The sequence below is a fragment of the Mobula birostris genome, chromosome 13 (assembly GCF_030028105.1).
Source record: "Mobula birostris isolate sMobBir1 chromosome 13, sMobBir1.hap1, whole genome shotgun sequence".
NCBI lineage: Eukaryota > Metazoa > Chordata > Chondrichthyes > Myliobatiformes > Myliobatidae > Mobula > Mobula birostris.
Genome location: NC_092382.1, coordinates 45,325,959 through 45,398,047, shown reverse-complemented (window position 1 = coordinate 45,398,047; position 72,089 = coordinate 45,325,959). Strand labels below are relative to the sequence as shown.

Here is a 72,089-nt window from a genome sequence, read left to right as displayed (position 1 = left end):
GAATTTGCAAGTGGAAATAGGTGGAGTGATATTTGGAAATATGATTTTTAAGCGTCATTCCGCAAGCAAATCACATATGGAACATGTGCAAAAGCTCTGGTGAGAAAATCCTTCAATACCCGTCATAGGCCTGTTACAGGGTTTGTGTGAGTGTGGAGATGAACTTGATCAAACCCAGACGAGATCAAAGTTCTTATTGATAGTGATTGGCTAGCTATTAAAACGAATAACTCTCTATATAAAATTCACTGTGCACATTTTGTCACTGGGTAAAAAAATACACAACAAAAGTTTTACATGCGCGCTGGTAATTACAAATTAGAGTGGACATTGGTGGGAAGGTGGTGAGACCTCCAGTGTCCCTGATGCCCTCACCTACAAGATATGTATCCAGCTGCAGCTTGTAACCCTGCACTTTAAGGGATCATCCAGGAGTTGGAGGGGGTGGTAGATATGACATGAAGAGAGGTGAGTTATACACAAGGTGCAGGACACAAGAAACTGGGTGGGAGTCAGGAAGGGGAATGAGGTTCAATAGCCATCGCAGAGTACCCTTGTTGCTATCCCACACTACAACAAGGTGGGGGGGGGGAGATTACCTGGCAGAGGAAAGTCAAGGCGGTGATAGGGGATTCATTAGTTAGGGGAACAGAACAAGAGGGGACTAATATCCCAGTGGTAAGGCTTGCTAGTGCTGGTGTGGGGAGAGGGGGTGATGTGGTTAATATAAATTGTAGGGGGAATGGGAGCCCGAATGAGAGAACAGATAGTGGAGAGGGTGAATTGAATTGAATTGACTTTATTACATACATCCTTCCTATACATGAGGAGTGGAAATCTTTACGTTACGTCTCCATCTAAATGTGCAATGTGTAATTTATAGTAATTTATAATACATAGTTTGTCCATAGGACAGTCAATATAACATAGAAATGCAATTGTATCAGCATGAATCAATCAGTCTGATGGCTTAGTGGAAGATGATGTCCCGGAGCCTGTTGGTCCTTTTGCTGTGGTCCCTTTTCCTGGCTGATAGCAGCAGGAACAGTTTGTGGTTGTGGTGAATGGGGTCCCCAATATCCTTTAGGCCCTTTTTACACACCTGTCTCTGTAAATGTCCTGAATAGTGGGAAGTTCACATCTACAGATCCCATACCAGGCAGTGATGCAGCCAGTCAGGATGCTCTCAATTGCGTCCCAGTAGAAAGTTCTCAGGATTTGGGGCCCCATCCCAAACTTCTTCAACCATCTGAGGTGAAAGAGGAGCTGTTGTGCTCTTTTCACAACACAGCGGGTATGTACAGACCATGTGAGATCCTTGGTGATGTTTATGCCAAGGAACTTAAAGCTGTTCACCCTCTCAACCCCACATCCATTGATGTCAATGGGGTTAGCCTGTCTCCATTCCTCCTGTCGTCCACAATCAGCTCCTTTGTTTTTGTGACAATGAGGGAGAGGTTGTTTTCTTGACACCAGTCAGATGTTGTTCAGACCTCAGATAGAGTCAGCAATCAAATGGTTGAGCATGGTGTGATGAATGTGCTGAGCTGTGTATATCACAATGCAAGAAGCATCGTAGGAAAGCCAGATGAGCTCAGGACAGGGAATTATTGGTACTTGCTTGCACCCAACAGCCTGAGGGATTTAGAGGAACAAATTTGTAGAGAGATTGCAGACCATGTCAAGAAACAAAGGTTGATTCAGTAAGTGATTTAGCTTTCCATATATTGACTGCCATACTGTAAAAGGACTAGATGGGGTAGAGTTTGTCAAATGTGCCCTTAATCAGTACGTACAATTCCTGATGTAGAAGTGTGCAATAAGCTGTTAGGAAATGATCCAGGGCTGGTGACAGAAATTAGTGATCATAATGCCATGAGATTCAAAGTGAATATTGGAAAAGAGAGGTCTGGACCAAGGGTTGAGGTTCTAAATTGGAGAAAGGTCAATTTTGATGGTATCAGAAAGGATCTGGCAAGTCTGGATTGGAACAGGCTGTTTTCTGGCAAATGAGTACTTTGTAAGTGGGAGGCCTTCAGAAGATGTACAGTTTGTAGGTGCCTGCCAAAATAAAAGTTGAAAGGTAACCGGTGCAGGGAAACTTGGTTTTCAGGCAATATTGAGGCCCCAATTATTTTGTTCCTCTAAATGCCTCAGGCTGTTGGGTGCTGCCAAGACTCATTAATGACTACAATATCATAATTTCACGCCCTGAGCTCAGCTGACTTTGTTTTGGGTCATCTTCTGTTGGTTTCTAAAAGCGTTCCAATAGTTTTTTGCTCATTATTTGCCCTCTCTTTGACTTTGATGTTTGCTTTGGCTTCTCATTTCAGCCATGGTTGTCTCCTCCTGCCTTTCCACTGCTTCCACTTTTTTGGGATGTATTGATCACTCAGCTTCTGAATTGCTCCCAGAAACTCCAGCCATTGCTGTTCCGTTGTCACTCATACCTTTTCTCTTCCAAACAGGTTTATCCAGCGTCTCTGTCATGGAAACCTGAAGTAGTTCAGTACAGAAACAGGCTATTTGACCCATCTAGTCAATGCCGAAAAAACATTTAAGCTGTCTAATGCAACCACTTGCACCGGGACCATCGCCCTCCATACCCCTACCATCCAGGTACCTATTAAACTTCTTTTAATGGTGAAATCGAGCTCATGTTCACCACTTGTGCTGACATCTCATTGCATACTCTCACGACCAGTTCAGTAAAGAGCTTTTCCACATGTTCCCATTAAATTTTCACCATCCCCACTTCCCCATGACCTGTGGTTGTAGTTCCACCCAACCCCAGTGGAGAAAGCTGTTTGCATTTACCGTATCTATACCTTCATACTGTTGTGTACGTCTAACAAATCTTCAAAGCAATGTATAATTTCATTGTTTATGTTCAGAGCCTTTTTTAGGTGTATAGCATAATGAGGGGCATTGATGGTGTGGATAGCCGGAGTTTTTTTTTTTCCCAGGGCTGAAATGGCTAACATGAGAGGTCATGGTTTTAAGGGGCTTGGAAATAGATACTGAGGCGATGTCATGGGTATGTTTTATTACACAGAGAGTGGTGGGTGCGTGGAATGCACTGCCAGCAGTGGTTGTCGAGGCAGATACAATAGGGTCTTTTAACAGTCTCTTAGATAGGTACATGGAGCTTAGAAAAATATCTGGCTATACGCTAGGGAAATTCTAGGCAGTTTCTCGAGTAAGTTACATGGTTGGCACAACATTGTGGGCTGAATGGCCTGGAATATGCTGTAGATTTCTATGTTTTATGTTGAGCAGCAAAGTAACTTTGGCTCTTCCACAATCCTCTGATAACTCCCCCATCACTAAGGATGATTTAATTATCTCTGCTGGGGCCCTGACAATTTCTGCACTTGCCTCCCGTAAGGTCCAAGGGAGCACCTTGTTATGCCCTGGAGATTTATCCACCCTAATCTGCCACAGGATGGCAAACATCTCCTCTTCTTTAATCAGTACATGGTCCACGATTTTAATGCCGCTTTTCCACACTCCCATAGACCCATCTCCTGAGTAAATAGAGACAAAAATAATAATTGAGATCTACCCCATCTACTTTGTTTCCACACGTGGATTGCCATTCTCGTCTTCCAGGGGACCAACTGTGTGCCTTGCAATCCTTTTTCTCTCAATCTATCTCTAGAATCCCTGAGGATTATCCTTCATCTTTTCTGTGAGGGCAATCTCATGCCTTATTTTAGCAATCCTGATTTATGTCTTACTTGTTCTCTTGCATTTCTTATACTCCATAAGAATCTACCTGCCTATCTCTGTTATGCAACTCCATTTTGTTCTTCACCAGGGTCTCAATATCTCTTGAAAACCAAGAGATACAGTTTCTAGCTTTACGTTTTATTCTGACAAGCACATACCCGCATTGTACTCTCAAAATTTCATTTGAAGGCCTCCCATTTACCAAGCACAGTTTTGCCATAAAGCAGCCTGTCCCAGTACACAGTTGCCAGATCCTAGTGTCATAATTCCAGTGTTGTTCCATGCCGTGAACACATCCACCTTTCCTACGATGCTCCCTGTATTGAAATATACAAGATTGAGCATATTCACTGCACCATGCTCAACGTTTTCATTCCTGACTTTGTCTGAGGACTGAACAACATATGTCTTCACAACCCCTCCACTATCTGTTCTGTTATTCATGGTTCCATTCCCCCTGCAACTTTAGTTTAACTCCCCCTTCCCCCACCTCCCACCATGTAGCTCTATCACCCCTTTGTGCTTCTTCTCCCAGATCAATAAAAAGGAGGTGCATACCAGGTACAGGCAGATAGGAACAACCTCTCCACTATCTGTTCTGTTATTCATGCTTCCATTCCCCCTGCAACTTTAGTTTATCTCCCCCTTTCCCCAACTCCCACCATGCAGCTCTATCACCCCTTGGGCTTTCATCTCCCAGATCAATAAAAAGGAGGTGCATACCAGGTACAGGCAGATAAGAACAGATAGAAATACAGGAAATTCAAATGAACACTTATGAAAGAAATAAAAGAAGGCATGAGATTGCCCCAGCAGACAAGGTGAAGGAGAATCCTCAGGGATTCTGCAGATATGTTAAAAGCAAAAAGATTGCAGGGAAAAAAAAATAATCCTCTTCAAGATCAGGATATTAATCCATATGAGGAGACAAAATATATGGGGAGATTTTAAATATTATTTTTGCATCTGTATTTACTCAGGAGATGGACACAGAGTCTATGGAATTGAGGCAAAGCAGCATCAACTTCATGGACCCTGTACAGATTACAGAGGTGGAGGTGTTTGTTGTCTTAAAGCACATTAGCATGGATAAATCCCCAGGGCCTGACAAGTTGTTCCCTGGGACTCTGCTGAAGACAAGTGCAGAAATTGTCAGGGCCCAAGCACAGATATATAAATCATCCTCAGTGACAGGTGAGGTACTGGAGGATTGGAGGACAGCCAATGTTCTTCTGCTGTTCAAGAAAGGCTCTGAAAGTAAACTAAGAAATTGTACGTTGGTGAGCTTGACATCAGTAGGGGAAAAGTTTGGAAGATTATATGCAGGAACTGGATATGTAAGTATTTGGATAGATGTTGACTGATGCAGGATAGGCAACATGGCTTTGTGCATGGTAGTTCATGTCTAACAAATGTCTAACCAACAAGAGTCTCTCGAGGAAATTATCAGGAAAGTGGATGAAGGCAAGGCAGTGGATGTTGTCTACATGGACTTTAGCAAGGCACTTGACAGAGTCTCATATGGGAGGTTGGTCAAGAAGGTTCAGTCATTCAGCATTCAAAATGAGATAGTAAATTGAATGAGACACTGTCTTTGGGAGAAGCCAGACTGTGGTAGCAGATTGTTGCCTCTCTGACTGGAAGCCTGTGACTAGTGGTGTGCAATAGGGATCAGTGTTGGATCTGTTGTTGTTTGTCATCTATATCAGTAATCTGGATGATAGTGTGGTTAACTGGATCAGCAAAGTTGTGGATGGCACCAAGATTGGTGGTGTAGTGGACAGCGAGGAAGACTACATGGCTTGCAATGCGATCTGGACCCACTGGAAAAATGGGTTGAGGAATGGAAAATGGAAGTTAATGCAGACAAGTGTGAGGTGTGGCACATTGGTAGAACCTACCAGGGTAGGTCTTACACAGTGACCGGTAGGGCACTGAGATGTGTTGCAGAAGAAATGAATCTGGGAATACGTAGAACATAGAATAGTACAGCACAGTACAGGCCCTTCAGCCCACAATGTTGTGCCGACCCTTAAACCTTGCATCCCATATAACCCCCCACCTTAAATTCCTCCATATAGCTGTCTAGTAGTCTCTTAAATTTCACTAGTGTATCTGCCTCCACCAATGACTCAGGCAGTGCATTCCACGCACCAAAAACTCTCTGAGTAAAAAACCTTCCTCTAATATCCCCTTGAACTTCCCACCCCTTACCTTAAAGCCATGTCCTCTTGTATTGAGCAGTGGTGCCCTGGGGAAGAGGAGCTGGCTGTCCACTCTATCTATTCCTCTTCATATCTTGTATACCTCTACAGTTCGATAGGGACGGAAAGTAAGATTTTGGCACATTGGTCTCCATAAACCGAAGTACTGAGTGCTGGAGATGGATGTTATGTTGACTTTGTAGAAGACATTGGTGAGGCCTAATTTGGAGTATTGTGTGCAGTTTTGGTCACCAACATAGAGGAAGATATAGAAGAAAGTTTAACCGAAGGATCAGAGGTGGCACTTCTGATTTTCTCTAAATTTAAGCAAGATATAGCTTGAGAAAACTATTGAAATGTAGTGAGAGGATTGACCTCTTTCCAATTCAGTAAGATATATCTTCTAGTCATTAATGTAAGGAATGCAATCATCCAGCAGGCTGAAGGGGATAAGTAACATAAAAATTGCAGTAATGAGGTGAGGTTGTAAATCAATGTACAAAACATGTGGAAATAATATCAAAGATATCTTTCCAATATTTATCCAAAAAAGGGCAAGACCAGAGCATATGAGTCAAGGAAGCAACTTCAGAATGACATGTATCACAAATAAGGCTTATATGAGAATAAAAACGAGCTAATTTATCTTTAGACACATGAGCCCTATGTACCACCTTAAATTGTATCAATGTATGTTTAGCACATAAAGAGGACTGGTTGACTAATTGAAAATTTCCCCCATTTTTCTGTATGTAAATCAAGTTGAAGTTCCCTGTCCCATTCAGCCTTAATTTTATCAGATATACCTGAATTTATTTTCAGAATCAAATCATAAATGCTTGCTATTAAAGCCTTCTGATAAGGATTTAAATCTATTTTTTTTCCCGTGATATCAAATAGATATGAAGTTGGAAATGTAGGTAGCTTGGTATTTTAAAAGTTTCTAATTTGTAAATATCTGAAAAAATGAGATCTAGGCAAATTATATTTATTAGATAACTGTTCAAAAGACATAAAACAGTTATTCAAAAATAAATCACAAAAGCTTAATCTACCCTTCATTTTCCATACCAAAAAAGCTTGATCTATAACAGATGGTTGAAAGAAAAGTTTAGATATAATAGGGCTTGATAAAATAATTTTTTTCAAACCAAAAAATTTACGAAATTGAAACCATATTCGTAGCGTGTGCTTAATTATTGGATTAACCATTTGTTTATTTAATTTAGAAAGAACAAATGGAAGAGAAGTCCCTAAAATGGAAGTCAGAGAAAACCCTTGTAAGGATTTACATTCCAGGTTTACCCATTGTGGGGTCAAAGTTATATCCAAATCTTGTGTCCAAAATATTAAATATCCAATATTAATTGCCCAATAGTAAAATCTAAAATTCGGCAATGCTAAACCACCATCCTTTTTAGACTTCTGTAAATATTTTTTACTTAATCTAGGATTTTTATTTTGCCATATATATGAAGAAATTTTAGAATCTAAAGTATCAAAAAAGGATTTAGAAGTGAAAATTGGTAATGCTTGAAACAAGGATAAAAATTTTGGTAGGACAATATTCTCAATAGCATTAATTCGACCAAGCATTGATAGAAACAATGGGGATCATTTAATAAACAATTATTTAACCTGATGAATTAAAGGTAAAAAAATGCTTGAATAAATCGTTATGTTTCTTAGTAATTTTAACATCCAGATGAGTAAAGTAATCAGTAACCAATCTGAATGGTGAACATCTATAAATTGGAACCTGCATATTTAAAGGGAAGAGTTCACTCTTATTAAGGTTTAATTTGCAGCCAGAAAAATTACTAAACTGATCAAGCAAAGATATTACTGCCGGAATAGAATTTTCGGGGTTAGAGATATATAGTAATAAATCATCAGCATATGTATAATATTATAATAACTTGTGTATAAATAAAATATGTATAAATAACTTATGCATTTCATTCCACCGAGTGATACCAAATACATTAGATGATTCACGAATAGCAATGGCCAAAGGTTCCAAAGCAATATCAAATAACAGTGGACTAAGAGGACAGCCTTGCCTGGTGCCGCGAAACAACTGAGAAAGGGGAGATCTTTGATTATTGGTAAATATCGATGCCAAAGGGGTAAGACATTAATTTAATCCAAGATATAAATATCGGACTAAAATTTAATTTCTCAAGCGTAGTAAATCAATATGTCCATTCAACTCTGTCAAACGCTTTCTCAGCATCAGGTGAAATGACACATTCTGGAATTCTAGATGAAGGGGTATAAGCAATATTCATTAGTCTCCTAATATTAAAAAATGAATAATGATTTTTAATGAATCCAGTCTGATCAACAGAAATAATTTGAGGCAATACCTTCTCCAATATAGTTACTACTATTTTAGAAAAAACTCTTGGAATCCACATTCAACAGGGATATAGGCGTATATGATGCACACTCAGTAGGGTCTTTATCTTTTTTAAGAATTAAAGAAACAGTAGCGCCGTAAAAGGATTGTTGTAATTTACCATTAGATAACGCATCCTTAAAAATTCTATAGAGCCAAGGTGAGAGAATATTAGAAAACGATTTAAAATTTTCTACAGTATAACCACCCAAACCAAGTGCTTTACCTGAATTCATTGAAGAAATAGCATTTCTAATTTTATCTTCAGTAATGGGAGCTTCTAATACTAAACGTTCATTGAATGATAATTTCGGGAAATTCAGTTTTCTTAAAAATTACAGGAAATTTTGATTGGTATAGTGAAGTGTAAAATTCTTGAAAGGATTTATTTATCTCATCATGGTCAATGGTCAAGGTACCATCTCTTTTACGAATCTTAAGAATCTGACGTTTGACCAAAGCAGTTTTCAATTGATTGGACAGAAATTTACCAGATTTATCACCATGTACATGGAACTGACTCCTAGTTTTAATTAATTGATTTTCGATCGAGGATGTTAGTAATAAACTATTATTACTAACTTGACTTCGGTTAAATTTGAAGAAACTTGGAGATCATTTATTCAACATTTTCATATGATGTAGTTTGACCTTTTTCAAATCTTTTTTAAATTAAAAATATAAGGATAGTGGAGTGGAGTTGATGACATTAATGATTGTACCTAATGTAATATGTTAGCCCGACTTTTTAGTTTAGTCTAGTTTAGCTTAGCTTAATTTAATGTGTGTCATGGTCCGGTCCGTGGACTCAGGACTCCGGGTCTTACAGCTGTCCCTTGTTTGACTAAATCAAAGGCACCTGATTCCCATCTTTTGGCTTGCAATATAAGTAGCCTTGGCATTGAGTTTTGGCTGCCGGTTTTTCTTGTCAGTTCCCCTTGGAGCAACCTGCTGATGAAACCATTTGTGATCTCTAGGCCTGGTTGGAGGACCAATGCTTCATGGAGCCTTGTTGCCACTTGTAGGAGTAGTCTTAGGATAAGTCCCGGATCTATGTCTATGTTCTGTCATGTTAGTATCGTGTTAAAGATGAGTCCCGGCTTGTCGAAGGACGAGTCCCGGCTCTATGTTGATGTTTAGTTCCCAGTCTGTCTGAGCTCCAAGAACCCAAGCCCTGCCGATCCCGCAGCCAAGCTCCAAGAAGCCAAGCCCCGCCGATCCCGCAGCCAAGCTCCAAGAAGCCAAGCCCCGACGATCCCGCAGCCTCAAGCCAGGCCCCGCCGATCCCACAGCCAAGCTCCAAGAAGCCAAGCCCCGCCGATCCCACAGCCAATCTCCAAGAAGCCAAGCCCCGACGATCCCGCAGCCTCAAGCCAGGCCCCGCCGATCCCGCAGCCAAGCTCCAAGAAGCCAAGCCCCGCCGATCCCGCAGCCAAGCTCCAAGAACCCAAGCCCCGACGATCCCGCAGCCTCAAGCCAGGCCCCGACGATCCCGCAGCCAAGCTCCAAGAAGCCAAGCCCGGCCGATCCCGCAGCCAAGCTCCAAGAAGCCAAGCCCCGACGATCCCGCAGACTCAAGCCAGGCCCCGACGATCCCGCAGCCTCAAGACCCAAGACCCCAGACCCCAGCCTCAAGCCACATCAAGTCCTTGCCTGGTTCTGGGTCCTTGCCCAGTCTCGGGCTCGGAGTCCAAGCCTTGTCTCCTAGTCCATGGTTCCAAGTCCTGGTCCCGCTTTCCCTAGCCCAAGTTTGCGTTCTTATCCCTGCTACTTGCCTGAATTCTGTCACGTCCCTACTCTAGTCAAGTCCTGTTCCTTGTACTTCAGTGTCTGTGTCTTACATCTGGGTCCGTTCCCAGCACCCCCTTGTGACAGAGCAATCCAGCCCCTCACAGGGCAACAGCAAGACAGCCTGATTTACCCCACTGAGGTGAAGACAAGACATGAACCCCCCCCCCCGCCCCCAGGGCAACAGCAAGAAGGCCTGACTTACCCCACAGAGGCAAGGGCAAGAAGAGACAAACACCAAAGAACAACAGACAGCTCTATCTCTGCTCCAGGGTAGCTCCAAGGCTCAGTTCAGCCAGCAACCCCAGCTGGCTACAGAAACTCTGAGCTAGGATCCCTACCTAGCTCAGAGTGGCTGGCAGCCACACAGCTGGCACGGGAAACAGTCGAATCCATATCGCAAAGACTACTCCAACAAGTGGCAACAGGGCTTCATGAAGCAGTGGTCCTCCAACCAGGCCTAGAGATCACAAATGGTTTTATCAGCAGGTTGCTCTAGGGGGGACCAACAAGACAAACCAGCAGACCATACTCAATCCCAAGGCTACATATATTACAAGCCCAAAGATGGGAATCAGGTGCCTTTGATTTAGTCAAACAAGGGACAGCTGTAAGACCCGGAGTCCTGAGTCCACGGACCGGACCGTGAACCGGAAAGCGGACTTCACGGACCGGACCACGACAATCCTCCCCTTTTACGGGAGCCTCCGGGCGACTGAAGAGGTTCTCCCGGACTAAGGACAACTAGAGTGGTTGGGTGAGAGGTTTTGGCACTAGGGAATCCTGGATGGCGAGAGTTCATCTCCAATGTCTGTGTCGCTGGGTCCATGGTTGGCTGGTTCGTTCTGTCACAAGGGGGTGCTGGGAACAGACCCAAATGCAAGACACAGACACTGAAGGACAAGGAACAGGACTTGACCAGACTAGGGACGTGACAGGATTCAGGCAAGGAGCAGGAACAAGAACGCAGACTTGGGCAAGGGAAAGCGGGACCAGGACTAGGAACCATGGACTAGGAGACAAGGCTTGGACTCCGAGCCCGAGACTGGACAAGAACCCAGAACCTGGGTCTTGCCTCGGGCTCGGACCGCAGAACCAGGCGAGGACATTACATGGCTTGAGGCTGGGGTCTTCGGTCTTGAGGCTTGGCTGCGGGATGCTTGAGGCTTGGGTTCTTGGAGCTTGGCTGCGGGATCCTCGAGGCTTGGGTTCTTGGAGCTTGCCTGCGGGATCGTCGAGGATCCCGCAGCCAAGCTTCAAGACCCAAGACCCCAGCATGAAGCCAAGCCTCAAGACCCAAGACCCCAGCCTCAAGACAAGCCTCAAGACCCAAGACCCCAGCCTCATGCCATGTCATGTCCTTGCCTGGTTCCGGGGTCCGAACCCGAGGCAAGACCAAGGTTCTGGGTCCTTGTCCAGTCTCGGGCTCGGAGTCCAAGCCTTGTCTCCTAGTCCATGGCTCCTAGTCCTCGTCCCGCTTTCCCTAGCCCAAGTCTGCGTTCTTGCCCCTGCTCCTTTCCTGAATCCTGTCACGTCCCTACTCTGGTCAAGTGCTGTTCCTTGTACATCAGTGTCTGTGTCTTGCATTTCGGTCTGTTCCCAGCACTCCCTTGTGACAGTGTGTTTATTTTTCTTTTCCAGTTTGTTGGTTCTTTTTTAGTTTTTTTTTCATCTATCTTTTACCATGTTCAATTATATTTAGAGTTGGGGAGATCTAACATACTTGCACTATCAGTAATTTTATATTTGCAAATGTTAGCTATCAATAATGTATTCCCATTCTTTGTTTTTCAATACTATTGTTATGTTTAAAATTTTGAAAATTAATAAAAAGACTGGAAATGAAAGTTGAAAGAGTTCAGAGAAAATTCACAAGGATGTTGCCAGGTCTGGAGGACTTGGGTTATAAGGAGATATTGAACAGGTCTGGGCTTTATTCCTTGGAATGTAGAAGATTGAGAGGAGATTTGATGGAGGTGTACAAAAATTATGAGGGTTATACTTAGATGGGGTAAATGCAGACTGGCTTTTTCCACTGAGATTTGGTAGGAATACACCCAGAGGTCCTGGATTAAGGGTGAAAGGTGAAACATTAAGGGGAACATGAGGGGAAACTTCTTCACACAGGTGGTCATCCAGGTGTGGAATGAGCAGAGAGCCCAACTAGTGCGTGTGAGCTCCAGTCCAATATTGAAGAGGTTTGTATAGGTACCTGGATGGTAGGGGTACGGGAGTTGACAGGTTCAATAGTTCAACACAAACTAGATGTTTCTGTTTTGTACTTTACTATAACTGTGACAAGAAACTGAAATAATACTAATATTCATTTAATTACTTTTAACAGCTGTGCGGACCAACCATTCATCTGAGCAGGAAATGTTCACATGGCTTTAAAACGGTGGCACTTTAAGTTGACAGTAGATAAAAAAAAAACAGCTGCACTATTTGTGTGAGAGTGTTTCGGTTACTGTGGGGCCAGGCACCCATGCAGCTCAGTGGGAACAGGGAATAATACCAATGGAGAGAGTCAGACTGAGCCAGGTCACAGATTGGAGACAGCAGAAATGCCCCATCCTCATAGAGACAGGAAGAGCATCAGAGAATTTGATGGTCATTCCAGATACCAGCACTGTGCCCATTTAGAAAATGATTTCTCTCTCCAACTTGTGTTGAACCTCACTGTAACAGTGTGATAGCAGATCACACCTTGGCAAATCAAGTGATCTCATCTGAAATGTTGTCCTTCACGCATTGATGGATTTTATAACTTATTTTTTCAGGTGAAAAATGACAAGAAATTTATCTGCGGGAATCTCGAGCACAGCACGCTAGTTTTGCTGCCTCTGTCCATGTGTATAAGAAGTGGTGCAAGGGATTCACTCGATCATCCTTCCTGCTCAGACCGTGAGGAGGGATTCACTCGATCATCTGACTGACTGGCATGCCTGTCAGTTTGCACAGGGGAGAGGCCATTCACCTTTTCAGACTGTGGGGATTCAAGGTCATCTCATGAAGGTACATCAGCAAGTTCACACTGGGACAAGGCCATTCACCTGTTCTGTGTGTGAGAAGGGATTCAGTCGGTCTTCCCACCTGTGGACACGCCAGTCAGTTCACACTGGGCAGAGGCTGGTCATCTGTTGAATTTGTGGGGAAGGATTCACTCGGTCATCTGACCTGATGGATCACCAGCGAGTTCACACTGGGGAGAGACCGTTCACCTGCTCAGACTGTGGGAAGGGATTCACTTCGTCATCTGAACTGAAGGTACATCAGCGAGTTCACACTGGGGAGAGGCCGTTCACCTGCTCAGACTGTGGGAAGGGATTCACTCAGTCATCCGATCTGAAGGTACATCAGCGAGTTCACACTGGGGAGAGGCCGTTCACCTGCTCAGACTGTGGGAAGGGATTCACTCAGTCATATCAACTACTGAGACACCAGTCAGTTCATACCGGGGAGCGGCCACTAACATGCTCAGTCTGTGGGAAGACATTCCGTTTGTCATCTCAACTACGGAGACACCAGTCAGTTCACACAGGGGAGAGGCCGTTCACCTGCTCAGATTGTGGGAAGGGATTCACTCAGTCATCCGATCTGAAGGTACATCAGCGAGTTCACACTGGGGAGAGGCCGTTCACCTGCTCAGACTGTGGGAAGGGATTCACTTCGTCATCTGAACTGAAGGTACATCAGCGAGTTCACACTGGGGAGAGACCGTTCATCTGCTCAGACTGTGAGAAAAGATTCACTTTGCCATCTCAACTTAAGGTACATCAGTGAGTTCACACTGGGGAGAGGCCGTTCACCTGCTCAGACTGTGGGAAGGGATTCACTTCGTCATCTCAACTTAAGGTACATCAGCGAGTTCACACTGGGGAGAGGCCGTTCACCTGCTCAGATTGTGGGAAGGGATACACTTTGTCATCTCAACGACTGAGACACCAGTCAGTTCACACAGGGGAGAGGCCGTTCACCTGCTCAGACTGTGGGAAGGGATTCACTTCGTCATCTAAACTGAAGGTACATCAGTGAGTTCACACTGGGGAGAGGCCATTCACCTGCTCAGATATATTTAGAGTTGGGGAGATCTAACATACTTGCACTATCAGTAATTTTATATTTGCAAATGTTAGCTATCAATAATGTAATCCCATTCTCTGTTTTTCAATACTATTGTTATGTTTAAAATTTTGAAAATTAATAAAAAGACTGGAAATGAAAGTTGAAAGAGTTCAGAGAAAATTCACAAGGATGTTGCCAGGTCTGGAGGACTTGGGTTATAAGGAGATATTGAACAGGTCTGGGCTTTATTCCTTGGAATGTCGAAGATTGAGGGGAGATTTGATGGAGGTGTACAAAAATTATGAGGGTTATACTTAGATGGGGTAAATGCAGACTGGCTTTATCCACTGAGATTTGGAAGGAATACACCCAGAGGTCCTGGATTAAGGGTGAAAGATGAAACATTAAGGGGAACATGAGGGGAAACTTCTTCACACAGATGGTCATCCAGGTGTGGAATGAGCAGAGAGCCCAACTAGTGCGTGTGAGCTCCAGTCCAATATTGAAGAGGTTTGTATAGGTACCTGGATGGTAGGGGTACGGGAGTTGACAGGTTCAATAGTTCAACACAAACTAGATGTTTCTGTTTTGTACTTTACTATAACTGTGACAAGAAACTGAAATAATACTAATATTCATTTAATTACTTTTAACAGCTGTGCGGACCAACCATTCATCTGAGCAGGAAATGTTCACATGGCTTTAAAACGGTGGCACTTTAAGTTGACAGTAGATAAAAAAAAAACAGCTGCACTATTTGTGTGAGAGTGTTTCGGTTACTGTGGGGCCAGGCACCCATGCAGCTCAGTGGGAACAGGGAATAATACCAATGGAGAGAGTCAGACTGAGCCAGGTCACAGATTGGAGACGGTAGAAATGCCCCATTCTCATAGAGACAGGAAGAGCATCAGAGAGTTTGATGGTCATTCCAGATACCAGCACTGTGCCCATTTAGAAAATGATTTCTCTCTCCAACTTGTGTTGAACCTCACTGTAACAGTGTGATAGCAGATCACACCTTGGCAAATCAAGTGATCTCATCTGAAATGTTGTCCTTCACGCATTGATGGATTTTATAACTTATTTTTTCAGGTGAAAAATGACAAGAAATTTATCTGCGGGAATCTCGAGCACAGCACGCTAGTTTTGCTGCCTCTGTCCACGTGTATAAGAAGTGGAGCAAGGGATTCACTCGATCATCCTTCCTGCTCAGACCGTGAGGAGGGATTCACTCGATCATCTGACTGACTGGCATGCCTGTCAGGTTACACAGGGGAGAGGCCGTTCACCTTTTCAGACTGTGGGGATTCAAGGTCATCTCATGAAGGTATATCAGCAAGTACACAAAGGCCATTCACCTGTTCTGTGTGTGAGAAGGGATTCAGTCGGTCTTCCCGCCTGTGGACACGCCAGTCAGTTCACACTGGGCAGAGGCTGGTCATCTGCTGAATTTGTGGGGAAGGATTCACTCGGTCATCTGACCTGATGGCTCACCAGCGAGTTCACACCGGGGAGCGGCCATTCACCTGCTCAGATTGTGGGAAGGGATACACTTTGTCATCTCAACTACTGAGACACCAGTCAGTTCACACAGGGGAGAGGCCATTCACCTGCTCAGACTGTGGGAAGGGATTCACTGCGTCATCTCAACTGAAGGTACATCAGCGAGTTCACACTGGGGAGAGGCCTTTCATCTGCTCAGACTGTGGGAAGGGATTAACTCAGTCATATCAGCTGCTGAGACACCAGTCAGTTCATACCGGGGAGCGGCCATTAACATGCTCGGTCTGTGGGAAGAGATTCCGTTTGTCATCTCAACTACGGAGACACCAGTCAGTTCACACAGGGGAGAGGCCGTTCACCTGCTCAGATTGTGGGAAGGGATTCACTCAGTCATCCGATCTGAAGGTACATCAGCGAGTTCACACAGGGGAGAGACCGTTCACCTGCTCGGACTGTGGGAAGGGATTCACATCGTCATCTCAACTGAAGGTACATCAGCGAGTTCACACTGGGGAGAGGCCGTTCGCCTGCTCAGACTGTGAGAAAAGATTCACTTTGCCATCTCAACTTAAGGTACACCAGCGAGTTCACACTGGGGAGAGGCCATTCACCTGCTCAGATTGTGGGAAGGGATACACTTTGTCATCTCAACTACTGAGACACCAGTCAGTTCACACAGGGGAGAGGCCATTCACCTGCTCAGACTGTGGGAAGGGATTCACTGCGTCATCTCAACTGAAGGTACATCAGCGAATTCACACTGGGGAGAGGCCTTTCATCTGCTCAGACTTTGGGAAAGGATTCACTCAGTCATATCAACTACTGAGACACCAGTCAGTTCATACCGGGGAGCGGCCATTAACATGCTCAGTCTGTGGGAAGAGATTCCGTTTGTCATCTCAACTACGGAGACACCAGTCAGTTCACACAGGGGAGAGGCCGTTCACCTGCTCAGATTGTGGGAAGGAATTCACTCAGTCATCCGATCTGAAGGTACATCAGCGAGTTCACACTGGGGAGAGGCCTTTCATCTGCTCAGACTGTGGGAAGGGATTCACTTCGTCATCTCAACTGAAGGTACATCAGCGAGTTCACACTGGGGAGAGGCCGTTCACCTGCTCAGATTGTGGGAAGGGATTCACTCAGTCATCCGATCTGAAAGTACATCAGCGAGTTAACAGCGGGGTGAGGCCGTTCACCTGTTCAGACTGTGGAAGGGATTCACTTCATCATCTCAACTTAAGGTACATCAGCGAGTTCACACAGGAGAGAGGCCATTCACCTGCTCAGACTTTGGGAGGAGATTCTCTCAGCCAAGTCAATCAAATGTGCATCATTGAGTTCACATTGGGGAGAGGCTGTTCATCTGTTGTCAATGTGGTGAAGGATTCATTCAGTTATCTATCCCTGTGACATACTACCAGGTTCACACTGGGGAGTGACTTTTTATATGCTCTGAATGTGGGAAGCGATTCAATCAGTCATCTAACCCTATATAACTCTCGCTTTGGCTAGCAGCTTAATATAGGGGGTGATAGCCACCCAGCCCGGCCAAACTTAAGAAATCTCTTTTGGGTGAATGCTGCGTGATGTGTCCCCTGTTACAAATCAGTACCCCAAAATAAGAAACAGTAGACAATATGCGATTAAACAATTGAGCTTTATAATTCTTACTTTGACTATGTGGTTAGTGAAGTAAACAAAAAGGGAAAAAGAAAGAAAAAGGGCCCACTTTCTTTATTTGCATCTTCTCAGTTCTCCCCAGCAAAAGACTATGAAAATCTCTCTTCCAGACTCACAAGGAAGAACATTTCTGTCATTGGATAGCACTGCACTCTAAAACCTTGTTGTCTCTAGTCGTTACCTAAACATTGCTGCTACAGAGAAACCATTACCGCAGCAGTGAAACAATGCACAGAGGCCATTACATGAGCAGTGAACTTTACAGTATGTTACACTTATGACACACTACCAGGTTCACACTGGGGAGAAAGTTTCAATGAGCTGCTTGCTGGATATTTGTCCATCACCATTGCTGATGCAATTTTGAGAGTGACTGTTGGTGCTGAACTCTGCAATTATTGCTGCTGCTCCCCACACCCAGTTCTGCACCCTGGTCACTGGGCATGGGAGGAGTTTCATCAGCTACATATTCACCTTTAATGGGACTGGAGTTTAATATTCTGGATCTGAGACAAATAAATCTGTTTATTTCAATCTCTGTCTCCAGTACATAGTGAATTTATAATACACCTAGTGTACAGTAGAAAGTCAACTCAGGCTGGCTGGACCCTGCCAGTGATTCTGTTCCACGATAGTCCTTTTCAATCCTCCCCTGTTGTTCATCTCTGGCTCTTCCTGTGGTGATGGGTTCCAAACAGTCACCACTCTATGGGTGAAGAGGTTTCCGTAAATTTCCTGCAGACTGAAGAAGTCGAGCTGATTGCGGTTGTGTCTGACATGTTCTTCACCCCTCAAATCTCTGAGCTGAGGAAGAATGACATTGGTAGTTAAATTCCCTAATCACTACTCATTTCCACATTATGGGTCATTTTCCCTGCTTCTAAAGGGTTGTTAGAAAACACCACTGTCCTCTAAAGACTGAAAGCAGAATGGGAAACCATCAGTTGGATGTTCAACGAAGCAGGGTCAGAAACCAGAGGCGGGTCTGCACAGGCAGAGTTTTGGGCTCTGGACGATGGTCGGGGTAAGAACGTATGACGATGAGAAGGGAATCAGCAGCGGGGTGTGGCAACGAATGACAGAGTAGCAACCTCTGGAAGCTGATTGACAGAAAATAATCCCGTTGTCTGACTGATGACACAAACAATGCCTGTTGTGAGGTGCTTCATTGGTCGAGGGACATGTGTGTGTTGGAAATAGTTTTATCAACTGAGGGAGTTGTTCCTGCTTGTTTATCCTGTAATATTCCGATGGTTTTAAGGATTGTCCTATCTGCAATAATCTATTGATTATGTATAATTTGTAACATTTTGGCTCTAAAACTGGATCAGGCTTGAATTTATGGTGCCTTTACGAAGTTATGGTTGTCCTTAATGAGCTTAAAGCAAGAGTTTTGTGAATGATATTTGCCACTTGATTGTACCTTTGTAAATGATCAGATTGAGTTAAACTGCTGCAGGATCCCGGAAAGTTTCGGATAGTGTCTGGTTTCTCTTGGCATTTTCTGCATTCATCACCTTGTTTGTTAGTCTTTTATGTATTTTTGTTAATTTTTATGTTAACCACGCTCTCCTGTATTTCTGCAAGGAACCTCTGTTTCTGTGAAGACCTCTCCCACTTTGAGTCGGGTGTTCGATGCTTCTTTGATGGACATCTAGACTGCTCAGATCATTGGGGTGTCTTCCATGGAGGGTCATAATCATTCCACTGGTTAACATTTTCTTCAATAGTGATTATTCATTTTTCTGAGTTGGCCTCTCATTTAAGTTTTCTGGTGTGTACTTCATATCACAATTGCATATGCTTGCATGGAGTGATGAATCCTGCTTATTTTTTGAAGAAAGTATATATTTAGGAGTTTTATCTGACTGTTGTGTAAGTTTTTAATGTCTATAATTCCTCGTCCTCTTTCTGTCCTAGGTAGTGTTGATCTAACTCTGTTTCAATGTATATACTGTTTTCTAAATTTGTCATTTCAGTTCCAATTTTACTTTGTAAAGTTCCATTTCGGAATGGGACCAAGATATTTTTCTGAAAGAATACGTTTCGTTAAGGAAAATATATTCTTAGGAGATATTTTACATCATTCCATCCCCCCTCCCCCACTCCGCCCTTTGTCATGGTCTGGTCTGCGAAGTCTGTATTCCGGTTCACGGTCGGGTCCATCGACCCTTCCTCCAGGTTTTCCTACCTACCCTGTTTCTGTTCTTGTTGAGCTAATTGAGTCAACTGATGCTTGTTGGGGCTGGCTGCATAAATAAATTCACAGACTAGGGTGTGGCTGCTGGATTGTTCTTGTCCTTAATCCTTGTATCCCTTCCTCTGCCTTCTGATTCCTCGGCTGAAGCCCTGCCTTGTCTAGCAGGTAACTCTCTCCTCACCTGAAGTTCTCGTCTCGCCTTGCTTTACCAGAAGTCTTGCCTTATCTTGCCGGCAACTCTCGCCTTGTCTTGCCCGCAGTCTTGTCCTGGAGCCACCCTGTACCTAGCTCCATTCCTGTCCCTTGCCTCCGTCGGGTAAGCCAGGCCATCTCGCCGTTACCTGCGGTTGGTTCTGTCCCTTCCTGTCCCATGCCTCCTTTGGGTGGTGATCCGCGCCCTGCCCAGTTGATCCGCGCCCTGCCCTGAAGGAGCCTGCCTACCCTCAAGTCTGAAGACTCCAGTCTCACCTCGCCTCGCCTCATTCTCCTGCCCCCAGCCTCCAGCCTCGCCTCACCTCTAGTCTCCTGCCTCCAGCCTCACCTCGCCTCTAGTCTTCTGCCTCCAGCCTCCAGCCTCGCCTCTAGTCTCCTGCCTCCAGCTTCCAGCCTCACCTCGCCTCTTGTCTCCAGCCTCCAGCCTCGCCTCGCCTCAGGACTCCAGCCTCCAGCCTCGCCTCACCTCAAGACTCCAGCCTAGCCTCAAGCCTGAAGACTCCAGCCTCCTGCCTAGCCTCAAGCCTGAAGACTCCAGCCTCCTGCCTAGCCTCAAGCCTGAAGACTCCAGCCTCCTGCCTAGCCTCAAGCCTGAAGACTCCAGCCTCCTGCCTAGCCTCAAGCCTGAAGACTCCAGCCTCCTGCCTAGCCTAAAGCCTGAAGACTCCAGCCTCCTGCCTAGCCTCAAGCCTGAAGACTCCAGCCTCCTGCCTAGCCTCAAGCCTGAAGACTCCAGCCTCCTGCCTAGCCTCAAGCCTGAAGACTCCAGCCTCCTGCCTAGCCTCAAGCCTGAAGACTCCAGCCTCCTGCCTAGCCTAAAGCCTGAAGACTCCAGCCTCCTGCCTAGCCTCAAGCCTGAAGACTCCAGCCTCCTGCCTAGCCTCAAGCCTGAAGACGCCAGCCTCCTGCCTAGCCTCAAGCCTGAAGACTCCAGCCTCCTGCCTAGCCTCAAGCCTGAAGACTCCAGCCTCCTGCCTAGCCTCAAGCCTGAAGACTCCAGCCTCCTGCCTAGCCTCAAGCCTGAAGACTCCAGCCTCCTGCCTAGCCTCAAGCCTGAAGACTCCAGCCTCCTGCCTAGCCTCAAGCCTGAAGACTCCAGCCTCCTGCCTAGCCTCAAGCCTGAAGACTCCAGCCTCCTGCCTAGCCTCAAGCCTGAAGACTCCAGCCTCCTGCCTAGCCTCAAGCCTGAAGACTCCAGCCTCCTGCCTAGCCTCAAGCCTGAAGACTCCAGCCTCCTGCCTAGCCTCAAGCCTGAAGACTCCAGCCTCCTGCCTAGCCTCAAGCCTGAAGACTCCAGCCTCCTGCCTAGCCTCGCCTCTAGCCTCAAGCCTGAAGACTCCAGCCTCCTGCCTCCTGCCAAGCCTCGCCTCTAACCTCAAGCCTGAAGACTCCAGCCTCCTGCCTCCTGCCAAGTATCGCCTCTAGCCTCAAGCTTGAAGACTCCAGCCTCGTCCTGCCTGCCTGCCAAGCCTCATCCTTGCCGGATTCTGGGGTCCGAGCCAGAGGGAAGACCCAGGTACTGGGTCCTTGTCCAGTCTCTGTCTCGGAGTCCAAGCCCGGGCTCCTAGCTCTCTTGTCAAGTCCTATTCCAGGTTCCTGGTTTTCCTGTCCATGTCCTTGCCATCGCCCTGTATCCTAGTCCTGTCCCTAGTACTTCAGTGTCTGTGACTTGCACTTGGGTCCGTTCCCTGCGATCACTCCTTATGACACCCTTACATTTCGTTCTCTCATTTCTCATCTTCTTTTCCCCAAAAAATGTCAATACTTCAAGAGCATCGGGGGTAGAATTGGGTATAGATACTATTACTAAGAGGAAAATTTGCTTTGGAAGCTGCAAGGCCTGTAGATAGGTAATACTCCTGGTCCAGATAGTGTACACCCCAGGGTTCAGAAAGTGTCAGCTGAAGAGATTGTGAAGGCATTAAAGTCATAGAACACTACAATCTAGTCTGTGCCAAATTATTCATCTGCCTAGTTCCAGCAACCTCCATTCCCAAACATCCATGCACCGGTCCAAACTTCGCTTAAATGTTGAAATCGCCCCTGCCAGTTGCTCTGGCAGCCCATTCCATATTCTCACCACCTCTGAGGGAAGACATTCCCCCTCGTGTCTATTTTAAAGAATGGGTCATGACCTTTCAAGAATCACCAGACTTGGGAATGGTTCTGGCGGACTAGAAAGTTGCAAATGTCACTCCATTCTTTAAGCAGGGAAAAGAGCAGAAGAAAGGAAATTATATGACAGTTTCTGACCTCAATGGTTGGAGTCCATTAAAGATGATTTTTCAGGGTACTTCTCACACGATAAAGTAGGCCAAAGTCATCATGGTTTCCTGGAGGGAAAATCTTGTCTCGAAAATCTGTTGGAATTCTTTGATGAAAGAATAGACAAAGGAGAGGCAGTGAATGTTGTTTGCTTGGATTTTCAGATGGTCTTTAACAAATTCTTGCTCCCATGAGCATGCTTAACAAGATCTCAGCTCGTGGTATTACAGGAAAGATACGACCATCATTTGAAGATTGGTTTACTGGCAGGAGGCAAAGAGTCAGAACAATGTGAGCCTATTCTGTTTGCTGCTAGTAAATAATGGCGTTCCGCTGGGGTCAGTATTGAGTCCGTTTCTTTTCGTGTTAGATATCAACGATCTGGATGACAGAATTGATGACTTGGTGACCAACATTGCAGTTAATACGAAGATAGGAGCCGGGCAGGTAGCTTAGAGTTAAGCAGGTGTCTAATGAAGGACTCGGACAGGTTTGGAGAACAGACTATGAAGTGGCAGGTGAAATACAGTGTAGGGACAGCGGTCTATGGTCTCAGTTACTCAGGTTCACTCAGCATAATGTTGCACGAACATTATTAGCAAAGCACTCCGATACAATACCGGTTTTATTTTGTTACAGACAACAATGCCATTTTGGTACTACAAGTAAAGAACATTTCCACAGTCTTCGAGAAGCTTCCAAATACCCCGCGCCATCTGTGAAAACCCTTCCACATAGATGGAATCTTATCCCCTTTTTAAGTTTAAATTCAAGTATAAATGCCATAAAAATGACTATTCTCCCTCGGTTTCTTTACCTTTTCTGGACTTTACCTGTGGAGGTAGACGATAATCAATTCAGGGAATGGGACAAATGGATTTCCCGTTTTATTTGGCAAGAAAAGAAACCTAGAATCCGATTTAACACCTTACAGTTAGGAAAGGAAGGAGGATGTATTGCACTTCCTTGCTTGAGAAATTATTTTTATGCTTCACAGAGAACCGCTCTGTTATGTTGGTATAACAAGGAATATAAGACTTGGTGGAAGGAAATAGAATTTGGATTGGTTGACAGTTTTCCTCTACAAGCCTCAATTGCTGACAAAGGATTGATGGCCCAATTGGAAAAGATTTAAAAATAGCTGGATAAATGTCGCACTAAATGTATGGCAGAGGGTGGCAAATTCATGTGGAATCAATAACATGTTAAAACATTTCAGATGGTGTGCTTATCAGACTGAATTACTTCCCAGCAGAGGAGATAAAAGAGTTGAACTATGGATAAAGAAAGGTCTTACAACCTACCTCTCATTCACACATAAAAGTACTTACAGAGTTTTCAATCCCTGTAGGACAAACATGGCCTGGAAAACAATGACTTTTTAGGTACCTTCAAGTACAACACTATATTAACCAGAATTGTAGATATATAGACTTACCAACAACAGAACTAGAATGTTTCAAGATTCTGAATTTGGCTTACAGCTCAATACCAAGTAAATCATTTTCTCGATTACATAATGCCCTCTCTCATACCAAAAATGAAAAGACATTTCATATTAAAGAGAAGTGGGAGAAAGAAGCGGGGTTGGTACTTTCAGAGGAGGCTTGGGGAAAATATGTAGCTTTCAGTGGTCTTTGACTAATTCTTTGATTTGGAGAGAACATTGTTGGAAAAATATTATAAGATACTTCAAGACCCCATATCAAGAAAAATATAAAGACACAAACGTGACGTGTTGGAGAAGGTGTGGCTCCAAGGAGGCAAATCATTTCCATATATTTTGGGATTGCCTTAATTAACTTTATATTGGAAAGGTGTTCACAGAACATTAGTTAAGGTATTTAAGACCCAGATACCCCTGAACTTTGAGACTGTCTGTTTGGGACATGTATTGTATTGTTTTTGGAACAGAAGGAAGGTATAAAGCTGCTGCAGGCCCTTTTTGCGGCAAGTAAGAAATCAATCACCAAAAAGTGGCTAAATCCAACATCACTTACATTAGAAGATTGGGATGAAATTATTTGGGAAATATTTAAAATGGAAATGATGACTTACTCCCTGAGAATTCAAAAAGAAAATGATTATTAAATTTGGAGTAAATGGATTGAATTTATAACCCCAAATTGATCTGACTTTAGATGACTCTCCTAATGGTTTATACTGCTTTCCTTATCAACATAGTAATAGTGTTAACGTAAGCTTCCTTGGTTCAAATGTTCACTATTCTGTTTCTGGAGAACGAGGTATTAACACAAGCAAAGAAAAAGATTTGAGAAAAAAATATGATAAAATGAAGTAAATAAGTACACAGAGATTGGATAAGTCTGTTTGTGGATAGGGACAAACATAAACACCTACGAAGGAAGCTACATAGGATTACACGCGATATTTTGGACCAGAAAGAAATGGACCAGAAGAGATATACGGAGATTATTATTCAACCACTATTATTACTATTTTTCTTAACAAATATTATTATTATTTAGTTTAATAGAGTGGAATTACAACTGCACATAAATATCTATTTAAGTGCCTTATTATCTTTATATCATCTCAGTGTGTATAAATATATATAGCTTTACACATATATAAAAACGGACAAGGTTTTATATGTAAAAAAAGTTTGTGTAATACTTGCAAATACCTTATCCAAATAAAAAAACATTAAAAAAAGATAACCCTTCCAACCCCTACATCACTCCCTATTTCTGTAAACCTCTCCGACCCCGACAGCAATCTCCATCTCTGTAAAACCCTCCACCATCCACACTGGAGCATTCAGACGACAACTGGCCCGAGAAAGACACTTTCCGTGGCTGATGGCAGGGATCATAAAACACCCTGTTGGCCAGAAGAAACTACTGTCTGATCAAGGACAAGGGAAGCAGACAGATCGGTTCTCTCTCTTTCCCCTCATTTCATGGACTCTGAATTGGACTCTTGGATAATCTAATCAGAGCATACACCCTGGAGCATTCAGACGACAGCTGACCCGAGAAAGGTACTGGGTGAATGTGGACACAGGAAGATTCAGCTGATGGTCTGCTAAAGCTGAGACCATTCTTAAACAAGCAGCCATTTGTTATGTAAAGGGGGTGGACTCTAAACTGGCTCCTGACTCTGGGACAGTCTAATCAGAACAATAAACCTGAGATCATTCACAGAGGAGTCGCTATTTTTTATGTAAAATGCCAGACCTACCAAACAAGCAATCTGTAGTCTCGTTCGGTTGCCTCTGTCTGCCTGGGCTGCCTCATTAAACTGGATGTAAGGACTCAAATACACAAGGCTGGGATGGGCAGAGCCATGAAACCATGTTGGTTGTTGCCCTGTACAATGACCAGTAAGAAGGTGACCCAGGTAGGTCAGGACAGAGATCCAGTGGTTCAGTTTGTGAGGGGCAGTGTAAGACCCAGGAGCTCCAAATAGACAGGGGCGATATCTCTCCAGCAGCCAGAGACCAACCATCGCGACTCGGGAGGACCCCACGGAGACGTGGACATTGGGATCACGAGGCCAGCGTAGACTCCTGTCCCGGGTAATAGCTTTTCTCATCATTGACCGTTCATGGAGTGTCAGGGGTTCTAGTAGAATGCACACAGGTAGATAGTGTGTGAACCTACGTGCTTCATAGTTGAAATAGTAAAATTTACTTGTTGGTAAATACAGATTCTCTGTGCCTCACTGATCATTATTACAAGCGATGATCCTTGTAACAGTGGCGTCCATCATTAAAGTTGCTCACCACCAGGACTGTCCTCTGCACAGTGTTACCATCGGGAGGGAGGTACAGAAGCCTGAAAGCTCTCGCTCAGCGATTCAGGAACAGCTTCTTTCCCTCCGCCACCTGTAACTCAGTTTTTTTCTCTATATTTATTTATCCTGTATTTCATTTTGCTGCTACCGAAAAGTTAACAAATTTGACGACAAATGCCTGTGATATTAAATCTGGTTCCGATTCAGATACGGGAGGATTGTGTTAGATTGAATTTAAAATAGTTGAAAGGCTATCAGAACCAAGTGAGATGATGGGTTGTACTGTGCTGTAATATTCTATGCTCTATGCTGTATCTGGTGTGCGGTATCTTGCTATTAAAGCCCAGTCGATTAATTGTTTACATCTACGACACCCTCCTTTTCCAGACTACTCTCAATGCGCCTGATAATAAAGTGCGGGAGCATTTAACAACAATCGGCCACAGTATGATCTCGATAGCTTTGCTCGGAAGGAACTCATCAAGAATTACATAATGAGGAATTGCCCTCGGTGTTCAGACTACGCTGGTCATGGGGTATGAAGGGAAGTATACGGACAAGCAGGAACATTAACGATAGTCAGTCTGGGCCAGACCATGGTAGGTCAATTCTAACCAATCTTACAGAGCTTTACGAGTAGTCACCAGGAATGGAGTGAAAGGAAGGGCAGTGGATGCCGTCTACAGGGAGTAAATCAAGGAGTTTGCAAGTTTCTGTATGGGAGGGTGCTCGGAAGGTTCAGTCGCTTGGCTTTCACGATGAGGTAGTAAACTGGATTAGTGATTGGCTGTGTTGGGGAGGCGAGATTGTGGTAGTAGATGGTTGTCTGCCTGACTGTTGGCCCGTGACGTGTGGAGTGCCACAGGGATCGTTGATGTGTCCGTTGTTATTGGTCATCTATATCAACGATCTGGATAATAATGTCGTTAATTGATCAGCAAATTTGCCGATAACAACAGCATTACGGGTGTAGTTGACAGTGAGGAAGAATACCGGAGCATGAAACGGGATCTGGACCAGTTGGAAATCTGGGCTGAAAAATAGCGGATCAGATTTAACGCAGACAAGTATTAGATGTTGCATTTGGGGGGACCAGCCAGGATTGGACTGACACAATGAGTAATAGGGCACTGAGGAATACGATAGAACAAAAGAATCTGGGAATGCAGATCAATAATTCAAGGAAAGTTGCAGCACAGTTATACAGCGTGGTTATTTTTTTTTCGCACATTAGCCTTCATAGACCAAAATATTGAGTACAGAAGTTGAGATGTTATGTTGCTGTTCCTTTTAAGCACTTATTGGGGCCGAATTTGGCATATTGTGTACGGTTTTGTTTCAATTACCTGCAAGGCAGATGTATTTAGGTTCGAAAGAATGAAGAAAAAAAATTACACGGCTATTGCCGGGACTGGGCGTTTTGAATTAGAAGGAAAGATTACATTGGTCAGCACTTTATTCCTGAGCGGGTAGAAGACTGAGGGGAGATTTGACTGAGGTATGCAACATTATGAGGCCTATAGAGAATGTACATGCAAGCGGGCTTTCTCCACTGATATCGGGCGAGAATACAACTAGAGATCATGGGTGAAGGGTGAAATGTGAAATGTTTAAGGGAAACATGAGGGGAAACCTCTTCACCCAGAGAGTTGTCAGAGTGCAGACAGTGCTGCCAACACAGACGATAATTGAGATTTTGATGTCAACGTTTAAGAGATGATTGGAGAAGTACATGGATGCGAGGGAGATGGATGGCCACGGTCCAGGTGCAGTCGATGGGAGTAGGCAGATTAAATAATTCCTCACGGACCTGACGGGCTGGAGACCCTGTTTCTGTGCAGTGGTTTCCTGTGGCTGTCTGACTGTAAATCTGGGTTAGAACTTCAGTGTCCAACAACACCGACCAATCTAGAAAGTCGTTGCTGCTGTTCGATCCCTCCGTCTGTGCACACACTGAAGCATGGAGACCGAGTGAAATGGATGGTTATAGTAGAAGAAGATGGAAGCGCAGGAGTGAGATGATAAAGGGAGTGTCACACTACAGGAATATACCTTCACTCCTTCAGTAAGGCGGTAAAGACAGTAGTTCCGGGCTGGAGGTGGGGGTGTCAGGTGGTCCCAGTACAATGAACAAATCTGTTGCTGCCGCGGTGTAATGGGGATCATTCGCCCCGATACTATACAACAAAGGGGTTATTTAATCCGAATCCTATCCTTGGTTAGAAATTGGAGGTGAGAAATCTCGGAAGTCGTTGGATGCTTGGAGTTGTGGAGACGTCATATTTTAATTGTGTTGAATATTACCTCGTGCACGATGCATTACTTTCTGCGTCTTTTTGCCTTGAAGTCGACAGGCTCTATTAAATGTTGTATGATTGCTGAGGGCAATCTGCTGGACGAAGAGATAGCCGCCCAGGCCGGACTACCTCGTGAGCTACTAACCACCCCACTGGAGACCCGGGCCCGGACGGAAAACTGCTGGCTCGGGTGACCCATTGTACGCCGCCACTGACCTTGATCCTATCCGGCAACCATCGGGAGGAGGTACGATTCAGTCGGATTCGTTCACCTCAAGCCCCTGTAGTGCTAGGGTATAGGCCTTCTGTTAGGCCTTAGGTGCATCGGTCAGCTTGTCATCCGGCTTCCACCCACAGACGAAAGGGCAGACGGAACGGGTCAAGCAGGACTTGGAGGCGACGCTACGTTGTGTAACGACAAACAGCCCGTCGACCTGCAGCGACCACCTCCCGTGGGTTGCGTGCCCCACAACTCTCTGGTGAACTCTGATATTGGAAGGTCTCCATTCGAGTGCTCCCTGGGGTACCAACTCCCGCTGTTCCCCGCGCAAGAGGAGGAGAATGCGGTACCGTCGGTTCAGGACCATATCGATCGGTGCCTTAAGGTTTGGGAGGAGACACGCACGGCCCTACTCAGATCAGTAAATCGCAATAAAAAGACGGCCGACCGATACCGGACTCCAGCGCCTGAGTACCAACCGGGGCAGATGGCGTGGCTTTCTTCCAAGGACATCTCGCTCAAGAACGAGCATAGGAAAATCGCCCCTCGCTTCCTGAACCATTCAAGGTCGAAAGTGTTATCAATCCCGCAGCGATCCGCCTAAAGCTGCCAAGATCTACGCGCATCCACCCGACTATTCATGCTTCCCAGTTAAATCCCGTTTCCGTCAGCCCCTTGTGTCCCCCGGCTGAGACTCCCCCACCTGCTCGTATCATCGACAACCATCCGACGACTACTAGATGTGCACCTTCGGGGCAGGGGTCTCCATTACCTGGTGGACTGGGAAGGGTGCGGTCCAGAAGAGCGTTCCTGGGTCCCCCGCTCCTTCACTCCAGACCCTTCCCTCATCTAAGACTTTCACCGGGACAATCCGGACAGGCCTGGAGGATCGCCTGGAGGCTCCCGTTGAGGGAGGGAATTTGTCATGGTCCCTTCTGGCAATCCCCCAGCTTGCTCCTTAGCGCAGGAATTGGGCCTCAATCCCCTCGTTTAATTTCCAATCATTCCCAGGTTCCAAGAAATACACACACCTGCTTTCGATCAGAAGATGCAGGATAAAGACCCTGTGATCACAAAAAGGAGCTGTCAGTTCGTTGGTCGACTCCAGTGTGAGTAACCTCGTTTCATGGTTCTTAGGACTGTCAGTTCTAAGTGTAGTATCGCTCCTGGATTCTCTCCAAACCAAAGACTCTCCTGGATACCGATTCCACGGTCGCTACGGCAATAACGCCTCCCGAATCTGCCTCCGCGCCCTGTTCTACAATTGGGTTCGTCCACGGCCACGCCTGTGTAACAGGAGCAGCTTATTCTCATCCGCCTTCAAATTCCCGAAAGACCCATGAGCACTACCTATTCATTCCAGTTTGACCTATCGATTTATTTTTGTACTTTATTGTAGTCTTATGCCTTTGCGCTGTACTGCTGCCGCAAAACAATAAATATCACGTCATGCGATACAATTTCAGATTCTGATTCTCTCCCCATCTCTCCTGCGACTCCCTCTCCAGATCCCTCATATTTCGCTCGCTCCTTTCTTTCCCTCTTCCGCCCACTCTCCCTCTCCATCCCTCTCACCCCTCCTTTCCTTTTGGTCTCCCTCCCCTCACTCTGTCCAACCCCAGTGGATAAAGGTCTGGCGTGTCCAAACTCTTCCGGTTAAGTCAATACTCGCAATGTGGGAATCATTCCTGGGAACCTGTTCTGGGGAACGGTGGCTTTCCGACTTTTCTGTTTTCACCGGGGCCAATACAGGGAGGGTGGAGTGACAGAGGGAGGAAGACAGTCATGGGGGGGGGGATGGTGGAGAGACTGGTGTGAGACACGTAGAAATACATGAAGAGGAAACAGTGAAAGAGGGGAGGGAGAGTGCAGAATGGGGAAGGGAGTGAAGAGGAGAGTGAGTAGGAGAAAGAAGAGAAGTTGTGGAGAACTGGAGAGAGAAGGGACGCTTGAGCAGGCGACATAGAGAAGGGAGAGAGGCGCCTAACTCTCCACCCCCTCGGACAGCACCTTCGTTTTTCGCAAGCTCCACCCTTGGCACAAAGGTCCAGTGACGTCGGTGAAGGGAACAGGACGCCGCTCGAGGGAACAAAATAATCGGTGAGATTCAGTGAGATCGGAGTAGCCACTCATCCAACAGACGGGAGAACGAAAGGAAGCAGCAGAGCGCGGAGGGAAAGGGAGGTGTTGGGGAGAATAACTGGCGGACCGTTTGCTGACAGGTTCCGAATAAAGAATGGGTGTATATGGGTGGTAGATCCTCGACAGACTCAGCAGGCCGGGCAACCGAAACGAATGTGGGGAAGACGAAGAGAGAGAGATAGTCGCCGATCATTCATTTGGAAATGATCTTCTGCAGAGGCGATGGGGAGTGTAAGGCCAATGTTGGCTCGAGCACGATCTGTCATCTCGGGGGGACAGGGGAGGTGAAGGTGGTGACACGAGGGGCCAGTCTTCCCAGTGGATATGAGATTGTAGTAGGAAAGGGAGAGAACGAGAGAGAATGTGAAAGAGCGGAGAGAGAGGGAGAGACAGTCAGTCAGAAAGGTTAAAAGAGGAGGAGAGATTAAAGGGCTATCCTGTTGTTCTTGACTCGAGGGGAAAGCACTTTTTGGCTTTTGCACCTTCTACGGATGGAAGGTGTGTGGTGGGGGGGGGGCGGGGTGGTGGGAGAAGGGAGGAAGACCGAAGTCGATATGACAGAGTTCACCCTGCAGTTTGAGAGGGAGAAATTAAACTGAGATATATCGGTATGACGGTAGAATAAAGATAATAACAGAGACATGAGAGAGGAGCTGGTCAAAGCTGTTGGCAAGGGGAAACGAGTCGGGTTGACGACAGAACAGCAATGGCTGGAGTTTCTGCGGGTAAAACGGAAAGCACAGTGAAGGAGTATTCTAAAGGGCAGGCATGGGAAGCGTGGCTGATAGGGGAAGTCGAAGATAGAACAACTGTAAAAGGGAGGGCAGGTAGGTATTCGGTTGTGCAAATTCACGTGATTTTAAAGGTACTTCTCTGTAAATACAAGTTCTCTCTTTGTGCTGAACTGATCATTATTACTAACGGGTAATCCTTGTCACGCATTGTCTCAATAGTAATATCTACAAATAGCGTCATCCGAAGGTCAGTTCTTTATTGCATTAAACAATTAGACCAAAACAATATTTATGCAGATCTCCAGAACTTCACAATACTACACACGATTATAATAGTGCGGAAGATCGTAGCAATTGAGAAATAGGTGTCAAAGTAAACATGCAATAAAAATAATATTCATAATAATGTGCCTGTTTCATAACTATACACAGAATTGTCACGTTATGCATCTCGCAATTAATCGCCACACATTTAGATAAGCAGGATATACTTGTGTATTAAATATCAAAATTAATGGGAAGTTAGAGGATTGCGAGAATTTTAAAAACCAAATGAAGGCAGCGAAAAAAAAAACATGTAGAACAATTGAATTGAATTGCCTTTATTGCTTACATCCTTCATATACAGGAGTAAAAATCTTTACGTTACGCTTCCGTCTAAATGTGTAAGGTGCAATTTATAATATTTTTAATAAATAGTATGTACAACAGGACAGTCAATATAACATAGAAATACAGTTACGTCACCATCAATTAATCAGTCTGATAGTCTGGTGGGTGAAGTTGCCCCGGAGACTGTTGGTCCTGGCTTTTATGCTGTGGTAACTTTTCCCGCATAGTAGCAGCTGGAATAGTTTGTAGTTGGGGTGACTCGGGTCCCCAGTGATCCGTTAGACTCTTTTTACGCACCTGTCTTTGTAAATGTCCTGAATAGTGAGAAAATTCACACCTACAGATGCGCTGGGCTATCCACACCACTCTCTGCAGAGTCCTGCGATTAAGGGAAGTACAGTTCCCATGCCACGCAGTGATGCAGCCAGTCAGGATGCTCTCAATTGTGTCTTTGTAGAAGGTTCTTAGGAATTGCCGGCCCGTTCTTGGGGTTCATGGACTGGCTGTTTTTCGGCGTGCCAAGGGTTCAGCCTGACAGTCCGGCTCGGATTTGGAAGCCAAAGATCTCGGGGCTCTGGAGATGGGCTGATCGAGGGTCGGTGTCTCGGCAGGAGACCCATGTGTCGTCGTGGGAGTCTGAAAATCTACCGCTGTGGGCCCGAAGAATGAGATCTGTGCAATCTTCAGGCACGGAGCTCGAAAAAAGCGACGTAAGGACTTTTAACATCGTAAACCGGCGAGTGGTTTGTCGTGTCTCCCCACTCGCTGGGAAAAAGGAGACACTACCTTCTTCCATATTAGGGAGAGAGGGAAGCTGTGATATGTCAAATGCCGGTTGAAACGCGATGTCTTTGGGGTAACTGCAAGTCTGTGCCTTTGCTGTGGCGGTGCCGATGCTTTTTTGTCGGTGGCGGGAGGGGGGATTGTTGCTTGCTGCCGTTTACGCACGGGAGGGGCGAGCTGGGGAGCGGGGAATTTGGGATTCTTATGTTCAGCTGTCCTTCATTCTTTGGGGCACCTTTCTGTTTTTCTGGATGTTTATAATCATAGTCATAGCCATAGTCATACTTTATTGATCCCGGGGGAAATTGGTTTTCGTTACAGTTGCACCATAAACAATTAAATAGTAATAAAACCATAAATAGTTAAATAGTAATATGTAAATTATGCCAGGAAATAAGTCCAGGACCAGCCGATTGGCTCAGGGTGTCTGACCCTCCAAGGGAGGAGTTGTAAAGTTTGATGGCCACAGGCAGGAATGACTTCCTATGACGCTCTGTGTTGCACCTCGGTGGAATGAGTCTCTGGCTGAATGTACTCCTGTGCCCACCCAGTACATTATGTAGTGGATGGGAGACATTGTCCAAGATGGCATGCAACTTGGACAGTATCTTCTTTTCAGACACCACCGTCAGAGAGTCCTGCTCCGTCCCCACAACATCACTGGTCTTACGAATGAGTTTGTTGATTCTGTTGGTGTCTGCTACCTTCAGCCTGCTGCCCCAGCACACAACAGCAAACATAATAGCACTGGCCACCACAGACTCGTAGAACATCCTCAGCATCGTCTGGTAGATGTTAAAGGACTTCAGTCTCCTCAGAAAATAGAGACGGCTCTGACCCTTCTTGTAGACAGCCTCAGTGCTCTTTGACCAGTCCAGTTTATTGTAAATTCGTATCCCCAAGTATTTGTAATCCCCAGGGATTTGCGAAGAACAAAGCATTTCAGGATGTATAGTGTATACCGTTTCTTTACTGGGGTGATTCGCGTGAACGTTCTCTGTAGCTTCTCCAAAGCAAACACATCTTCTCTTAGATTCTCTTCAAATTGCTCACAATATTCCAAATGAGGTCCGACCAATGGCTGACAAAGAATCAGTATTACGTCCTTGTATTTGTATCCTAGTCCTCTGAAAATGAATGAAAATATTGCATTTGCTTCCCTTACCACCGTGTCAGTCTGCAAGTTAACATGCAGGGAATCCTGCACGAGGACTCCATAGTCCATTTGGACCTCTGATTTTTGAATGTTGTCACCGTCTAAAAAAATAATCCACACCTGAATTTCTTCTGCCAATTTGTATGGCGATGCATTCCCTAACTACTTCCCATACCCCAGGTCTTTTCCCATTCTCGCAATTTCACTAATCCTTCTGCAGACACCTTGCCCTTCCACCTATCTTCCTGTAGTCTGCAAACTGAAAAATTATATGACAATATCCTTCCCTGATGCATATTCCATCTCTCAGCTCTTTGCTCATTCCACAATCTGTGTAATTCCTTCTGCCGTCACACTGACCCTTCACCTATCTTCGTATAATCTGCAAATTTGGCTAGAAAGCTATCAATTCCATAATCCATGTCACTGATATATAACGTGAAAATAAATCATCCCAAAAGCGACCTCTTCGCAACACCACGGAGGATCGTTTTATTCCCACTCTCTGTCAGTCAGCCAATACTCAATCCGAGCCAGTACCTTTCGTATAATACCATCGGTTATTATCATGTTGAGCAGCCTCATGTGGGGCACCTTGTTAAAGCCCTTCTGAAAATACAAATAAGCAACATCCATTGACCCTTCGTCAGGACTAACTGAAGGAAGAGTGAGTAAGAGATTTGAAAGTGGGAGGGGGAGGGGGAGATCCAAAATGATAACAGAAGACAGGAGGGGGAGGGATGGAGCCAGGAGCTGGACAGGTGATTGGCAAAAGGGATACGAGAGGATCATGGGACAGGAGGTCCGGGAAGAAAGACAGGGGGTGGGAGACTCAGAGGATGGGCAAGGGGTATATTCAGAGGGACAAAGGAGAGTGAGAGAAAGAATGTGTGTATGAAAATAAGTAACAGATGGGGTACGAGGGGGAGGTGGGGCATTAGCGGAAGTTAGAGAAGTCGATGTTCATGCCATCAGGTTGGAGGCTACCCAGACGGAATATAAGGTGTTGTTCCTCCAACCTGAGTGTGGCTTCATCGTTACAGTAGAGGAGACCGTGGATAGACATGTCAGAATGGGAATGGGATGTGGAATTAAAATGTGTGGCCACTGGGAGATCCTGCTTTCTCTGGCGGATAGAGCGTAGGTGTTCAGCAAACTTTCAAATCTCTTACTCACTCTTCCTTCAGTTAGTCCTGACGAAGGGTCTCGGCCTGAAACGTCGACTGCACCTCTTCCTAGAGATGCTGCCTGGCCTGCTGCGTTCACAAACAACTTTGATGTGTGTTGCTTAAATTTACAGCATCTGCAGAATTCCTGTTGTTAACATCCATTGATTCTCCTTTGTCTATCCTGCCCATTAACTCCTCAACTAACTCCTCAACAGGTTTGTCAGACAAGATTTTTCCTTTAGACAACTATGGTCCATTTTTATCATGTGCCTCCAATCTCTCCGAAAACTAATTTTTAATAATAGACTCCAACACCTTTCCAACCTTTCAAGTTAGGATAAGCGGCGGATAATTTCATTTCTTCTGCTTCCGTAGTGATGTAACATTTGCAGATTTTCAGTTCTCAAGAAACACGGCAGAATCCAGTTATTCTTGAAAGAGCAGTGCGAATACCTCCTAAATCTATTCAGTCTCCTCTTTCCGAAATCTAGTTTATAGTACATCTGTTCCAGGTGGCCCATCTCCGTTCAGACGGTTGTTAGCCAGAAATACAAATCAGTGAATTCGACTGGATCAAGGACAACGGAAGTAGACAAGCCAATTGTCTTTGTTCTTGCCAAGAGGTCGAAGGAATGGAGGCTGCTATTCTGAGAAGCTGACCTGTATCCTCCATTATCTGAACTGGTTTTGCTCGGCTGAGTCAATGTTTTGAGGTGGACACAATAGTGCTCCTGGTAATCTGATGGTCTGGAGATCATTTCCAAAGGATAAGTTATTTGAGAGGTATTCCTTTGTATAATATAACACGCAGGTTTGTGAATGGTGCGATGTGTGTCTTTTCTGAGGGATTCGGGCTGTTTACTGGTTTGGTAACTGATTTCGAACAAAAAGCCGTAAATTACCAGTCAGCACTTATGGTAGAGGACAATAAATAGATGCTGGCTTGGACAACGGCCAAACGAAGGTGACCCAGGTCAGGCAGATGACCTCGAGACGAGGTTGAAACGTAGCGTTTGAACTGATACAAACTGTTTAATAGTAAGGATCTTCGAATGCAAAACTGTGACAAATCTCCGAGGAAGAACAATAGGAGACAGTTGAAGTAAATAACCCCACGTCAGATACGTGGACATTAGATCGGGAACACCTAGCCAGCGTAGGCACCGCCCCCCCCCCACCCCAGGGTATTACCTTTACAATTATTTGACTGTTCATGGAATGACAGGGAAATAGTAGGTGCGCAGACATGTATTCGGTTGTGGAACTTCATTTTTAGTTGAGGAAATAAAGTGACTTGTCAGTAAATACAAATTCTCTTTCTGTGCCGAAATGCTCATTATTACTAACGGGTAATCCTTGTAACGCATTGTTTCAATAACAATATCTACAAATGACGCTATCCGAAAGTCAGTACATAAGGTCATTAAACAATTAGCTGAAACAACAGTACATATGTAAATATTCAGAAACCCACAATACAGTCCTCAACACGACTATCCTCGTAACTGAGAAGTGGCTGTGCAAGCTTATCCCTGTAGCTCAGGATTTACCAACCTGAGCTAAGAAAAAAAATGCAACCACAATAATAATATTCATAATAATTTACTTGTTTCAAAACTACACGTAGAATTGTAACATTATGCATTTCGCATTAATCATCACTCACTCAGATAAACAGGATATAATTGTTGATTTAAAATTGTCGTAATATTTTCGAAATCTTTTGTATATTGCTTGATTAAGCCCTCTGCTGCGTTTAAATAGTTCATTACGGGTTATATATGTATAAACTGTGTGAACTGCATACGTCGTCATGATTCGAAACCGATCTGAAAATATTTACAAAGAAAAACAAGTACAAGTGCAATATTTACTGTAAGTTCGCGTCGATCGTCGGCTGCCTTTTTCGTTTATCTTCTGCAAAAAGTAGGGTGAATTTAAGATTTGGTGGGATACGGAGGTCGCGAGCTTCGGGTGTCGAAGGGTTTATTCTTGTGCTGTGTCTATCTTGGGCTCTAAACCTGTTTTATTCTCCTCACTGCTACGTTCTCCGATGACGCCCGTACTGTAGCGTCAAGATGGAAATCACTGCGACCGCATCTGAGAAGAACTTAAGTGTTTTGTCTATTAATTAGCTCAATAATTGACGTGAGTGGATATTTCGCTGCGCTGATGAACTGCTCTCTGAACTTGGATTGAGCTACCCCATAAATAAACGTGTTTGTGCAGCAACTTAATATCACCAGCATGTATCCCAATTGTTGAAATATGTATTCAGAATCGTTGTAATTATTTTGATCCAACCCGGCGATGGTGTTATAAAGAAACTCGGCAACATTCACCGACCACAGGACGATGAAGCTTCCGGAGACGGTGAGAAGTGAGATCAGAGACCTCCTCCTGCTCTCCATCTCCGGGTCACTGCGGGTCCCTGACTTGCTCTGACCCCTCAGCCCCTTACGGACGCGACTAGTCACCAAAATGTGTCTGACTGTCAGAGCGTTGAACAGTAGTACCAACACCAACGGGATTAACGGCGTTACAACTGTAGAAAACCATCTGGATCGCACCCACCCGGGATCCGTAGAGTATCTCGGCTTTCGAATACAGTCCCATGGAATACTGTCAGTCACTTTCGCAGGGCGATATATGGAGAAGTAGGGCGCGTTGGTAAAGCAGAACGCCGGTTGTTGTCAGAACCACAGCCGCAGTTTCCCGCTGCAATATTTCGTTTTCAACTTCTGGGAACAGATGGCGACAAACCGATCAAACGTAGAAGTGACGGTAAACCAGCCAGAACATAGTCCCAGGGCATAGATCACGCTGCATACGGGGGTGATATCCAGGAAAGTCCCTGGGAAATAATAATAACTGACCCGCCATAGAATGACTTGAAAGATGATGATTAGTAGATCCGCCGTGTCCATGGCCACCAGGTAGCGAGTGGTGCAGGTGGAGAGGCCGCACTTTCCCCGGCTCAGGATCACCATCGTCACGAAATTCACTGGGGAAACAGCAAGAAGTATGAGGGACACACATCAAAGTTGCTGGCGAACGCAGCAGGCCAGGCAGCATCTCTAGGAAGAGGTACAGCCGACGTTTCAGGCCGAGACCCTTCGTCAGAAGTATGAGGGAATTACTCTCTCGCGGTCCATGTGTTTCAGTGCAGAGATATGCTGGACATTGAGAACAATAAAACGTTGTGGACAACTCGTTTCTGGAATTTGAAAAAGGTGTAAAACGGTGCGGTGCTTGTTACTGGTAGAGGAGCAGTGTCATGGAAAGAGGCATTGTCAACTGATCGCCAGGGGCACTTTGGAGAAATCAACGTAAATCTCCAGGCACTGGGTTTTGACTCATGGTAAAGCCTGAAGGATTGGCATTTTTTTCTCAGCGACGGTGATTGCCGCGTTCCAGTCACCTATGTTCTGGCATTCTCTGCATACCACGAAACCCAAGCTCTGTCCATTTACAAATTTCAAAGCAAATTTAGTTCTCCCGTTGCATTGTCTTCGTCTCCTTCTAGGCTCCCGTTTGTCACCCGCCCACAGGGTTTCACCTGATTCGCTTATTTAAATTCTGCAACTGCTCGGGTTCCTTCACACTATAGCAAGGGATCGGATCGAAAGTTCCAATTCTCGCTTTTAAATATTCCCTCTGACCCGATTAACGTTGCAGATATTTTGCACGTTTGTGCTTAAAACATTCAATTTCTAAAGCAAAGACAATATAAGTACTTCAAAACATCTGCCTCTTTTAGGAGTTGCTGCAAACTACTGCAGCACTATTCTAAACGATTCAATGGTTATTGTTCCGGAGCGGAGTATCGCACGGACCTTATTCCGCCAGCCGCTAACGGAAACCGCAGTGTTGGCTCTTAACTCCCGCTTCGCCACGGACAACAGGGTGTGGAAACAAACTCTGGTACACTAAAGCGCGCACAGACCCTGATTTGAATTTTCGAAAACTCCCAGTGATTCCGAATCTGAGTCACAAGTGATGTCTACCGCTCTCCCCGAAATATCACGACGATCCTCTTCCCGCGTTCCCTTCAAACTTGCAGCAATTTATTTAAACACAGCGCAATACATTTATATTTAAGTTTAAAGCATATTACAATATTGATACGGAATATCACAAAGTAGCCCGTAAAGGTGCCGAGGGGGTTGGATTATCTGACAGCGGCTTTACATTGATAAATCAAAACTGTCTGCCATGAATCCGCAAAATGACTCCATCTCCCCAATCTGCCATTCTACATTAGTTTCAGCTGCCGGTTTATTTTCAGTCGAAGCCGTGGATTAAACTGTAAGGGAACCTCTGAATGCACAGTTTGTTGTGTTACAATGTCGGTACCGCACTCACCGATACACCGGCATCACAACGCTGTCCGTCACTGAACGAGTCCTAAGACCGAGCACACAGAACTGCAAATGTTTGTTCGCCGATGTTCTTACCAGGAACACCAATAACGGCAATGATCATGTAAGATATCTTTCTCACACGGTAAAATGTTTCAAGCATGTTGTGTGAGATTCAGCCTGTCTTCCAGCTGCCCGCGATCTCGCTGAAGAAACTCTGAGCTGATGAATCTCCACGGTCGTTAATTTATACTCGCTCCAGCACACTGAATATTCAATACTACACAAGGCTGACGTGTCTTCCAACAGCTGGAGTAAAAATAAACATGATGTCATTCAAGTAAAATCCCAATCGTGATGAGGTCTGGAGCTTGATGCGAAATTTCAAAATCTCAACGACGAAAAAATGACGGCTCGGAAGTCGATGAATGTTGTTGTAAAACACTCTCGGACTCAACTCGGTTTTATTATCGTTATTGTTGAAACAGCTGTCACGAAGTTTGGAGCCAGTATGAAGCAAAGGAATTCAATAATCTACATATGACCTTCGAAATGATGCAAATGCTTAAACCGACAGAGCATCTGCATGCGTTACATATGTTCCAACAGTGACAATTGATTTGCAGATGAACTAAATTGGTAGCGTTGTTGACAATTAGGTCAATAGTCGTATTTATTTGTTTAGCAATCTGAATTGCACTTTCTCTGCAAATATAACACAGCATTGTTTAGGAACGAAGGAGATGTCCTCTTTTCTCAAACTAAGGGGCTTCCATTCCGCCACCATCAACACTGCCCTCAACCGCATCTCTTCCATTTCACGCACATCTGCTCTATCACCATGCTCTCGCCACCCTACTAGGGATAGGGTTCCTCTTGTCCTCACCTACCACCCCACCAGCCTCCGGGTCCAGTACGGCATTCTCCGAAACTTCCACCACGTCCAGCGGGATGACACCACCAAGCACATCTTTCTCTCCCCCCTCTCTCTGCTTTCCGCAGGGATCGCTCCCTACTCGGCTCCTTTGTCCATTCGTCACTCCCCACTGATATCCTTCCTGGCACTTATCCTTGCAAGAACAACTGCTGCAGCTGCCCCTACACCTCCTCCCTCTCTACCATTCAGGGCCCTAAACAGTCCTTCCTGGTGAGTCTGTTGGGATCATATACTGTGTTTGGTGCTTCCGACGTGCCCTCCCGTATATCGGTGAGCTCCATCGTAGATTGGGGGACTGCTTCGCCGGGTAACTATGCTCCGTCTGTATGAAAAAGTGGGATCTCCCAGTGAGCACAGTGGCCACCCATTCTAAACCTGCTTCCCATTCCCATTCCGATATGTTATCCATGTCCTGCTCCACTCGAGTGTTGAGACCACACTTGTGTTGGAGGAAGAACACGTTATGTTCCATTTGGGTAGCTTCCAAACCGATGGCATGAACATTGATTTCTCGAACTTTCGGCAATGACTCACACCCCCAACTTCACCATTTCCTATTCCCTCTCTCACATGTCCTTGCCAGCCCATCGCCTCCCTCTCGTGCTCCTTCCACTACCCTCTTTTCTTTCTTCCGTGTCTTTCTGTTTCTTTTACCAATTTGTTTCACAGCTCTGTTCTTCACCCCCTCTCCTTTCTAGTCCCATCAATCTACTCTTCAGTCCTGCCGACGGATTTTGGCCCGAAACATCGACAGTCCTCTTTTCCTAGATGCTGTCGGGCCTGCTGAGTTCCTCCTGCATATTGTAGTGTTGATTGTATATTCTGTTTTTCTATTCTGATGTGCTACCTCGATGTACTTATGTATTGAATGGTCTGAAGTGAATGACGCAGAAGAAGAGCCTTTTCACGTGTCTAGTTACCCGGTGCAGTAATAAGCCAAAGGGTCATCAGTTATTGCATGAAATTGATCAGTTTGTAAGATGGACAGTGAAGTGCAGAGAGAGGTCAATATTGAGGTACGCAGTGATTACCTTCATGGGTGAGTAGGGTTGGGATATTCACAAAGAGTGATCAGGTTCTCGAGAGAGCTGATGCAGAGACGGACAAGAAATGGAAGTTCAAACATCAATGACGGTAGGGATACGGATCGATAATGTGGTGCTTAATATATTCCGAATACCCGCCTCCACTGACAGGAAAGGTCATGATGCAATAATATATAAGATTGGTCCGATTAGAGTATCGTAACCTTTCTGCTCTTCACAAGTAAAGGGTGTGATGGCAGTGGAGCTTCTGCAGGACGCTGCCGAAATTGGAACATTTCAGATATCAGCGGAGAATGTGTCATTCTCTCCTTGAAGCAGAGGAAGAGGCGCTTCACACAGATATTTAAACATTATTAGAGTCATATATATGTTCCGTGTTGCAACTGATGTCTCCAATACAAAGTTCATAGGTAGAGTTTTGGCCCAAGTTAGCGAAAGGTGTTGACTCTCTTCTTTTCATTCCGATATAAGCGATTTACTGCACTTTCGGAGTCGTCACGTACCCCGTGACGGGTTAAAGTGCCAGCAGAAATAGAAAACACTTTGGAGTCTGGTATTGCTATTAACTAATGCTGTTTGTTAATAACTACGCCATACAGTCATATAAATTCAGATACATTAAACAGGTTAGTAGACATTATATGTATATAACTGTGGAAATATATATATATAAACAAAGTTCTTCAACCCTAGGGGTAAATGGATACAGTCTTACAATGATGAGTAAAGTCCAGTTCATTTCGTGGTGTTGAGTTGAGCAGTGATGGAGAGAGATATTTGTACTCCAGGGTAAATGCCGAGAGAAGACAATTACGTCGATATTCCACAGATTCCACGACAACAATACAAAATAGCAATAGTAGGTTTTATCCCCGAAGTATTTCCACTCCACACACGAAATATCGCCGACAGTGATCGTCAACGAATATCCTTCCAACACAACTGGTACCGCACCCGAATTCAGCTACGGGACATCCCAAAATGGTGGCCACAGGGTACTCCAACAGAATCCACGTATGGATTATCACCAACAGTATTCTATCACTGTGGTACCGTCTTCAAGTGGTAAAACTACCAACCCAGGCAAGGATTATCAGACACAGGTAGTTTCCACACAAGGTTGCCCCAAACACACAACTGTGATAGCCACCTATCCAGTTCCACGACATACGAAATAAATCCAACCGTGATTTGCCACAGGGGTGCCTTTCATCAGTGAACTACCACACCCAGACAAGGGTAACACACAAGTGGTATTCACAAAGGTTTCCCCCTCACCAGAGAACCCACTCCTGCGGATTAACAAATTGACAATCACAGCTTCGCATTCGAATAGAATCAAACTCACCCTTACAGGCTACTTAGAGAGCGAGTCCAAACAGTGACCTCTTTGTCACTCGGTTTCTTCTGTTTCAAACCTATCTCTCTTCTGTTCTCTTCCTGCAAACTTGTTCTAGTTGCAGACAAGTTGTGGGAGTCATTTATCAATACTCAGGATCGATCTCAACTCACTCCTTTTCGGGTCACTGAAAGTTTAAACCGGCGACCGACTCACTGGTGTCTTTCAATGACCGAATCCATCTTGACTCTGAGCATGTGTTTCTCTGTGTCTGTAGCTGCCCTTGTAAAAAGCAAACGCGCTGCAGAGAAACCATAACATCGATTGTCCGTCAAATGACTCCACCCTCGGTTACCATGATGACTTACGTGCTGATCTTTGCTCTCTCTCTCTTCCCCTCTCTTTCCATGGCAACCCAGAAGCTGACAGCAGTAGTCAGTGTCCTTGTAAAAGTGTAAACATGAGCTGAAAGGCAGACTTTGCCCCTGTCTCTCTCTCAGCAGAAATCCAAAAGATAGTCTCAGTTCTTTCTTGTGCCTTGAAGTGACAGTCCACAGCAAAAACGAACCCCGGGGGTACATAACATGTTGTCTCCACTAAATTAGAAGTAAATCTCATTTTAATTCTAATTTCCTTGATTTATAAATCTTTAATTCTTATTCCACTGTTCGGACTTATTCCCCTGTCTGCGGCGTTCTCAGCTGCTATCGTGAGGCAGAGCATAAATGAGAGGGGCGGCATCTCATCTGGCAACGATCGGGAAGGAAATGTGTTAACCTTTCTTATTCAGGATGACCAGCTGTCTCGCTGTTTCCGTGGTGCTACCCATGCTCCTTTCTCGCTCCGCTTCGATAAAATCCAAAAGAACGGCCAGTATTTCAAGCTTCACAGAGGCCGAATAAGTTTCATGTGCTGTTTTGTCTTCACCGGCCCACAATCTGTTTTAAACCAGTCCAAGCACTGACACTGACCGCGCCAGTGTTTGCAGGGAAGAAGACTAAGTGGGAGTGCAGAAGAGGAATCTTCAATGACAAGCTGCACTTCATAATTTTGCTTGCTTTAAAAGCATGTTGTCAACCAGCTGCACGTAGCTCGGTGCTCTGTAGTGGCATCGGCGACAGCGGAAGGCAGGTGGAGCACCACATTACGCGGTGAGTTCTTGCTCCTTGCATGTTTTTCCCCTAGTGGTAACAGAGACATCGAGGAGCAGATAGGGAGGCATATTATGCAACAGTGGAATAATAATAACGTTTTTGTGATGGGTGATTTTAACATTAGTAATATTGACTCGCAACGCCTTAGAACAAGGGGTTTGGATGCGGTTGAATTTGTTGGGTGTGGTCAGAAAGGTTTCCTGACGCAATATGTATGAAACACTCGGGTTTCCTCGGCTACATAAGTCAATCTCCGACCCCGCCAAACGTGTGGACAAGGTTTATTTGGAAACAGGGGACACGAGGCACTCTGTGCCATTCTCCGGTGATGTGCATGCATATATTTGCGGTGATTGCCTGTATGGTGGATCTTTCAATTTAAAGAACATTCTGTACTGGAAACACGAAACAGAATTTGGGGTTAGGAATCCAAACTGGGACTTAGAATATATGATGTGGTGTTTTAATAAATTGGAAGAGATGGCGAGAAAGCATTAGCCACCAAAGGTTAACAGCAAGGAAGCAGAAAACCAGGCCCCTCAGAGGGCAGCGGTAACCCATCGAGACCCTTTGCTCCGACTGTCTCAGGCACCGGACTGTACCCTCAGATAACGCCCCACCTCCTTATCAGGAGCTCCCCGACCACATGGGAATAATAGGGATGTTTCTGGGTTTGTCTCAGCAACGTGATCACCAGCGGCAGAGGCAACGACAGCCGCCACCAGGGGGACGGCGCTCAGAACGGTGTAAAGGTCAGAATCACAAGACCGCGGGACGGGCAGGGAGAATCCAGATTCTTCGGCGGGTACATGGATTGGTCTCGTCAGCAGAACTCGATCCAAGGCAGAGACGGAAACAGGGCCCGCCGGTTCCGCAGGTCAGGGGTTGGGTCAGATATTGGTTTTGTGAGATATGGCCATTTTAAAACCTTTAAGCCCGGCTGAGCCAATTCGGAATTATGCTCCCCACCCAATTCGGAAACGTGTGGCGGTTCTGAAGCGGTTGATCCAGACCAGCGAATTTTTCACCCCTTGCCGGGAGATATGCAGGCCCTACCGAGAATATTATAGTCCCTTGGCAGACGGCAACGGAGAAAATCCCTGAAGTAAGAATACATGCATCAGGGGACTCGACAGGAGACGGTCCAGTATCATCCAGGGATGTGATGATAGGATGGCTAAGGGATTGTAAGCAACCTGATAGCTAAACAAGTAGGTGATTTTGGAGAACTCACGAGATGTATGCAAATGAACGGAGAAACATTTAGTGATTTTATTGCTAGATTTACCAATACGTGGGAAGCTAATGGAGGAATTCCTTAGAACATAACGACCCACTGGAGTGCGACGCTGCTAAATTGCCTCGGACCTGAGGTGACCCACTCCTTCAAATTAACAAATTTGAATTGGCAAATACAAGACTGGACGGTGTATATAAATGTGTAGATAAATATGGAACGTAATGGCCTGCAGAAAGGGTGCTCTTCGGCCGGCTCAAAGTCCGTGTAATACTCCAGCGTTGCCTATCGCAAAACCTGGGAGGCCCGAGGAAGGGGTTTGTGCGGGATTTCAAATAGTGCAACCCAGAACACCGTCTCCGTGATGCTGTCCTCAGAACAGCGGTTTTGAAAGAGATAATGTCCTGTGGGTTGAAGACAGGCAAGGAGCCTTCAAGGTTCCGAAAGATGCGCTGAAGCAAGCACCAGACTAGGGTCTGCCGGACTATAGCAAACCCTTCGAGGTGTACGTAAGCTAAAAGGAGCACAGGGCAGTGCAGTGTTGACTCAGGAGTATGGGGGATTGAAGATACCGGAGAGTATTGGGTTAGGGTAGGTTTAGTATTAGAGTTAGGTAGGGTTAGGGTAAGGTTAGGATACGGTTACGTTTAGGGTTTGGATTAGGTCGGGGTATTCTGTGGTCTCTGTTGTTTGCTATTTATGTTTCATATTTTCTGCCTTTTATTAATTATAATTACAATGCATCGTCGCGCTTCGGGTTTTTATATGTGCTACAGGTTGTTCTTACCTAGCTGATGTATAAGCGGCAATTGTCTTTGGGTACTTCCACTAACTTCTCCTCGAGAGTTTGCTGGTGTCCAAGAAAGTGTCCTTCGAATTTTCTCTCTTATCAGAATAGTTACTGGTAAGCTTGTCGAGAGTCGGGGCTTTTAATTAGCTGGGCGTGGATTACTTCATGCCGCGGAATGTATTAAAAATGCTAGTGCTAACACCTCGGTGTTAGTGGGACTGATCTTTGCCTAGTGAAGTTCTGGCCGAGTTAGTCCGAGTTTTGCAAGACGTTGTAGGTTCTACTGTTTCTTTTTGTGTCTATTATGAATAAAACTCATTTTTTTTACCCTTCCGCATCTCAATGTGATCCTACCCTTGTGTCGGAAGATGCAGAATAACGTCCATGCCATGCACAATTGCACCTGTTCTGTGGTGCGCATAAAGTTCGTCCTATGAGCAAATTGTAACCATTTCCATAAAGGTGAGATTTAGTCAAAATATAACGTGACCGATAATTTAATCGCCATGCTTTTCGAGCTAATTAGAGCTTTGTGAGGGCCGTCATTTTGTGTGGGTGTAAGGGACGGGTAACCAAAGTTTCGAACTGTGCGGATTTCTGTGAGGGTCGTCATGTTCTGTGGATAAAGGGGACGGGTAACAGGAGTTTGGAACTGACTGGAGATCTTTGGATATTTGCGAGGATCGTCATGTTGTGTGGATATAGGGGACGGGTATCAGGAGTTGGCTTAAATTCCAGAACGAAGGTCAGGACGCACATCAGATTATGCAATAGAACGTGAAAGCCTAGTTTATGAGCATGAATACAAATTCCGCAAATAGAAATATATCCAATTCACTGGAAAGAGAGAGGTAAGTATCCGTTTTACTGACTGGCATGTGTTGGGATGTGAGTCAAAGCCTGCTGCTCCTCGCCTTTCTGTAATTTCCATCAATCACTTTCATGCATGCTCCGCAGGCCGGAGTTCTGAAGGTGTTCCGTGAGAAGTTGGGGTCGGAGGCGAAGTTGGAGCGAGCGGAGTGGGGACAAGTTGGAGCTGAGTTGTTGCGGAGCCCGTCCACCTAAAATAAACAGGGAGGTCTGTATGTCAGGTTGGATCTACACAACCAAAACCGAGGGAATGTCTCCTGTCCGCGAAATATGAGGAAATAAGCGAATTCTATTTGCAATGTGGAAGAGGAGGTTAACGCTTGGGCAAATAGATATCTAATGATGTTTGGCCATTTTAAAAGTTGCCTGTTTAGTGGTTTATGACGACGTCTGTAGGCAAGGGGGGAAATACACTCCAGCCGTGAAATGCAAGTCAGAGATGTTGCAGGAAATTAAAACTATTAAGAACGTCGGAAATATTGGCAGTGACAAAACCGTTTTCTGCGCTCGATGCTCACAATGTGGAGTCTTTCTCCAAGAAAACACAAAGCAATACTGCATGATCGCCTTGACTCCTGGTTCCCGCGTGTCTATGTTATTCAGTCTCCATCCTCAACGCCTGATCTCTGACCGGAGGCATGGTTCCAGCAGCATTAAAAACGAGACTGGGTAACTGCATTTCACCTTCCGCAAGCGCGGTACACTCAGTTCTTGTGAGGTCCATGAAAGGAATATTGGTATTTCCGCCCGTTTGCCCGCCTGTCACTCTTGTCTGACTTCTCCGCTGTCTGTCTGTTTCTGTGCATGTATCACGCGTCTGCCTGCCTGTCAGCCCTCCTTCTCTAATCCCCCTCATCTCTCTCCCTCTCTCTCTCTCTCACACACACACACACACACATGCTTCCTCCCTTCTCTGTCGATTTCTATCACCCCACCCTCCTTCAGTCCTCATTAGCACAAAGACATATGTATAACACTGACGCCCGGTCTAAAACGTAATTCCGAATTACAGTTACTAAAAAGTAGAAGCATCTTGGATGCACAATTTCTTTCGAACATGCTGCCTATTGCAGAAATGTATTATCATCATTATTATTAATGATAATAATAACACAAAAGAATGGGAGGTTTCCGACATGAAAGTTTAACAATATTTATTTGCATGTACTCTGTCCAGCTGACTGACTGTTTGGAAATGTACTTTTTATTATTGTGAATACAGACACACAAAATATGAGAGTGGTTCCCGTGCTCTGAGTGGCGCTGAACCTGGGGAATACGGGAATGAATGTAGCGCTGGACGCTGGGAGATCGCGACTCTTGCTGATGACTGGGCGTTCAGCTCCGCCCCCGCAATTGGAGATGAGACAGCGCAGAGCAAGGACCAGGTCCTGGGCTGTTGGGCTGAGCTCATTTCGCAGTTTTTTTAAAGAACCGGACTACTGAGGTGACTGGATACTTCATCGCGGTCTTTACCTGCTCCCTGAACTTGGACTGAGTCACTGCGTAGATAAAGGTGTTGGTGCAGCAACTTACGTTCGCTAACGCGTAGCCAACTTGTGCCAAAATATTTTCGGAACCAATGCTGGCCTGTCCTGTCCCTTTGACCTGGTAATAGACGAATTCTACGACAACCGTCAGCCACAGGAGGATGAAGCTGCCAGACAGGGTGAAAAGTAAAACCACAGACCTCTTCCTGTTCTCCATCTCCGGGCCTCTACTGTTCTCCCGTTTGCTCTGACCTCTGAGCCCCCTGCGGACACGACTGGCCACCAATATGTGCCGGACTGTCAGAGCGTTGAGCAGCAGAATTATAGCGAATGGGAGCAATGGTGTGAAAACAGTATCGAACCAGTCGAGTCCAAGCCAACCTTTGTCAGTGAAGTAACTTGGCTTGGGACCGCAGAACCACGGGAGGTTGTCAATAATCTTCCCAGGTTCCGTTGCGAAGTAAAACGGAATATTTTTCAGACACAGAAGAAGTCCGGTTGTTATTTGCACCACAGCCGCAGTTTTCCCGGTGCAATATTTAGTTTTCAGCTTCTGGCAACAAATGGCGACAAATCGATCAAAGGTGAATGTGACGGTGAACCAGACTGAACAATTTGTGGTTATTCGACGGAGGACGTGGATAACAGCGCACACAGGAGTGATGTCCAGGAAACTCAGTGGGAAGTAATGATATTTGATTTGACTCAGGATTACTTCAGTGACAATGACCAGTAGATCCGCCACCGCCATAGCCACCAGGTAACGAGTGGTGCAGGTGGAGAGGCCGCATTTACCCCGGGGCAGGATGATAATCGCCAGTAAATTCACTGTGTTGTCAAAAAAAAACGGACATCAACTGAATTATCGTTCCTTGGATCTGATGGCGAAATCAAATCTCTTAACGAAATAACATGCATTGGGTCAGAGCTTGTCATCCAAAGTAAACATTCTGCAGCACCTCGGGAACCTTCCTTTTTGGGTTAAAGTTGGATTGGATCGATCAAAACACCGGCTCATTGGTTTCAGGCAGCATTTGTGAAGTAGATAGGTGATTTACGACCCAGATCGCAGCCCTGTATAGCGATAGACACAATATTCCCCACCCAAAACGTCGAATTTCCTTTGTCTCCAAAGATGCTGCCTGATCCGTTGACTTCCTCCAGCATTTTGCCCTTTTATTGCAGACCCCATTATCTGCCTCCTCTTACATCCTTACCTTTGCTGTCAATGGTGATGGTGGCTCCCAACACCCCGATTGTAATTCTAGTGATTGTCAATCCCAATAGTGGCGAACCGAGTTGTCAGATATTGGAGAATAGCCCGCAGCGATGGGGTCCCATAGTACAGAGTGCACATTGATGCAGGACCATTAGACTATATGCTGCACGCTGGACTGTAACTAACAATTAGACATCTATTAATCTATCAGTTCATATCAATAATACTTCCTTTACTTTACTGAGATACAGCCCAGGGTAGGCCTAGCAATTCCCCATTTTAATCCTATCTAATCATGAAACAATTTACAACTAATCTAACAACTGGTATGGCTTTGGACTGTGGGAGGAAACAGGAACACCCGGAGAAAACGCGCGCGGTCACGATGGGAACGTACAATCTCCTTATAGGCAGCGGCGGGTATTGAGCTAGTACTGTAAAGCGTTGTGCTTACCACTGCACAACCTGGCCGCCCAAAATAGTTCTCAAAACTTGTGCACGGCGACTCCTTAAAGCTCAAATCATAATACTTTGATGCTTCATTAAAAGGCAGATCTGGCTTCAAATATTTACCTTCAAGAAGCGGATTCCCCGATCGTATCTGTTTTACACTTACCATAGCTGGCAAAATTACCGTTACGAGAGTGTCAGCAGCGCACACAAGGAGTGACAGAATTTAAAGCATTAATCTCGCTTACCAGAAACTCCAATGGCTGCCATAATCACGTACAATATTCCACTGTCACTTGCAAATGTTTGCCACATTTCTGCCGATGATATTCTCGGCAGTCTTTCCGAGTGGAACACTGGCATGGCAGTTTACCTGAGTCTCTATAGCATTTCCGAGCTCCACGGGGACGCGTTTCAACACTTCCCACCAGCAACAGCAGAGTACAATTCCTACAGGGCAGCCTAAATTTCGTTAGTGGTGATGTAATTGTGAGATTCAAACAACTGGAAAATCTGACATTGCGGGAGACACGTCATTCTTGCATCATGTATTCGGCAATGTAACTCCAAATGACTGTGGCCCCGTCAAGAATGAATGAAGCATCTCTAAAACTATGCGTAATTAATTAAACTTCTCAGATGTTTACAATAGACGCAACGATGAAGGGTCGCGTCCTGAATCCCCTTTCCCGTCCGCCTTCCTTCTTCACCCCATTTTTTGCCCCCACCTCAGAGCTCCCAGATTATGGGTGAAAGCTGAATATGTTAAGGGAAATTGAGGAGGGAGAGGTGATGAGAGTGCGGAACGGGCTGCCTGTGGAAGTGGTGGATCCGGGTTCGATTTTGACATCGAAGAGAACATTGGAAAAGTATATGGTTAGGCATTGTCCGGTGGGTGGTTGTGCAGGTAATAGGACTAGGCAGAAAAATTAATTCGCCATTGACTAGAAAGGTCAAAGGCCCTGTTCCCTTGCGCTTGTGCTCAGTGACGTTAATAATATTCTGATTTGTAATTTTCACAGTTAGTTCCGTGTTGCTAATAAATGCACCTAGAAATTTCCGGAATTGGTGAAGAAGCTTGGAGAGATTGTGAATGGGAGGACAGGCAGATGATAGAGAGGGGACGCGCTCAGACCAATTGCTTGAGATGTGTCCATTTTAATTCGAGGTGTAATATGAATAAAGCAGATGAGCTTAGAGCATGGATCAGCACTTGGAGTTATGATGTTGTGGCCATTACAGAGACTTGGATGGTGCAGGGGCAGGAATGGCTACTTCAAGTGGCAGGCTTGAGAAGTTTCAGAAAGGACAGGGAGGGAGCGATAAGAAGTGGGGGCGTGCCATGTTGATCAGAGATAGTGTCACGGCTGCAGAAAAGGAGGAACTCGTGGACAGGTTGTCTACGGAGTCTCTGGGTGGAAGGTTGGAATAGGAAGGGGTGAATAACTATACTGGGTGTTTTTTATAGACCACTCAATAGTAACAGGGACATCGAGGAGCAGATATGGAGACAAATTCTGGAAAGGTGTAATAATAACAGGGTTGTTGTGGTGGAAGATTTTAATTTCCCAGATATTGATTGGCCTCTCCCGAGAGTGAGGGGTTTAGATGGGGTAGAGTTTGTTAGGTGTCATGGTCCGGTCTATGAAGTCTGCATTCCGTTTCACGGTCCGGTCCGTGGACTCAGGACTCCGGGTCATCCGGCTGTCCCTTGTTTCGGTTGGGCTAATCATAGGCACCTGATTCCCATCTTGGGGCTTGGAATATTAGATTAGATTAGATTATGAGGACATGCAGTCCTCTTTTATTGTCATTTAGTAATGCATGCATTAAGAAATATTACAATTTGTTCCTCCAGAATGATATGACAGAAATACAAGACAAACCAAGACTAAAAAAAACTGACAAAAGCCACATAATTATAACATATAGTTACAACAGTGCAAAACAATAACGTAATTTGATGAAGAACAGACCATGGGCACGATTAAAAAAAAGTCACAATGTCTCTCGAAAGTCCCATCATCTCACGCAGACGGTAGAAGGAAGAAAAACTCTCCCTGCCATAAGCTTCCAGTGCCGCAAAGCTGCCGATGCAGCATCCTGGAAGCACCCGACCGCAGTCCGACTCTGAGTCCGTCCGAAAACTTCGACCCTCCGCCCACCCCTTCGACACTGAGCACCGAGCGCCATCTCTGCCGAGCGCTTCGACCCCGACCCCGGCAACAGGTAATAGGCAAAGCCGAGGATTTGGGGCCTTTCCCTGCGGAGATTCTCCATCGCACAGTAGCAGTGGCAGCGAAGCAGGCATTTCAGAAGTTTCGGATACTTTGGGAAGCGCGGGATGAGATGGCTGAGCCTCAGGCAATGATCTTTGCATTCTCAATGAGGACGGGACAGATTCCAGAGGATTGGTGGATTGCGGATGTTTTTCCCTTATTCAAGAAAGGGAGTAGGGATAGCCAGGAAATAATAGGCCAGTGAGAATTACTTCAGTGGTTGGTAAGTTGATAGAGAAGATACTGAAAGGCAGGATTTATGAACATTTGAAGAGGCATAATATGATTCGGAATATTCAGCATGGCTTTGTCAAAGGCAAGTCGTGCCTTACGAGCCAGATTGATTTTTTTGAGGATGTGACTCAACACATTGACGAAGGTAGAGCCATAGTTGTAGTGTACTGTATATGGATTTCAGCATGGCATTTGATCAGGTTCCCCATGCAAGGTTTATTGAGAAAGTAAGGAGGCATGGGAACCAAGGGGTCATTGCTCTGTCGATTCAGAACTGACTTGCCCACAGAAGGCAAAATGTGGTTGTAGACGGGTAATATTCTGCATGGATGTTGGTGATCAGTAGTGTGCCTCAGGGATCTGTTCTGGGAACCTTAATATTTTTGTGAGTTTTCTAAATGACATGGATGAGGAAGTGGAGGGATGGGTTCGTAAATTTGCTGATGACACAAAGGTTGGTGGTGTTGTGGATCATATGGAGGGCTGTCAGAGGTTACAAAAGGACATTGTTAGGATGCAAAACCGGGCTGAGAAGTGGCAGATGGAATTCAACTCAGATCAGTGTGAGGTGGCTCATTTTGGTAGGTCAAATATGATGTCAGAATATACCATTAATGGTAAGTTCTTGGCGGTGTGGAGGATCAGAGGGATGTTGGGCTCCGAGTCCATAGGACACTCAAAGGTGCTACGTAGGTTGACTCTGCTGTTAAGGAGGCATACGATGCATTGGCCTTCATGAATCGAGGGATTGGGTTTAAGAGCCCAGAGGTAATGTTGCATCTATATAAGACCCTGGTCAGACCCCACTTAGAATACTGTACTCAGTTCTGGTCACCTCACTACAGGAAGGATGTAGAAACCATAGAAGGGGTGTAGAGGAGATTTACAAGGATGTTGCCTAGATTGGGGAGCGTGCCGTATGAGAATGAGTTGAGTGAACTCGGCCTTTTCTCCTTAGTGCGACGGAGGATTAGAGGTGACCTGATAGAGGTGTATAAGATGTTGAAAGGCGTTGATCGTGTGGATAGTCAGAGGCTTTTTCCGAGGGCTGAAATAGTTTCCACAAGAGGACACAGGTTTATGCTGCTGGGGGTAGGTACAGAAGAGATACCAGGGGTAAGTTTTTTTATTCTGAGAGTGGTGCATGCGTGGAATGGGCTGCCAGGCGACGGTGGCAGAGGCGGAAACTATAGGGTCTTTTAAGAGACTCCTGCATGGCTACATGGAGCACAGAAAAACAGAGGGCTATGGGCAAAGCCTAGGCAGTTCGAAGGTAGGGATCATATTCGGCAGAGCTCTGTGGGCCGAATGGCCTGTATCGTGCTGTATGTTTTCTATGTTTCTATGAATGCACTCGGAAATTTCCTTAATGGGTGAAGAGGTTGCCCAGTGACTATTCCCGTGGTCATGGTCACCGGGACGTCCTGTCACTGTGGAGGTATGTCCTCTCCATTCGCTTTCACTCAGCCTGTCACTCATCAAGTTCACTGATTACAAGAAATCACAGAACTCCCAGTGAAGGGAACCCCGGCAGAGGATTCCCCGCTTTTCCTCAGTCTGTTTGTGTGGAATGTCTCCCAGTCCCAGAGAATGATCTGGGAATTCTGTGTGAAAACGAGGAATGGGCTGACAATGTTGGACAAAATGCTGAAAGACTTTTTGGAGCTCGGCATGTAAAACAACACACTGAACTGAAAATCGCATTAAAACATTTTAGAATAACAGTGTTCTAGGACAACAGTGTCCTGGTGCCGGGAACCAGGATGTCACGGACCGATTGCAGGGAATCCTCAAGAGTGAAGCTGAACATCCGGAAGTGGTGTTGCATGTCAGCACAAATGACGTGGGGAAGAAGAGTAAAGACATTTTACAGCGCGACTTCAGAGAACTTGGAAGAAGGCTGAAAAGCAGGACTTCCAGGGTGGTTATCTCCGGTTTGCTTCCAGTTCCCCGTGCTGGAGTGGTCGAGAACAGGGAGATAATGGATCTGAATGTGTGGTTGAGGAACTGGGGCAGGAAGCAAGGGTTTACATTCTTGGACCACTGGGGCATGTTTTGTGGTAAGGATGAACTGTACAAGAGGGACGGTTTGCACCTTAATAAACGGGGCACCAGCAGTCCGGCAGGCAGGTTTGACTCTGCAACACGGGTGTGTTTAAACTAAGTAGATGGGGGGGGGGGGAGTGGAAGAACTGGAAACATAAGGATGGAGATAAAGGGAAAGTGAGAATAAGAAAAGTTAAGAAAGATAGCAGAATCAACAGAGCGGAAAGTTCAAGAAGGGATCGTACAGTATGGCCAAGTGAAATAGGAACTGATATGGGAGGTGAAGGGAATAATGAATTAGAAGTATTGTATATGGATGCACGGAGTATAAGAAATAAAGTGGATGAGGTTGAGGCACAGTTGGAAATTGGTAAGCATGATGTTGTGGGAATAACAGAGACATGGCTTCAAGTGGACAGGGCCTGTGAAATGAATATTCAAGGGTATACGTCCTATCGAAAGGACAGACTGATGGGCAGAGGGGGTGGGGTGGCAATGATGGTGAGGAATGATATTCAGTCCCTTGCGAGGGGGGACATAGAATCAGGAGACGTAGAGTCAGTGTGGATAGAACTGAGAAATTCCAAGCGTGGAAAGACCCTAATGGGAGTTATCTACAGGCGCCCAAACAGTAGTCTGGATGTAGGGTGTTAGCTGAATCAAGAGTTAAAATTGACATGTCGCAAAGGTAATTCTACAGTTGTTATGGGGGACTTCAACATACAGGTAGACTGGAGGAATCAGGTTGGTGCTGGACCCCAAGAAAGGGAGTTTGTGGAGTTCCTCCGAGACAGATTCTTAGAACAGCTTGTACTGGAGCCTACCAGAGAAGAAAAGGCAATTCTAGATTTAGTGTTGTGCAATGAACTGGATTTGATCAGGAACCTCGAGGTAAAGGAGCCATTAGGAGGTAGTGACCATAATATGATAAGTTTTAATCTACAATTCGAGAGTGAGAAGGGAAACTCGGAAGTGTCAGTATTACAGTTGAACAAAGGGAACTATGGTGCTATGAGGGAGGAGCTGGCCAAAGTTCAATGGAACAATACCCTAGCAGGGATGAGAGTGGAACAGCAATGGCAAGTGTTTCTGGGAATAATGCGGAAGGTGAAGGATCAGTTCATTCCAATGAGGAGGAAAGATCCTAATGGGAGTAAGGGGAGGCCGTGGCTGACAAGGGAAAGAATGGACAGAGTAAAAATAAAAGAGAAGAAGTATAACATAGCAAAAACTAGTAGGAAGCCGGAGGATTGGGAAATTTTTAAACAGCAACAGGAGGTAACTATAAAGGCAATACGTGGAGAAAAAAAATGGGGTACGAAGGTAAACTAGCCAAGAATATAAAGGAGGATAGTAAAAGCTTCTTCAGGTATATGAAAAGGAAAAAAAAATAGTTAAGACCAAAATTGGGCCCTTGAAGACAGAAGCGGCTGAAATTATTTTGGGGAACAAGGAAATGGCAGAGGAGTTGAACAGATACTTTGGATCTGTCTTCACTAGGGAAGACTCAAACAATCTCCCAGATGTAATAGTGGCCAAAAGACCTAGGATAATGGATGAATTGAAGGAAATTTATATTAGGCAGGAAACGGTGTTGGATAGGCTGTTGGGTCTGAAGGCTGATAGGTCCCCGGGATCTGATGGTCTGAATCCCAGGGTACTGAAGGAGGTGGCTTTAGAAATCGTGGACGCATTGGTAATCATTTTCCAATGTTCTATAGATTTAGGATCAGTTCCTGTGGATTGGAGGGTGGCAAATGTTGTCCCTCTCTTCGAGAAGGGAGGAAGAGAGAAACAGGGAATTATAGACTGGTTAGCCTGACGTCGGTTGTGGGAAAGATGCTGGAGTCAATTATAAAATATGAAATTACGAAACAGCTGGATAGCAGTAACAGGATTGGCCCGAGTTAGCATGGATTTACGAAGGGGAAATCGTGCTTGACTAATCTTCTGGAATTTTTTGAGGATGTAACTATGAAAATGAACAAGGGAGAGCCAGTTGATGTAGTGCATCTGGACTTTCGGAAAGCCTTTGATAAAGTCCCACGTACGAGATTAGTAGGCAAAATTAGGGAACATGGTATTGGGGGCAGAGTACTGACATGGATTGTAAATTAGCTGGCTGACTGAAAAGAGTAGAGATTAACGGGTCCCTATCGGAATGGCAGGCGGTGACCAGTGGCGTACCGCAGGGTTCAGTGCTGGGACCGCAGCTGTTTACAATATATATTAATGATTTAGATGAGGGAATTAAAAGTAACATTAGCAAATTTCCCGATGACACAAAACTGGCTGGCAGTGTGAAATGTGTGGAGGATGTTATGAGAATGCAGGGTGAATTGGACAGGCTGGGTGAGTGGGTAGATGCATAGCAGATGCAGTTTAATGTGGATAAATGTGAGGTTATCCACTTTGGTGGTAAGAGCGGGAAGGCAGATTATTATTTAAATGGAGTCAAGTTAGGAAAAGGGGAAGCACAACGAGATCTAGGTGTTCTTGTGGATCAGTCACTGAAAGCAAGCATGCAAGTACAGCAGGCAGTGAAGAAAGCTAATGGTATGATGGATTTCATAACAAGGGGAATTGAGTATAAAAGCAAAGAGGTCCTTCTGCAGCTGTACAGGGCCCTGGTGAGACCACACCTTGTCATGGTCCAGATCGGGGTCTCTTTTCATTTACTCCGTTTATGTTTCGATCCGGACCGTTGACTGCCTGTTTCCCTTTGGTTCCATATTTTCCCGTCTCCGTCGGCCTTGGTGATTAGAGGCAATTTACTCTTGGCTGAACCGGTAGTTCATAGTCTCCGGCTTTCAGCTGTTCGGCGCGGGAGAGTGTGCAAAGTCACTAAAGGTACGGCGTGCCAATGTCATTTGGCCGAAGCAAGTCTAATCTCCGCCCGAAGCGAGTGCCGGTAATTCGACTTTCCTCACCGGAGCACTCCTGTCAAGTTACCTCGCCAAAGCGAGCCTGCAAAGATTCCTCACCGAGGTGGGTCCGTCAGTTAACCAGCCAGAGGGAATCAAGAACCGCTGTCTACTGTTCCCGGGCCGAGTCGAGAGCTCCCTCTACCCGGAGGCTCCAAGTCATGTCCTGGCTCTGGGGGCATTCAAGTACGAAGTCAAGTCCTGTTCCTGGCGGCATCCAAGTTTCGAGTCAAGTCCCTTCCCTGGCGGCCTGTGGTTCCTGTCCTATCCTCCTCCCCGTCCGAATCCCTTCTCTGCCCCTCTCGCCTCTAGTCTTCGACTGCAGCCCTCGCCGGCACCTCGGTCTAGTTCTATCGCTGGAGCTAAATAGGTACTGCTTGGTGTTCTTTCGTGTTGGTCTTGTCTTGTCCTCACCTCTGTGGGTAAGTCGGGCCGTCTTGCTGTTGCCCGGTGGGGGGGTCATGTCTTGTCGTGTCTTGTCCTCACCTCCGTGGGTAAGTTAGGCCGTCGTGCCGTTGTCCCGCGGGGGATCATGTCCTGTTTTGTCTTGTCCTCGCCTCCGTGGGGTAAGTCAGGCCGTCTTGCCGTTGCCCCGCGGGGGGTCATGAGTCCCGGCCCTATGTCCTGTACCCAAGGAGGGGTCCCGACTGTGTTCTGTGTATGTGTCCATGGTTCCATTACCTGCTCTCCCGAGACCGAGGCTCTGTGTTCCCATGTTCCTCCTCTCCCTAGCCCATGTCACGACCTTGCCTGGTTCTGGGCTCCGAGCCCGAGGCAAGACCCAGGTGCTGGGTCCTTGCCCAGTCTCTGGCTCGGAGTCCATACCCTAGCCTCTTCATGTCTCCTCTAGTTCTGGGATCCGATTCCGAGTCCAAGCCCAGACCCTTAGTCCGAGCCTAGTCATAGTCCTGAGTCCTTGTCCAGTTCGCTATTCCTGCTTCTGCCTTGCTTTCCTTGTATCAAACAATAAACTCAATTTAAGTAACCTCACAAGATGTGTCTAGCATTTGGGTCCACCCTTGCTCCCAATGCCCCCGCCATTGTGACATCTCTCCTATTGGACACTTTCCTATTGGCATTTTCCGCTTATCATCCCAGGCCATTTATTTCGCTCCTCTATTCCATCCACCTGGCGCCATCTAACACCTTCTAGTTTGTTCTCCTCTCCTCCCGCAAACTTCGTATTTGGGCATCTTCCCCTTTCCTTTCCAGTCCTGTTGAAAGCCGTGACCCGAAATGTCGAGCGTTTATTCATTTCTATTGCTGCCTGACCTTCGGAGGTCCTCCAGAATTTTGTATGCGCTGCGTATTGATGCAGTCCCTCGTATAGTAAACCGCCTGTCATCAAATTCACACCACTATGAAGCAAAGCAATTCAGTCACTGCACACATATCTCTGAAATTGGTGCAAATACTTAAACCGACAGAGCATCTGCATTCATCGCATTTGTACCAACAATGAAATGGGCTTTTCAGATGCTCGAAATTGGTAGCGTTGCTAACAGTGAGGTAGATATTCGTATTTACTTATTTGGTAATCTTAGCCGTCCTTTCGCTGTAAATACAACAGAACAATATATATCCTATTTATTTTTCCTGATGTGTTAACTCGATGTGTTGAATGGTCTGAACTGAACGGCACATAAAAAGAGCCTTTCACTATGTCTTGATGCTGGTTGCAGTCAAAAGTCAACGGGTCGTCAGATATGCAATGAAATTGATCAGTTTGTCTGCTGGTCGGAGAAGGGCAGGCACAGATAAATACCGTCCATGGATGACAAGGGCTGGGAGATTCACAAAGAGTGACGGCGTTCTCGTGTTGTAGAGAAGGACAAGAAAACAGATGTTCAAACACAAGCAACGTTTTCAGACGCCGGTCGATAACTTGCTGCTGAACACATTCCGAATATCTGCCTTCACTGACCAGAAAGGTGAAGACATAAGAATATATAGTTCTTCACAAACAAGAGAAAATCTACAGATGATGTAAATCCAAGAAACACACACAAAATTGCGTATATAATATTTGCCTGATTAGAGATCTTATCTTACCTGCTGTGAATGCAATGGAACCGATGCAGAGGGGTTTTACCAGGAACATGGAACATTTCAGATATCAGTGGGGGATCCTTCATTCCCTCCTTGAAGCGGGGGAAGATGAGATGCTTCATACAGAAGCTTAAAAAGTATTGGCGAGGTACTTGTGTTCACTATGGTAACCATGTGTCCATATCAGCTGCATCTAACACGATGGACACAGGTTTAGTGGAAGTGTAGGTTTCAGAGGATGTCGCGTAATGTGTTGACGTTCTTTGTTCCATTCTGACGTAATGCAATGACGCGACGATTTAATTGGACATTTGCCGGCCGAGGCTACTGCACTTTCATTGTTCACAACGAGAAACATTGTAACAATAAACACACTGAGTTTGGCTGCTCAATCTACGGAATACTTGTCTACGCGGTTGATCCCGAGTTCCCGATTAATGCTGAATCCACTGATATCAGGAATTTAATCTCCGTCTGCGGTGGGGGATATGTGCGTTGATGATCCTGCCGCCTTTTGTTTCCCTCGTGGTTTCACTTCCAACCGAATTAGAAGAAGATTTGTAAAATTTGATAATAAATGTTCATTTAACCTGAAGTTATACCCGCTTGAGCTGAAAGCGAAAATCGATAAGGAGGTTCATCGATCAACCTTGCTTTTATAAGATGAAACTTGCTCTTATTAGTCGAAGCCTTAAGTTCAAAAGTGAAGGGGTTATGTTGCAAATTTATAAAACTCTGATTAGGCTATTTCTGGAGTATTCCATACAATTCTCGTCACCCTACTGTAGGAAGGAAGTTCAGGTTTTGAAGAGGTTGAAGAGGAGGTTTACCTGGATGCTGCCGGGTTTAAAGGGTATGTGTGTGTGTTTATGGAAGGTTGGATTAACATGGTTTGTTTTCTCTGGAGCACCGGGAACTGAGAGGAGATCTAGTAGAGGTTTAGAAGATTATGAGGTGAAGAGTTAGAGTAGACAGGGTGCGTCGGTTTCCCAGGGTTGAAGTAACTAATACCAGATGCCATGCATTGAGGATGGGAGGAGGTAGATTCTGGGGAGATGTCAAGGTCAAGCTTTTTTGATCAGAGTGGTGGATGCCTGGAGTGCACTGCCCGGTACGGTGGTAGAAACAAAAACATTAGAGGCTTTAAAGAGATCAGAATCAGAATTCAGAAAAAGAATCGGGTTTATTATCGCCGGCATGTGTCGTGAAATTTTGTAGCTTAGCAGCAGCAGTTCAGAGTAATACATAACATCGAAGAAGAAAATAAATAATAATAAATAAGTAAATCAATGATAGTATACGTATATCGAATAGATTAAAAATTGTGTAAAAAAGCAGAAATAATATATATTTGAAAATAGAGGTAGTGTTTATGGGTTCAATGTCCATTTAAGAATCGGATGGCGGAGCGGAAGAACCTGTTTCTGAATCGCTGAGTGTGTACCTTCACGCTTCTGTGCCTCCTGTCTGATGGTAACAGTGGGAAAAGGGCATGTCCTGGGTACTGGAGGTCCTTAATAGTGGACGCTTTCTGAGGCACTGCTCCTGGAAGATGTCCTGGGTACTTCGTAGGCTAGTATCCACGATGGAGAGGAACAAATTTTACAAACCTCTGCAGCTTCTTTCGGTTGTGTGCAGTATTCCACCCCCCCCCATACCAGACAGCGATGCAGCCTGTCAGAATGCTTCCCAATGTACATCTATAGAAGCTTTTCAGTGCATTGGTTGACATAACAAATCTCTTCAAACTCCTGATGAAATATAGACGTTTTCTTGCCTTCTTTATAACTGCATCGATCTGTGGTGACCAGGATAAGTCCTCAGAGATCTTGACGCCCAGGAACTTGAAACTGCTCACTGTCTCCGCTTCTGATCCCTCTATGAGGATTGGAATGTGTTCCTCCGTCTTACCCTTCCTGAAGTCCGCACTCACCTCTTTCGTCTTGTTGATGTTCAGTGCCAGGTTGTTGCTGCGACACCACTCCGCTAGTTGGCATATCTCAGTCCCGTAGGCCCTCTCTTCTCCATCTGAGATTCTACCTACAATGTTTGCATCATCAGCAAATTTATAGGCGGTATTTGATACGCACTTTTGATGACTCGATAGCCACATGGATGTCAGGAAGATCGAGGGATATGGACATGGTAGGAAGGAGAGATTAGAGTTTGAGTATCTTTGATTTGCTGTTTAGATGTCACGGCAATACACTGTGGGCCGAACGGCCTTTTCACGTATATTTCTGTGCTGTTTGCTCCATGATATTGGAATTTCTTCCAGTTTTCCTTTCCAGATATTTACAACCAAGTGTTTGCAGCGCTGGGCTCTAGTGGCGCAATCGGTTAGCGCGCGGTACTTATATGGCAGTACACGGCGGAGAAATGCCGAGGCTGTGAGTTCGAGCCTCACCTAGAGCACTTGTGATTTTAATGCTTGCAACGCCCAGGTCACTGGGCGTTTTTCAAACTGAGCACCCTGTTTATTACTTGCATTTAACTTCGAAGCGATGCACATTTGACCTTATTCACTAAAAGGCATGTGCCCGCGGGGCTGCAAACATTCTCCCTGTATGCTTCTCTCGCTCAACACGCGTAGCCTCACTTCCCTTTGTTGAACGTGCCTGAACAGGCGGTTTCTTTGTTGAATCAGGACATCACAAGCCCAACACATTCCTGTCTTCTCAATTCAATTAACCAAGCAGTGAAACAACGAACCCGACCTTTCCTGAAGCCATGCCTCAGAAACACTGTAATTGCACCTCACCTTGGTTCGCTGTGCTGTCGATTAAGCTCAATGTTTACTTACAACGGCGAATTGTTTCAGGCCTACGCGAACAAAAGAGATATTAATCGTGGCCTCAATGGCCAGAAATGGTATCGAGATGCTGATATCTCTATCCCTCTCTCTCAACATGAAGCTCCACTATTTCAGGACAGAATTATAAAATAATTCTCACATGTCCCGTGTTCACCAAGCCTCTGCTAAAGAGAGGACACCTCCCCCGATTCTACTGACGTGCTGATCTTCCATTTCCAATGGTCAGATCCCTCTAGCTGCAATGCGATCCCTCCACTGCGACCTTGATTTGATCTACTTGCCTGAAGGTTGTTGTTCCCAATATAAATTTCCTTCACAATCGGTCGTATAACTGGCCTTTCATGTCTTTGTCTGGTTGCGATCCGACGGGTCAGATTGGAACATGATCATCAGTGAAATATCAGTGTGATGGTGTGTCTGGTGTTAGTGTGGATTCGGTGTGACGATTGGCCGTGATTCATTATTCTACAACTGGTATTATCTCACAAGTAACTCCGGCTTGTAACGCGTCCTGTTGTCTATAAGTGTATCGGCACGTTGTTCAGTTACTTTCAATTAACTTGTAATCTGAGGTGATGAGAACGGACGAGAGAGACAGGGTGAGAAATCTTAAAGGCGCCGTTGAATTTAGTCCGTGAGCTGGAGCGCAACCTCGTGGTAGGGGAAGGGGGAGATCCAAAATGATAGGAGAAGACAGGAGAGCGAGGGAGAAAAAGGAGAGAGAGAAAAATACACACACACACACACACACACACACATACACACACACGTGTGTGTGTGTGTGTGTGTATTCTTTTTCTCCCTCTCCTTTTTCTCCCTCTGTCCCTCTCACTATACCCTTCGCCCATGGGCTTCACCCTTCCCCTTTCCTTTCTCCCTGGGCCTCCTGTCCCATGACCCTCTCATATCCCTTTACCAATCCCCTGTCCAGCTCTTGGCTCCATCCCTCCCCCTCCTGTCTTCTCCTATCTTTTTGGATCTCCCCCTCCCCCGCCCATTTTCAAATTTCTTACTAGCTCTTCTTTCAGTTAGCCCTGACGAAGGGTCTCGGCCCGAAACATCGACTGTACCTCTTCCTAGAGATGTTTCCTGGCTTGCTGCGTTCACCAGCAACTTTTATGTGTGTTGCTCGAAATTCCAACATCTACAGATTTCCTCGTGTTTGCTGTTTGAATTCTTGCTGTATATAAGCAACATAGTTCAGTTACCTGTTACATGTCACCCCCTGACCAGCACCCCACAGGGAATTGTTAATGCATGTAACTGTATATGTCACATAAATGTAATAATTGTCACTGAAAGCGAAGAGGAACGGTGGGCAATGACTTGCTCTTACTGCTGTATTGCAGAGCAGGGTGGGGAGGGGGTGCCTCGGGTCATTGCTCAATAGCGCAGAGTATTGAGAGCTTTGCACAGTTTCTGTGGTGTAATGGTTATCACGTTCGCTTCACACGCGAAAGGTCCCCAGTTCAATCCTGGGCAGAAACATCGTTTGGGCTCCAGTGTTTGGGATGAACTTGAAACTGAACTTTTCAGTTCGTGTTCAGGTTTACTGTCGTGGGCATCCAGGGTGTAAGTACATGAACATCCGCTTTTCCAGCAGTAGCACATTGTATTTCAAACCTGACAATGGTAAAGTAAAGAAAGAAAAAATAATAAAAATGGTATATAATTTCCAGGAAAACATGAACGGATTTAAACATAAGTAGGTTCGTGGATGACATAGACGGCGCAACGGGAGAATTAGCGGTTCGAAGCTATTGTCGCAGAGCGGAGGATGCGTTGTGTTTTCACCGGAGCGGACATCTCAAATGTTCCCATCCAGACAAACATCAGGAGCAAATACCGTGTCCTGCAAAATTTCAAAACTACTTTAAGATGTTAAATCGCTCCACATCCTTCCTGTAGTCAGGTGACCAGAACTAAGCACAGTACTCTAAGTAGGGTCTGACCAGGGTCCTATCCAAGACTATCCCTATTACATTTTCTGCACAAAGAAGTAACATTTGCCATTCTCCCATCCTCCCGTACTACTTCTGTGGACAGTGATGATGTAAATGTCATGTCCAAAAGCGCTGCAACATCTTCGCTCGCTTTCTATAATTACCTGGATTACATAGCTTCCAGCACCGGGAAATGGTTTATATTCATGTATTCCCAGCTTCTAGGTCGTAATTCTAAGTGTCTGCATGCCTCAGCTCACCTGCATTTTTTCGCTGTATCCACATTCATCAAGGTCTCACTGACTGGTGAATCCCGAAGCAAAGTATCAAAGTGTCACTGCCTCCTTGGACTACAAACAAGTTTCCTCTTTTATCTCTGATCTCTCCCACTCTCTCTCGTCATCCTCCTGTTTTTCACCTATCTTAATGCGGCTCTCTCATGCCTTCTCATACCTCCTTTTAATTTTTCTAAGTCCATTGTTAAATCCCTCCTGGCTACATTGTGACTTTCCATAGCACTGTCTGATCCTTTCTTCCAAAACCTTAAGTATATTTATTTCTTTTTCTTGAAGACGTGTTCCATATCTCTTATCAACCAGGGTTACTTTACGGAGCCATCCGATCCCCACCTCAATGAAAGAAGCTAATACTGAATCCCAATCAATGCTGCATTAACGATCTCCATATTTCTCTTGTGCATTTGAAGGTACAAATCGCTTCCCAAAATCGGCTCCAACGTTCCTACCCAATAGTATCAATTAAGTGCATTCCATATTGTCTGCTGCTATCCCAGTGTAAGGTATGTCGAATCGCTGTGCTCTATCCATCTGAACTGCTGACACGCGGAGAGATCAGTTACCTGATCCATTTCACTTTCTGGTGATCCTAGCACAGGATCGACTGTTCACTAGTCCACCTGCCCGCTACTTGTACCAATTCTTCTGCCTGTACACAACTGAGAAATTCTGTCACACCTAAACCTTTTAAACAGAGGAATTGCCGATGAATATCAGTGAAATTTAAGTTGCCTGTGACAACAGCCGTGTTAATATAAGCACCTGTGCAAAATCCGTCTCCCGATCTGTCACTGTCTCTGTGTGTTGTTTTCGTTTTTGTAATGGGAGCTCTGTACATAATACTCTCAAACGAGTGTTTCTTCCCTTCTCACTTCTGAGTTCCACTCACTATCTATTAACATACAATCCCACCACAGTTCCCTCTCTTTCCGCAGCTGTGATGCCATCACACTCGCCCTGTGTTTAAAAGGCTCTCCCTTTACTCTCTTTCACCGGACTATGAACATTTTGAAACATCTGAACCCCGGTAAGTCCGGATGTCATTCCTCCCCTTGCGATTGAATGGACTTTATTTCTTATATCCTTCACATAAACGAGGAATACAAATCTTTAGGTTACGTCTCCGTCTAAATGTGCAATGTGCAATCCAGGTAATTTATAATAATTTAGAATAAATAGAACTGTCAATGCAAGATCGAAAAACACTCAAATCAGCGTGAGTTAATCACTCTGATGGCCTGGTGGGTGACGCTGTCCCGGAGCCTGTTGGTCCTGGCTTTTATGCTGCGGTGCCGTTTCCTGGATGATTGTCAAGTCTCTACGATATTCTGGAATTAATTCATTTCAGGATAACCAGGCACATGATTGTTTGAATTTATGACATATTTCTCAAGTCTACTGATTTTTTGAACTGTTTTATTTTAAAACTCCTCTGAATTGCAATTGGAGTGGGCGTTATCTACACAGACGGCCATTTAACGTAAACACATACTTCATTCCCCCCTTCAGCTCTCGTCTGAATTTCCTCTGGGTCAGTGTATAGATACAAGTATTGGTGCACACACTGAGAGATTGCAACATGTACCCAAATTGCTGCAGTATGTATACCGGAGAACTCAAATATCTGTCCAAGTAATAGTAATTTTCCCTTTGCCATTTCAGGGAATGAGCTGCATAGGGCATCCAGAATAATATGAAATTAGCTGAAATTGCAAACAATAAAGTAATCGATTTTCTGCGGTTTTCCACCTCGGTATCTTTCTGTTTATCGCTGCTCGTCCGAAGCCCTCTGCGGACTCTATTTGCCGCAATTATATGTCTTACCGTTAATCCATTGAAGATAAGAATTAAGCCGATTGGTAGGAAGGGTGTTAAAATGCTATCTAGTAATTCGATTCCTTTCCACACGGGTGAAGTAGCGTATTCATTTGTGAGAACGCAACGCCACGGCACGTTGTCAATGATGGCGTAAGGTTCAACTGTAAAATAAAACGGGACGCTTCTTCCGCAACTCACTAACACCACGGCCAGCATGACCACCGTTGCTGTTCTCTCAGTGCAGTATCGTTTTTCGAGCTTTCGACAACATATTGCGATGAAACGATCGAAGGTAAAACTGACCGTAAACCAAACAGAACAGTCCCTCATCACAACAAATAATACAATTGTCACTGCGCACACAGGAGTGATGAGCAGGGATCTGGAATAAATGTAGATATTGTTGGTCTGTTCCACTAAAGCGAAAACTATAACCACCATCAGATCCGCTGTTGCCATTCCAACCAGGTAACGGGTGATGCATTTGGAAAGTCCGCATTTTCCCCGAGATAGGATCACAATCGCCGTTAAATTAACTAGAAGAAATTTGGAGAGAATAAAAATCAACACAGAATTACCGTTAGCTGCAAATAACTGAATGGCTACCATTTTTCCAAAGATACGCAGGGAATGCTTTTTTTGGAAGTGAAAAGCAGAAATTCAATTTGTGCGGACTCGGTCCGTGCACTCCGGCTGGACAATAATGGACAGAATTAGCAGTGGGTTGGCGACCTTCCGAAAGATTAGAAACGGGCGTCTGATTTCCACCACTCACGTACCGGTGAAGTTCGATCGCTCCATAAACAACACCATTTCCATTATTTGAGGTGAAATAGCTGAAATCATGAGACTTAATGCATAAGTTATAATTTACCGTTTTAGGGGAGAACAGACCTGAGTGTTGATATTCGACTGACCGGTCAGATGAAAAAGCCTCTGAACTGGAAATACGACCACTGTCGGTTCAGAAAGCCGAACAAAATGAAACAATGCATTATGGCAATATCGGCACCAACGTCGTTGACAAAAGAAATACAAAGCATCACATAGAAACAATATCGATTCTGAATAACGAATCTATCAAGTGCTTGAATCCTCAATTCTGGAAACACATTTCAGACGAAGGTAGCATCTGTGCTCAGGGAAAGTAGAAACAGTGCAGCGGAACAAAATCAAGATGTCGACGGCACCGTACACAGAGTGATCAGCTCCAGTATCTTACCAGGGATACCGATCGCTACAATTGCAGGATAGAAAATGCCCGCGATGTAGTAAATCGCTGGATATCCCATATTCCGTCTGAGGCAGCGTTCAGATGCACGGAACCTTCCAAACGCTTATACGGACTGGTGGCAGGTTTTACAGAGTTATATGCAATTCAGAGTAATTCCACTGAGGCAATTAGTGTGGTAATGACATCAGCCGCATGAGGGACAACCAGCTACACAAACACTGACATTAAAGTTTTCTTCTCACTCTGGCACCGTGCCATGAATTCATATCCCCAAGGGATGTTACAGGTATTAACTTGTAAACAAAAGATAATGCGAACGTTACCAATGTACTTTCCAAGACATCTGACGTCAGCTGCTAAAATGGGATATTTTCTGATCAGTGTTGTTTCTAACATAGACAATCATTCTGAACAATCAACTTCAAACACATTTATTTTGTCCCATTCAGCGGAGCACATTCCCTACTGTCACTGAGGGCGGGACATTACCTCGGCAGGTGAAATAGGTTACAATTTATTGAGGGGGGAGACAGGATCATTTTTTTCTGTCGCTTGTTTTTGTCATTTCGCGTTATTTGAATCAAGAAAGTCACAGTAATAGCTAATGATATATATCACAATAAAAGACGTTGTACGCTTGTTCTTCTGAGCATATAAAAGAGATCGAGTGCAATATTCCAGGGACCTTTGATAATAAAATGTTCCGCGCCCACACGAATTTAGACGCGGCTTGTGGACGGATTGATGAGCGGTCTTTTCTTGATTAGCAGAGAGCGGATGGTTGATTCTTTCACTCAGTGTAGTGTAGTGCAGGGATTTTTTATTTATTTAATCATGCATGTTAATGACTCAGGTGTTGATGTAGAAAACTGAATCAGAAGGATTGCGGCCGACTCCGAAGTAGTAGGTGTTGTTCCAGCCAGGAACTCTATCCAAGCTGCAGCTTGATGTTGACTGGCTAGGAAATGGGCTGAAAAATGGCAGATAGCATTTAATACAGACAAATGTGAGATGGCTAGCTTTGTGAGGAAAGATACAATAGGTTTCGACACACGTATTGAATATTTGGAGTTACTGTGCAGTATTTAAAAAGAGACCTGGCGATACAGATCGATAATTCCAGGAAATTGGGTGTCACGGGCAGATCGTCTTGTATTGAGCTCTGATCACAGAGTCCTTCACAATCAGTTCACTGAGTACAGGAGTTGGGACGTTTTGCTGAAGCTGTACAACACGTTGGTGAGGCCGTAGATAGAATATCGTGGGCTGTTCTGGGCACCTGCTTACAGTTTGGAAATCTCAACAAGCTTCAGAATGACCAGCGATAATTTGAAAGGAAGAGTTCGGGAAATGAACAGTGATTCCCCATCCAGGTTCTATACGATAGACACTATAGAGAGGGTGCGTGGATACTAGGGAGGGAGTGCAGAGGAGATCTACAAGGGTGTTGCCTGGAATGGAGGTCGTCCCTTAGGTGAACAGCTCGAGTGCACTTTAGGAGGAGAGTCACAGAGCAAGATTCCACCGTGAATCTATGCATCCTGTTTCAAGACAGTTTGAAATTCATTTTGCCAATCTACCTGGGATTCACTGGGCTCCATTCTTATAGACCGGTCGCAGATCCATCTGGATAGGAACACTGGGGAATGTTTACACGTTCATTCGCCAATGTAAAAGGAGGCTAATATTTAGAGGGTGAATGCGAAGCGATAGTGTTCCACAATGCGGTACCGGAATCTATATTGGGTCTCACCAATGTGGAATGAGGGAGAACGTGTAGATGTAGTTAGGGTACTTGTAACGCTTGCAGTGATAAGTGCCAGGAAGGAGATTAGTCGGGAGGGATAGTGGACAAGGGAGTGACGTGATACCTGCAGAAACCGCAGAAGGGGCTGGGGGCCGTGTAGGGGATTTTATCGTGGTAAGATTCCCGTTGAAGACGGAGGAAGTAACGGAAGACGAATGATGGAGGCGTGTTAGGTAATAACATGAAGATTTTTTTTCTCTTCAGGTATAGGGAGAATGTGGAAATCACAGAAAGGGTGAAGAGGAGATTTACAAAGATTTGCCTAGATTAAGGAGCATGCCTTATGGGAATAGGTTGAGTGAACTTGGCTTTTTTTTTTTAATTCGAGCGACAGAGGATGAGAGGTGACCTGATATAATGATGACAGGAGCAACAGTCACAGCACGCTGCAGGAACTCAGCAGGTCGGGCAGCATCAGTGGAAACGATGAGTCGACGTTTTGGGCCGGAACCCTTCGTCAGGTCTGAAGAAAGAAGGGGGGCGAGGGATTTGAAGAATGCTTGTGGGTTCAGTTGAAAAACCAGTAATATTAGTGATGACAGGCATTGATCGTGGGTACACTCAGAGGCTTTTTCCCAGGGCTGAAATGACTAGCACGGGTGGGCACAGTTATAATGTGTTTGGAAGTAGGTTGAGAGGAGATGTCAGGGGTATTTATTTTTTACGCAGAGCTTGGTGAATGCATGGAATGGGCTGCCGGCGACTGTGGTGGAGGCGGATACGATAGCGTCTTTTAAGAGAATCCTGGACAGGTACATGGAGCTTAGAAAAATAGAGGGCAATGGGTAGCTGTAGGTAATTTCTCAGATAATGACATGTTCGGCAAAGATCTGTGGACCGGAGGGCCTGTATTGAGCGGCAGGTTTTCTATGTTTCTATGACGTTGGAGAAGGTAAGTGTAAATTCTCCAGAAGGTGAGACATAGATACCGAGAAATTCTCACACGTTTCAGGGTGATAATGTCGTTCAGTTAGTCGATGGTCAGGCAAATATTGTGCAAAAACCAACAATTAACCCTGCAGAATTAGGATGATTACTCTCTGAAGTAAATGAGAATGCAGAAAATTGCACCAGATTTCAAGCGTGTGAGGATGTTTTTTTTTTTTCTGGATCTTCAATAGGAAGTGTCTGAGAACACAGGCCGAAGTAATAATAACCGGCTAGAAAGTGTTGTTCTGCCAACTCTGCAACAGAATTCCAAATACTGTCTCTCCGGCGAATACAATTACTGTCCTTGTCACCCTGAACATGTGGATTTTGTACTGGTCATAAAATATCGCAAACATTCATAATGCTAAATATCATCAACTACAACCAGCATTGGACAACTAACGGCTCAGTACCCTGCACAGCAGGAGATGGTTATGTGTTGTGGACAGAATTTCCATGCAACTTATCGTTCAGAGGAAAGAGTTGTACGATCAATGCACCAAAGAGTGACCGAAACATCAGTGGACATGATAACATTTAAACTCGGCTTTTGTTGTTACTTTCGAACTCATCTCAGCTGTGACCCCGCCGATAATGATAAATATTCACTCTTCTTTTCCATCATCAGATTCAACTGTGTTTCTATTTCAGGAAACCAGCACTTTTTTTTTTATTATTATTTTCGTATGTCTAAATGAAATACGGCGTTATTTATTTGCAAGTCCTGTTACATACTTACACGGGGGAGAAAAAAAAAAGATCCTGACATTGTTCAGTGGGTTCGCAGATAAAGACCCGCAATGACGAAAATAGGTCGGTTCAGATAATGGAAACACAGGGGGCATAAGAATGTCTAGTCTTCATCACCTGCACCTTTACACAACCGATATTTCCTCTGATGTCTAATACCAGGAATAAAATAGTGAATATAATAGCTAAAATGACTTGTATACATGTAAACATTCGTTAGGTGTACTTAACCTTTGAAAACAATGTGCTGAATGCTGCGAATAAATGTGTATGTTTTTGTTGTTTCAAGGAGGCGCTGTAGAACAACAAGAGCAAATTATTTCACACCACCAACCAGATGAACTACAGTCAAGGTGAGATGTAGCTAACCCGTTATAGTTTGGCACTTGGAGACTTACGAGAAACGCTCAGTTGTATGTTTGTGTACATAAAATTGAGACAGTTTTTGAAAGATTTTGAAATAATGAGACAGATCCTACAAAGAAGACAATAAGGAGGTCTCTGCAGGAAGGCCAGTAACCCGAAACACAACTGCATGAATATGCACAAGCTCTAGAAGGTGAGAGATCAAAACAGGTGTGAGAGATCTCCTTCTTGTTCAACTCTTTGAGTTCTTCTCCTGTCATTTCGCAACTTCAGACACATATTTTCATTCGTAAGACTAAACGCAATATGGTACATTTACACTGAAGTCCTCTCACATTCATTATTGTGACCTATCAGTTTTAATTCAAATCTGGACTCATCCGCATATCAGTGGAAACAGAAACGGGCGTTGTATGAACATGTGCCACTTGTATTCAGTGACTAGAGGTAATGGTTCCGATCTGGGAATTGAAAAGTGTTTTCACTGAATCACTTACTGTACAATGCTGTGTAGAGCTTTATATTGTACAACTAAACTTTAATGCGGTTTCGTGTCGTGAAGAATATTTTAATTGCTGTTTTACAGAACGATGACTACACACACTGACAATGGCATTGCTGACCATGATGATGACGACATTGGTAATCCAGGCCCATCACTGACCAGACTAATACTAAAGTTGTGTCTGCAGACGTACCAGTGAGAATGATTTATTAACGGGCACTGATTTAAAGTGACGAGAGAGCATTAATAGGAAGTGGAGGGACCACTTTTGACC

General features: G+C 45.1%; 2 non-coding genes across 2 annotated transcripts; both read left to right on the top strand.

Moving 5' to 3' along the window:
- The first annotated feature begins 61,672 nt into the window (after positions 1-61,672).
- On the top strand, positions 61,673-61,766 carry trnai-uau (transfer RNA isoleucine (anticodon UAU)). The gene is made up of 2 exons: positions 61,673-61,710; positions 61,731-61,766. It is a non-coding gene; the product is annotated as a tRNA-Ile (tRNA).
- A 1,815-nt stretch (positions 61,767-63,581) lies between these two features.
- trnav-cac (transfer RNA valine (anticodon CAC)) lies at positions 63,582-63,654 on the top strand. The gene has a single exon. It is a non-coding gene; the product is annotated as a tRNA-Val (tRNA).
- The last annotated feature ends 8,435 nt before the right edge of the window (positions 63,655-72,089 follow it).